Source organism: Penicillium subrubescens (genome assembly GCF_028828155.1).
Source record: "Penicillium subrubescens strain IBT 31985 chromosome Unknown utg000003l_segment0_segment0, whole genome shotgun sequence".
Lineage (NCBI taxonomy): Eukaryota > Fungi > Ascomycota > Eurotiomycetes > Eurotiales > Aspergillaceae > Penicillium > Penicillium subrubescens.
This window is the reverse complement of record NW_026643153.1, coordinates 216339-287616: the sequence shown is the minus strand read 5'-3', so window position 1 is coordinate 287616 and position 71278 is coordinate 216339. Positions and strand designations below refer to the sequence as shown.

Genomic DNA, 71278 nt, shown 5'->3' with positions numbered 1-71278 from the left:
GAAATTGAGACTAAATGATTTATAGTTTGAGTAAACTCGGACGCCGTGCCGAGGAAAGGCACCGGCGAGATCCGAATCAATTGCTCTTGACTGCTGGACATCTCCATTCTCTTAGGCGTTTATGACTATTATTGGCTATTTTAATGATAGCGACTGGGTATACTGGGAGTTAAAACTTGGCTTTAAGCCTCTTTGTGGTACGCATGCTGGCTCAAACCTAAGTTATGTGTTTTGAAAATGCTTAAGGGGTATAGTATTCAAAATCGCGTCTTTAGATTAACATCCGATAATGCGTCTGTCGGGATTTATCCTTCCATGAGGGATATCATCCCTTGCTTGGTGAACGCATTCTTGCGCCAAGCTGCGGCTCCAGTATTGTGACCGCCGAGGGACGGCGTGTGGGATCCAGGGGCGTTCTTCAACACCAACATCTATCATACACGAATCAATCAACTTTTGCTTAGGAGCATAAACTGTACACAGTACCTAGCTGGTGATACCAACAGCGTCAAACAACAAAACGCTAATTAGTCAATTTTCTTCAACAGGCGTACCGAGTGATACTAATATTCGGTTACCCTGTCTTGCTCATGTTATTCAACTTAGCCCGAGCGAGCTTCTAGATCGCCTAAAAGCTACACAATCATGTCGCAGAACAAAATGGGATCGGCAATCATCAGCAGCAAAGGTGAATATTCAACACAATTAACAAGGTCCACTTTCTGGCCATCTATATCCGGGCAAGCCCTTAGCACCGTGAGACATTTACCTCGTGTCCCCACAGGGATCTGAGCGGATGAAGAAGCAAATCAAGGAACAGATTACTATAATAAGTACAAAAGACCCTCTCCCTGTGCAAATTAACAGTGGAATCGGACTGACTCCAAATAGTTGGTTTAGAAGGACTCTCATCAAATTAGTTTAATCTGGTACAATACGGCTCGCAGAAAAATAGGTGACCAGGAAATACTGTCTGTCGACTGGGATAAAGTAATAGTCAATCTCCAAGTTAAGGGAACACGTGTAAATGCACGCATCTGTCCATACCTAGCCTAGGTAATTTGAGTTAAGCAAAAGAGAAAGCACCCCTGTTAATCAATTAGCTGATGCGAACGGAATTAAGGATGATTATCTCATTTGCGCTATCTGTCAATTTGAACGGCTGTCTTTGACCAATGTGGACTATGAACCCAGGCAATTGATCTGAAAAAAATGAATCCAAACCTTTTACAATGGACCGTCTTGACTATCCACACAAAGTGTTCCATTTTAAGCATGATTGGTCCACATAAATGTTCCGGACTGTACGAATTTACCCAGGTTGGTCACGAAAGGACCAGGCTGCTCGAATTAGTCAGCCAACGAACTGTCGAACTTGGTTTCCAGGTCGCAAGTTGAGTGGTCATTTGGGATGTTGAATCAGGCAAATGTGACTTGTCCATGTTCAAGTACCAAGTTGCATTTATAGAACTACGAATCAAATTAGGATGATGAGATCCCTATCGCTTGTAATATATTAAGATAGCTACCGGTATAAAGCGCTTCGTACTATAGAGCCAACAAAATTTTGTATTTGAATGTTTCTGGCCAGCTACTACTGAAGTAAGTAACACTCTTGTAATTTTTGGGGTAATGATAAGTACTATATAAAGCTGACGAACTGATTAGTCAATCAGTCCTCCTCCAACCTAAAGTTAGGTCCTGCCATGCTTACAAGAGCCGGGATTGAAACGGCGAAAAAGCATTACATAGAAGAATCGACGAAACACATTGCTCGAGCGATTTTACCACCCTAACACAGACTTAATGGCCGAAGCCAGAACCTGGCCTTGAGCTGCCTGTGTAGCAGCGTTGGGATGATAATCGCAACCCATTGCGGAGCCTTGAGTAGGCCAGTCCACAAAATGAGCATTTGACCCAATCTGCGAGACTGCATTCTTCAGAGCATTAACTTGCGTGGTATGCGAATTGTCCCCTGAAGGATAGCTATCCTCGAGCATCGGAGAGGAGAGCAAGAAGAATTGTGTATTCGGATAGTGTCCCTGGATGGATTTGACAAAGCTGACCATGGTGTTGGTGTATGTGGGAATGTCAAGTTTGGGGCGGGCGTCGTAAGGATTTCCGGACGAGTCATAGAGAAGGTAGCCCCAGTCATTAGTGCCGAGGTTGATGACAACAGCGTCAGGAGTCCAATCCGACGGGAAAGTGTAGCTGTTATCGGCATCATTGGCACCATAGCGGGTGTAGAGCGTCGGCATGACGGGAATGCTGTCGGGATTGGCCGTAACGTAGTTTCGAACCAAGCCCCTGCCGCTGTATGCGACGGCGCTGTAATCTGCGTTGAGAGAAGTAGCTGCCAAGGCACCATATGTCTTAGGATTGTCCTCAACCGCAGCAGAGTTGCTACAAGGAGCAGTGCCGTCTAGACCGTAGCCGACTGAAATTGAGTCGCCGATAACCTCGATCTTACGTACAGTGGCCGCACTCGGGATTAGAGTGCCGTCGGTGGTGATGTCGCCAATCCAGATACTTCCAGTGGCGACTTCGGAACGCTTTCGCAGCTGGACGGTGTGATTGCCCCAAGAGAGGCCAGAAGGGGTTGAAATGGATGAGCCGGCGACATTGGAGATAACTACCGGGTCGTTGTTGTCGATGAAGAGGTCAACACTGTTGCTCCCAGTGATCTGGGTCACAGCGATAGAGGCAGAAGATCCCTCAAAAGTAAACGCTACTCCGGTGCTCGGCCAGCTCAACTCCTTAGTTGCAGGATTGACTCGACCGAGATAGTGAATATTACTAGCCGGCCGGCACTGCCAGTACCATTGATTGACAGACACGCAGGCGTATCCAGAAGTACAAGTGGTGTCTCCTGTGTAGCCGTCACCACCACACTGCGTCCATGCCGGAACCTCCGCGGTTGCAACAGCCGCGATAGTGAGGATGGTGAGATAAGATTTCATGGTAGAAAGAGTGCAGCCAAGCCTCGTAACACGCCACAGCAGAAAATAGATTGCGTTCAGAAGTTAAAACAGTTGCACTTGAAGACAACCAAAGTTATTCACGACAAACCTGTCCCTCTGGACAAGACTCACTCTTAAAGTCTGCGTTCCAGTGGTAAACTGGCCGGACGAACGGAAATTTCGTCACTCCCAAGAGGGGCGCCGAAAATCTATTAATCTTGGGGATGGAAACTTTCTACCGTATGAATGAAACAAGCCATAACTCAAATGACTGCTTCGGTCTCATGCTTAGGAATGGCATGAGGACGACCAATGAACACAAGTAGTTGCATGAGCAAGTACCGCTCCGCACGAATTTTCGAACTGTTCGAAATTCGCGAATTTCGACGAATCGAATCGAATTCGAACCTTGGTTTTCGAACTTCGAATCTGTACGCGATTCGATTCGTCAAAATTCGCGAATTTCGAACAGGTTCGCGAACTAATTTCTAGCTTTCTTAGCAGAAGCACGCCTTGGAGAGGAGTTTTTGAGGTGTCCGGCCCCGACAAAAAGACTTTAGCAAATGCATAATATCAACCGCATGTATTCCAAAAGAAACCATAACTGCGTAACTATTCAGACTTCCAACGTGCAGCATCTTTTAGCCTTATTAAGGTCCCAAGAGTCTTGCCTTTCATAGAGAAACGTCGAATTCCCAGTACATCTCTCCCGCCATTGAATAATCTCTCTATATCTACCTCCGCTGCTAGTATAGCAAGGTGATCTTGTGCTGCCTTAGCCATACAAGTAAATTCAAGCCTGTTAGCCTTCCACTAGTCCCGTATAAATTCAGTCTGGCTCTGGCTTGTTTCGAAACTAGTGCTGATTGTAGGAGTATCGAAATACTAGTCGATATCTGACTCAGCGACGTTACACTGCGTTGGCTGAAAGGCCTCCAAAAATCGATATTCGAAGCTCTTGTAATTAGTGCTTGGAGCAGTCGATGCAGGCTGTTCCGGGGTGTGATATGCTTTCTTCAGGAACGCCCTGATTCGGTCGATAATCTTGTCTCTATCTAGTAGCGTTTTGAGCCACTTGGTCTTGATTCGAGGATCCAGAATGCTTGCGATATAGTATATGTCGTTGTCTTTAACACAGTCGTGGTACCTCTCTAGGAGTAAGATTCCGTCGGAAACAGAAATAGTTATTGCTGCCGAGGTTTTCTGCTACTCGCCTCGTCGTTCCTTAATAGCGAGGAGTATAGAACGGAGCTCTTCAAACATACGCGCCGCTATATAAATTGAAGGACTGTCTCGAGAGACGTACTCAGTATATTCGTTGAAGGGAGTCAGGATTTTTTTGATATCTAAGAGTTGTCTCTAGTCGTTATATATAAGACGCAAGGCTTCAATATCTAGCTCGTCGTTGACTGTATCTTCAAGCTGCCGGCGACACTCTTCGGCTCTCTCAATCATAACAAAGGTAGAGTTCCATCGAGTGTCAACATCGTAATTAATAGCTTTTGTACAGCCAGGCCGATTATCCCACTTCTGTATTCGCTAGGGAGATCGCGCAATCCAAAGGACAAGTAGTCGAAGCTTTGCAATAGGCGAAGTAGGAGCATTGATAGTCTTCTAGCTTCCCTTAGCAACATTATCAAGAAGACCACAGGCTTCCTTATACGAACTCGCGCGTAGAGACCTCAGTATAGATTTCATGACCAAATTCAAGATATAAGCAAAGCAGCGGATTTAGGAGTTCTAGGTAAACTTCATCATCCCTTCTCGGATAATAGTCTCAGCCAGGTACTTATCATACCGCTGAGACAGCTTTTGGTAGAGGCACCGGTGTAGGGTGTTATTATTAGATACGTTGTCGGCTGTAATTGTCATCACTTTATCAGATATATAAAACCTGTCGAGAACCGTCGCGACGATATCAGTAAGCTTCTCTCTAGAGTAGTTGCCTTCGATTTCAACGAACTCAATACAGGCTCGATATTGCTAAAAATCAGGGGACATCCAGTAGGCATTAATTGCTAGCATTAGTAACGAGTTCTGACTTATCCAACCATCAAGAGATAGCGCGATTGACGAAGCTAAAGACATCAAAATTCGAAGCTCACTATCAAGAGCATCAAGCCGAAGACCTAATCGGCGGGACACTGTATCCGCACTCGGTAAGGAGTCCTGAAAGCCTACAGACCTTAACATAGCCTTAAATAAAGGGTGTTCGATATATATAAACGGCTAGCAGGTCGATATAATCCAATTTAGGAGTGCCTCTTCGAAGGGGAGCTTCTTTTCCTTAGAAATCCATAAGCTTAGTAGTCCTTAGCCTTCTGAATAACCGTCCTGAAAGAGCTTGTGTGCTTACTGCAGATACTGTTTCAACGCTGTAGTTAAAGATCGTAGTTTAGATGCAAATCGAAAGAATCGACAGGTAGATAGCGATACAATGCACAGGTATTTAAGTTCGAGCCGCTCCTTATTTCCTAATCTCTAAGTGCTAGGTTCAGGTATTGTACTGTAGTATTTCTATACCTAGCTCCGCTCCTTCGACTTAGTCTTATCATTCTGCTTAATTTTAACCCTCTCAACCTCGCATTCGACCTAAGATATTGATTGCGAAGGGTATATCTCTGTATCAAGGTTCGATAAACTCCTGGAAACATTGCTAGGAGCCGTAGGAGAAGTTGAAATCGGAGGAGTCGGTGACTTAGGGGCGCGTTAGGCCGCTCTCTTCCTTCGAGGGGGTAGGAGTGATATATCCTCTGCGAGGAGGCTATATTTATTAAGCGCCGCATAATCGCGTTTATTCTTCCTAGTATTAGGACAGCCGAATGTTATAGGAAGTAGAGAAGTTATCTTTATATAATATTAGTATATCAAGATTATATCTTGATTGATCGCTTACTTTAGAGCACCTAGAAGTGATAGTTTTCAGTAGCGTTTGACCACGATTCGGATGTTGTTCTGGATAAAAGCATATACGCGTCTCCACGCGTCCTAGTAGAATCTCCGCTAGCCCGATTAGACTGTCCATTTGCTCTACATTGAATAAAATATACAACTATAGATATCTTCCCTCTATATTAATAGGTTACGTGTATCTCAATGCGATCTATGGGATAATTTAATTTGAAGCAAAACGGACAAGAAATAAGGTTATAGTCTTATTGACTAAATTAGAACTAAAAATTATATATTATTTGTATAGAGGTTATTGCTAAACACTTGCGTCTATTGATACTGCCCTATAACTCTCTTCATTCGAGGTCAAATTGTTTAATTTTTATGTAATAGACAAACCCTAGCTTATCTATTTCTGTATCTGTTGATTATTTAACTAGTTAACTCAATAACAGCTATTTATTACACTTTATGTAGCGTCGATTGATAGTATAGCGTAGAACTGCAGACACTGCTAGTCCTCATTTACCGCCTTCCCAATGAGGCTTTGGTCCCAAAAGTTCGCGAACTTCGAATCGAATTCGAATCGGCCGTGAATTCGAATTCGTACGAATCGATCTTGTTGAGATAAGTGTGTTGTCTGATTCTTGTTAATTGACGTATTTACAGAAGAGGGGTAGCCTATCCTTATATATCCGATCGTAATCCCCGCTATAAGCTTTAGCCGCTGTGATATTCAACACTCCTACTCGATAGCAACCGTCACTAAGGGAGCCAATGACTATTCATCACGGTTGCGGCGGGCCCCATTAAAACCTTAAAAACCCCCTTTGAAGGGAAAAGAAGGAAAGGGTACCCTTATATCTTAGTCTCTGCTTAAGGCTAGTAAGGTGTGGTCATCACTCAATACCAAGTCCTCTCCGAAACTATTCAAATCGTTATCGTGCAAGAGGCTTAGTGAACCTATCGGCAATTTGCTCGGTAGTTAGAATATACTGCAGTTCTACTGTTCTAGTGTCTTACACCTCTCCTTGCTACTTGCGTTGGATTTCTATATGTTTTGTGCGAGAGTAGTACTGCGGGTTCGAGGACAGGGCGATAGCTCCTTGATTGTTGCCACAAATAATCGTTGCGGCTTTCCCTTAGCTCATATTCAATTCATTAAGAAGTCTTCTCAACCAGACTACTTCTTTGGTCGCTTATGTCTGCCCTAGAAATTCAGCTTTATAGGTTAAGAGGGCAACAACGCTCTGGCGCTTCGATTACCAACTGATTGCTCCACTCCCGATATTAAAAAGATATCCAGCCGTTGATCGTCTTGTGTTATAACATCCACCCCAGTCTGTATCCGTAAAGCCCTTTAGCATCTGAAGATAGCCCCTATATATAAGTCTGAGGCTTTTTGTGCTTTTGAGGTACCGCAGGATACGTCGAGCGAGCTTTATATGTTGGGGTCCAGGATTAGCTAGGTATCTGCTCGCCATAGAGACCGTATACGCGATGTCCCCCCTAGTCCTAAGCATAATATACATCAGAGATCCGACAATACGCTGGTATTTGGTCCGCTGATCTGGAGGGCATTTATATCCTAGACTATTCTCTAGAAGTGGCGAGGTTTCTATCGGTGTGCTAACGGGAGCGCAGTTGCTGATTCCGAACTAACGAGAGACCTTGTCGATATACGCTTCTTGGCTTAGGTACAGGACCCTGTTTTGACGGTCTCGCTAGATAGATATCCCGAGATAGTAGCTGCAAGGTCCTAAGTCTGTCATTTAAAAGCGGTTTCTAAGGCTCTGCTTGATCTTCTTTATCTCCGTAATACTCGGCCCCACAAGCAGGAGGTCATCAACGTATACCGCGATGTATATATTACTCCGGACGAAGATACCCAGATCTGCGTTGATTGGCTCAAAGCCAAGATTGCGTAGGAAGTTTGTAAGAGTCTAGTACCAAATACGAGGAGCTTGCTTTAAGCTATAGAGTGCCTTTCGAAGTTTGCAGACCCTTGATATGCCGTCGGTCATATAGTGAGGCTGTTCGACGTAGATCTCGTGATCTATGTCCCTGTACAGGAATGCCGTTTTGATATCTATTTGCTCGATCTCTAGACCCAAGGCCGCTCCGATTGCGAATAGGGCTTTATAGCTTATTGGCTTAACAACCGAGGCAAAGGTTTCGTTATAGTCGATACCCTCTTCTTGTGTAAAGCCTCTCACTACCCATCAGCTTTTGTGACGGATAACTTCTCTATACGGTCCTTGTTTGAGTTTAAAGACCCATTTTCCGCTGAGAATCCGACGATCTTTTAGAGGATCAACAAGCTCCTACGTTTTGTTCTAGTTGAGCGAGTTCACTTCGTTAAGCATTGCCTTTTCCCATTCGAGCCAGCTTACATCGTTCTTTACTTAGTGCAGAGTCTTTAGCTCAAAGGGTTCGGTTTCCTCTGCAGCCAACGTTAAGAATATTAGGATAACCTTCTCTCCAGGTATACTTATTAACGCAAGGTCTTCTTCGCTATCACTAAAAGTGTCTAGTGTGACCTATAGAGCGCGAATTTGGAGTTCAGGGTAGTGTGCTAGTGCTTCTTGTCGCACTTCATAAACTAGGCGGTCAAGCTGGAGTTCTGGATATCGTTGCCATTCTCCTGAAACTAGACCTTATTAAGCGTCGTCTTGTTGCTGGCCGCCTCCGGGTAGTAAGTCATTCCTCTGGATGATATCTTATAAATCATCTGCAAATGATCCAAAGGTATCATCACTCCGTGTAGGCGACAAGGTCCTGTCTCCCTGTACAGCAACAGATAGCTGCGAGTCATCGTCACTCGATTAAAACGACGCTAATATCTGCGAGTCCTCGTTACTCGACTAGGTTAGCACTCGTGAGTTATCGTTACTCGATCGAGGCAGTATATGCGAGATATCGTTCCTCGACTTAGGTAGGGCTCGCTCTGGTGGTGCCGTCGATAATTGGCGCCCAGAGGCAGGCACGGATGCTTGCTGTATACCTACCGACGGTTGATTTATTAGTCCCACTATCTTACTTCCCCCTGCGGCAGCAGCCGTTACCTCAGGTGAGCCGTCTCGTCTGGCTCCTACATCTTCTATAGTCTGTGTGGAAGGAGCTATAAGGACTTCGTGAAATTCAGCGTTCGGGGTCCTAACGATTCTTCCGTCTTCTAGCAGAATACAGTAGTTGGTATTTCCCTTATAGCCTAGTAGAATGCATGGCCTAGTCCTTGGCTCTGTGAGCTTCTTCCTCTGCTTGGGTAGGATCAAGTATTCCCCTTTAGATCCGATCACTCTGAGTCGTGATAAGTCAGGTTTATCGCTGTACCAAGCTTGATACGGAGTCATGTTAAGCTTTGATGACGGCGACCGGTTAGAGAGGAAGGCTACGGTTCGAGCAATTTCTGGCCAGAATTTAGGTAGTAGTCTCGTATATACTAGCGTAGGCCTAACCCGATCATAAATTGTCTTATGGGCTCTCTCGGTAACCCTATTCTGCTAGTGCTGGTCAACGCCTATAACCTCGGCATAGATTGCCCGTAAGAACAGCATAAACTTCATCTCCTCTCCCACTTGCTCAGGAATCCGGTCGAGGCGTATTCGTCTATATTTTCGTTCAGGGCGTTCGTTATGGTTAAGAAAGAACCGTAACGATTCCACAACAAATTCTTGTCGTCGTAGTATAGGGATAATCTCGATCCACCCCGTGAAATCGTCGACGATAGTGAGCTAATAGCGACTTCCATTAAGACCCTCGTTAAATAGTCCTACAGCATCAATATAGAGGAGTTCTATTGAATATTCCCCTCTTCTGCTCCGTCCTAACCGGTTGTAGGGCTTTTCAATCATTCGTCCCTAGAGGCATAGGTTGTATAGCTGACATGGTTCTATATCTCGGATGCCGTTAGCCTGCTTCTTAAGCCGTTATAGGTTCGCATCGCTCAGGTAAGCCAGCCGGTTATACCACAGAGCTATTTGTGGACTGACATAGTAGGAAGGAAAGGTGAGATTCGTCTATAAATCGAGTACATAGACCCCATAATACTAGCTGGCAGTGTATAGGTTCTTTCTGTTTGACTTATTGCGAATACTAGCGTTTTGACTTAAGAATTCGACTTTTGCTCCTCGGTTGAGAAGCTGGAGCACCGATATAAGGTTTGCGTGTGCAGATAGGACATAGAGGACATTATCAAGTATAAGCCATTTCCTTCTGCCTCGTACATTACACAGAACATTGACTGTTCCTACTCCCGAGGGAGTCGTAGAGGTATCGACGCTTCTTAGTGGTAGTCTATAGTACTTGTCCATCTTTACAAATCTCGAGGCGTTATTGCAGACGTACTAAGCACATCCACTATCGACGATCCACGCGTTACGGATCGACAAGGTTTTGGTAGCTATCATTATAGGGATGTGGTCGAACAAGGCGAAGTTGCCTTTAATATCCTTTCCGAATACTTAATTAACATCTTCTCCGGGGACTTTTGTCGCTATAAAGGTGGGCTTCTTTAGATCCCTTAGGCCACCGACATTATCATCTTCGTTATCCGTGGAGGGCCGCCGCTTCGACGGTTTGCGTGCGCCTGTATATAAATTACCTAGCTTTGACTTGTGGCTCTTTCCGTCTTTCTTCTAATCCTTCGGTCTTGGATTCTTGCTAAAGCACTCAGAGTCCACGTAATAGGGTCTGCGGCATAAGGAGCAATATAGGACGTTATCGATCTCGATTCGGTATATCGTTCCGTCGGATAACGGTATAACTTTCTTGTCACCTAGCCCTCGGATTATAGCGAGAGCAGGAAGTGCTTGCGCCTCGGTTGGTTATTTGCTCAATTACCCCTTCCTATGTTCTTCCTTAATTACCTTGTTCTCGATATAGTCGAACGTAGGCGCCGCTTTCGTGATATTACTATTAGCATCTCTTTTATTAATAAGATCTATTTGCCGAAATATATAATCACGGAAGCTTTCATACTCGGGACCTAATACGTGTACGAAAAAGAATGTTCGCTTAATCTCGGAGGTCACGCAGTTAGGGTCAAGGAGAAGTTTCTCGGCATAGATCTTCCTGATCTCGGCTCCGAGGGCTTAGGCGCTTCCACATTTCTCTCTTGTGAGGGCCATATACCGTTGCTAGAGGTTAACGTACATACTAGTGCCTTCTAGTTTGAAGTTGTCTTTAACTACCTTTAAGAGTGTCTAGACTCGAGAGATCTCAAATACGTTGATCCTTTGTGCTACATTGTGTGTTATCTTTGCCGTGATCATCGCAGAGTAGAACTTTTGGCGATAGGTCTATTACCGTGCTTTATCGTCTTCTATCGGTAGAGTCGTTCCATCGTCGGCAACGGCGGATATCCGAATGAACTCATTAACCTTCTAATTCCACTTAAACCAGTCACTAGTATTATCCAGTATTAGGATACCATTGTAGAATACATTTAATCCAAACTGCTCAAATTTTGCGATGTCAGTCATAGCGTAGATAGAGGATCCTCTAAGCTAAGGAATTCTGGACTTAGTCCGTCGTTAACCGGGCTAGAAGTAACTATAGGTCGCGGTCTAAGGGGCTTAGGGAACGCGCTTCTAAACTAAAGAGTTCTAGGCTTAATACGGCACTAAGCAGGCTCGAGACGATAGAAGGACTTCGGTCAGATAGATCTAGCGTAGGCGAGTAGGATAGAGGAACGTAGTCTTTGTCTGGTACGCTGTCCAACTTCAAGTGGTTTTTATATAACTTAAAGAATTAAGGAAAACGAGAACGGTCGATCGAGAGTCGTGACTGGCTGTCCAAAAAACTTTGACACCTGTTTAGCTAAAGGTTGTACCGTTTTATCCTGTCGATAAGTGCAGGAAGTCGGTCGTCCTCTTCACGCCTTAACGTAGAGTCCTTGTTTCGAGAAGTAACACGAGAAGCGGCGATTGAATTAGCAACAATCGACGCACGGTATCCCCGTTCCTCAAGCGTTAGACAGGGGCGCGGCAGTACGTAATTAAATTGATTTCTTCATCCGTCCACCGATAGTATTGTGGCTTTGGCCTTGTCATCCTTCTTCTTGCTTTAATAGTGTTGAAAGGAGGGTGATATATATAGCCAGGATCCAACCTGTCCCGCTTGTGATGTTGTCTCAGTTGGATTTCGGTCATCAAATCATATAGGACAGCGGCGTGATATCCTGTGACAGTCTCTGTGATAGTGTAACAAGTCTCTATGATAGTGTAACAGGTCTCTGTGACAGTGTAACAAGCCTCTGTGACAGTGTAACAAGTCTCTGTGATGGTGTAACAAGCCTCTGTGACAGTGTAACAAGTCTCTGTGATGGTGTAACAGTGATAGTGATAGTGATCTTGTGATAGTGATACGTATCGGGACTCGGGAGGAGGTCAGTTCTCTTCATTCCCCTAGAGGTTTTGAACTCTGGACTTCGACCGTTTTTCACCATGTTACTGAATCAATATAGTCAGATCCTTGAGTTAATGAAGATTTCACTTCATAGGGAAGCTTAGCTGTAGAATGGCAGTCAAAGGGTTGTCTGTTTTGAATCTCTGCTGCCTAACCGCGCGTCCGAGGGTTACGCCCTCGGGCTCATAACCTGTTGAGATAAGTGTGTTGTCTGATTCTTGTTAATTGACGTATTTACAGAAGAGGGGTAGCCCATCCTTATATATCCGATCGTAATCCCCGCCATAAGCTTCAGCCGCTGTGATATTCAACAGATCTGTTCAATAATAATTCGAATCGAATCGAATCAGGCAAAAGTTCGATTCGATTCGATTCGTGCGGAGCGGTACCAACAGTACCGACCGCGATGAACTCGAGCTTTTCAAGTTCTACGGTAGATTGTTAAATTTAAAAGCATTCACCAATGATGGCCCCCTTGCTGCATGAGTTGCTGTCTTTCAAAAACCGAGTTCACCCGGTGACGTGGCTACATTGTGATCTGTGTAATTCTTGCTATGGCTTACATCACTCGTCCCCAATTCGCAAGCTTCTGAAGTGGAATAACTTATTATACCACCTGCGAAACTGATTTTCTAATCTAAATACCAAATTATGGTGATTTCACGTGTATTAAAACCGGCCAGAGCAATCCATTTGCGATGGTAAATTCCGTCGCCACGTGAAGAGAGAATGCTACTGTATTTCGCATGTAGCTTTCCATAATTTGAACGATTATTTCATCATTTAGTCTCTACTGCCGTTGCAATATCCGTATTATTATCTTAATCTGCGAGTAATAGGCTTCTTGACGGTGGTACAGTACCTCCCTGTCAGATCATCAAAGGTTGCAGAGCACAGAGTGAAGCTATATTCCGAAAAGTCTACGCAGGATTCTACATCTTCTCACACACATACGACCTCGATCAAACGATATCCCGTAAAATCGAACTTCGTTCAACGAACTCATGGCATTTTTCCTTGATAGGCTACAACTTGCCTTTCCTGAAGACTGTTAGTTGCCGACAATACTATTTGGTACACAATCTTGGGTGAATCAGCGATTGGGGTACGGAAGATCGGATCATCATGCGGGAATTTCTGGGCGATGGTATTATACGCTTTCCGTGCGACTACCTTGTGACAAGATTACGAGTGAACTGTGGAGCGTCGTATTCCGAAAATTTGTCTGTTTATCTAAAATTTACGCTGGTCGGAACCTGTCATCGAAGATCTTTTAAGCCGTGGCTGTAGCAAGCGTGCCGACCGTCGAAGGGATGGAAAGGTGTGAGAATCCACTGCGGGGGTTGATCCTTAGGTAGCGGATCGAGGCGACCGGTGGACACCGTCTTCCACGCCATATCTCATCAACTGCCCCTCAAGAAAATAAAGAATCCGGAGATTTGATGCTACTTCCATGGTACTCCGGAGGTGGCAAACATTTCTTGCTCGGCGGTCGCGGCAAAGATGCCTGACAACGTGCTCCTTCCCGTTCCGGGCTGCCAGCTCCAGGGCTGAGTCTCCATATCGATTAGTACCCGTGACGTCGAGTCGATCGTCTTTGAGCAATAGCTCCACAATATCCAGATACCCGTAAAAGACAGCCCTGTGCAGTGCAGTGTCCCCACGAGAGGTCTTGGCGTTAACATCCAGTCGAGACCCTTGTTCGAGAAACAGCTTATCCACATCACGGTAGCCGTTTTCGATCGCGACGAAAAGAGGAGACCTGTGCCAGAATGTCCGATTGATATCGACCTCTCACAGGAGACAAGTCGGCGGACAACTTCCAGATGCCCCTTCCCGGCAGCAAGATAAATGGGGGTGCGCGCGATACATTCAAATCTATATCGATCCTAGTAAGGAGGAGCTCCAACATCCGCAGATCGCCTTGACCTGCTGCATATCGTTGAATCAACTTGATCGTGGGTGCACTTAAAGTTCAATAAACAGTGAACTCCACCGTTGGACGTTACAACTGTGCGCTGCTAGGCACGACACAGGCTGTATTATGAAGGGTTGTACGGTCTATTTAACACACTCGTGAGTCAGGTTTCCATCCAGCAACCAATCGACCGCCATGAGTTCTCCGAAACGACCTTTGTCTTCTCCCACTTCGCAGTCCCCCAAAAGACAACACGTTGATGCAAGTGCAGATGGGGAGACGCAGAAGGGATCACACAATCGGGCGCCTGGAAAAATCACTTCTGCTGGCGAAAACCAGGTCAAAGAGCCACCCAAACTTTGAAATAGCAATGCTAATCAGAGTGGAAACAGCGTCCTACTACTTCAGCAAGCCTCTCGTCAGAGTTTGAATATATTCTACGTCATCACATCTCCCTCGCAGCTCCCACCGTCAGCCTTCTCGACTGGTACCTCCGCTTATGGAATTGTTATGTCGTCGATTCTGCATTGAAGATACGGCTCGAAGAAGAGCAGGGTCAGCTTCAGCGGTCAATTGTATGGCTGACCGCGGAATGCGATGCATTACTCCAGTGCTGCAATGATCAGGCTCTAGAGCTATTCGGCCGCCGTCAAGCCGCGGCTGCCCTCAATGATGGGATTGTCGAAGTTTTGAAGGCAAGCGAGAAACGCGCTTATAAAATGATCGAGTTGAACTAGTCTTGAAACCACGATGCAATGGGGTACCAGCCGAGTTGGATGCTTAATTCCTGATCCACTATGTATTCATCTGCTTTACTACCTTTGTTTCGTAGGAATGATAATTTTGGGATTATCCACATCACCGTGCCTGGGTATGTGCGCAAGTTCTCACCTACCAAGGCGATGGCTTCAGAATAAATGCGGCTCAACCCTCACCCTCCATCCTTTGACTGCACTCAAAGTCCAGCGGAAAGAGAACTGGAACGGCTGTTAGAATGATATTCATTTGGCTTGCGGGGAAATATACTAGGAATTGGTATCATTGTATAATTGTGATTCTTTCCACCCTGCGGTACAGGATGGCTGACCACACTTGGCTTCATCCTCGCGGCACTATGCCGACGAATCCCCAGTCACTTTTCGTCTTCTTGGCAACAATAAGGATAGCTACTTTGTTCTGTGCTTGCCAACCGAGCACAAACTGCTCCCTTGCGTCGAGGGGAAGCGAGAATGTTAATGAGTCATTGAATCCTGGCCATCTCTTTCAATTTCCCCAAATACATCCGGCCATCCAATGTGTATTGTACCCACCATTGATTCACAAGCTCTTCTTTATTCACTGAGCTTTGACTCGAGACCATCAGAGTAGCGATTCCATTCCTTGAGTATATCAGTCAATCGAAGTCGAGATGACTCCAACGCCTGGTCAAAAAATCGCAACCGCGCAATTTGGTCATCGTGGCATGACTGCATTCTGTTCTTCTCGTCCAACAGCTTTCGGTGAGTCTCCTTGAGGGCGTCATTTGCTTTGGCCAACTTGTTTCCCTCCATATGCTTTGCTATGCATGACTCCCACAGGCGCCGATACAGTCCCACGATCCTTGCGGCTTGGAACGCAAGCTTCGGGTCTTCATGTTCGAGCCGCGCAAGAGCCTCCATGGCAGGTGCGAATGGCTGGTCCCCCAAGGAAGGTCTCTCAGGGTTTCCGGGCTATTGACCACAGGTCAGCTAATCCTTATTCATGCTTGTGCTTGTCCTACTCACGATTGCCGGACCGGAAGGTGGATCGGCTTCAATCTGCGGGTGCTCTGTGATGTGAGGGATAGCTTCGCCGATGGGAGAATGGCCACTTCCGGGCTGAATCTCCGGGTGTTCTTCGACAGGATTGGTATTGGAGGTGTCCATGCTGACTCGTGTGTCTCGTGTGTGATCCAGGATGGTGCTTGCGATGCTGCATGATGTTGCAAAAGTTATATCTTTTCCAATGTGCGTTCCAGAGAACCAAGATGAACAACTCAAAACAGTGATTGCGGTTTTCGAACGTTGAATCAACGGACCAGTTCCCCAGTGAAACCATCTTCCCTCTTAACTAATGCACCTACTATACGGCTGGTTGAATCAACCTTGTTCCCGGTTCAAGGCTCTTAGAAAGCGGATCGGCTTGGAATATCTACACCGTATAGCGTTCTCTAATCTGACGCCTTCCTAGCTACGTTCGGTACCTTATCTGGCTGGCTTGCCTTCATGTATATCTCCCAGTCTGCTCGAGGCCCCCACGTTCGTTTTTGCGGAGGCTTTCAATCTTCCCATCTGCTGCATGCACCTGCAACTTGACCAAACATCCTCGTCGATGGATTATTGTGGACACTACGATAATGGTAAGTAATTACGGTCTCCTCTGCACAGATGGTTGGTTGAAGCAAATCACTAAGCTACGCAGAGTGTCACCTTTCCTGCATTCCGCAAGACTCCTCCTATCAATGGCCTGGCTTTGAGGTCAATTATAAGGAATTCCCAGTAGACTGGGGTGATTTGCAAAATTCCACCTGGCCCGATACCGAATATCCTTCTTATGGGTCTGCCCAGCAAAATCGAGTTAATAGTATGGACTGGTTTCAGGGCGGGTCGGTATTCGAGTCTGAGGTCGAGTTCATCGCAAGGAATCCCACTGTCGAGCCGTACAGTGGAACTGGGTTGATTAAAAGTGAAAAGACGTCTGCCAAAACAGCCAATGGTGGTTGGAGGAGGACGTCCTGGCAAGACTTTGAAGAATTCACGCGCCTCGTCTGCGGCGATGACGAACGCTCCATCTACACCCATAACAGCATGCCCGGGCCGTTTCGCCGGCGGCAATTCAAATGCACCGTTGCAAGGTGCAGCAGTCGCTTTCGATATCCTAACGGCCTACAGCGTCATCTGTCCAGCCACCTGGCTGAAAGGTCATACGTCTGCTGGGTTCCGGAGTGCCAGCGCCACTTCACCCGTCGCGACAACCTCGAAGCCCATTATGCCACCCATGGGAGACCGGGCGGCCGTAATCGCCACGTGGCTACTCTGGATCAGAGTAACTCGGCCTACAATCCTGGTTTCCGTGGACTGCTGACGTCCGATGGGTGGCCAGTCACGGAGGAAAACGCAGGCTCGTCCGGTGTGTAAATTAGAACTGGCTTGAAGGGCACACGGCGATCGCAAAGGTACAAAGGATGTGGGATCATTGGAGACAATGCGCTCCATCCGCGACGCGAGCCTCTCTTGGGCGAACCTTGTTTATGCCGACATGCTAAGTCATTATTACAATGACACGGGCGGAAGCTGTCGACTGAATTTTGACCAACGTTTGGAAAGAACGATACCCGGAGGATTCGAACGCATGACCTCGAAGCTAAGGTTGAGGAAGTACCACTCGGCCAAAAAGCAAGCGATAATAATCGTCATATACCACGTAATCTAGGGTCCAACTTTCATAGTTTCTTTACCAAACTTGGTCAAAATACGAATCCGTACTTTGCCTAGTGGGCTGTGGATTATAATCCAACTTTCATTGCGAAGGGTCAGCGTAAATGGCATCAACCAGTCAAATAGGGATTGTTTAAGCATAGTATATGTCAATGCTATCTGCGAGCTGACAAAAGACAAGATTGGAATGAAATAAGAAAGGTGGTCATCCAGCCGCCGCCAGCTGGAAAGCCGTAACAGCCTGGAATATCAGACTAGCTTGACAAGAAAGGATGAGAATCTCCAAACAATCCCCAGCGCAGTCCGTAAAAGCCATTTATCGTTTCAGACCCAGAGTGCTAACACTTCAATCACGCGATGGTAATGACATACTCGCCAGTTGTCAACTGAGCGTTGGATCCGCTGAACGGCTCGGTTCCAGCGGCAATTCCGCTCACATACTGGGAAGAGGGCAAACCCTGGTTATGAATCAAATATTCGAAGAAGTCGAGAATGTCGGCATTGAATGAAGTCTGCTCGCCGTGAGCGACGAAGCTGAAAACAGTAGTGGGTCCATTCGGGCCCTTGAAGAGATCCCACGAAATGCCAGCGATCGTGACCGTAGCGATTGGTGAACCCGTGCTGCTAATTGGACCCGCTCCACCAATGGCAGCAACCCAGATCATGATCTCGTATGCCGAAGAGCCGCCGGGAGAGTAGCTGGTGAATATATCATAAGAAACATCGGCGATGATATTTGAGCCAGAGTAACTATTAACGCAAAGCGCAAGCACATCAGCCACTACCTCCACTAGTCACGAACTCAAAGGGCATATATAAAAGTCTCTCACCGAGCTGAAGTCTCTTACCTCCAATGCCAAGTGGTTGGGATATGTTGAATGGAACTCAGTTGCCTTGCGTTGAAATTGAAACCAACATTTGCGTAAGACTTCACGCTTCCTGGGCCTCCTTGCCAGTCCCAGCTGGTGTGCCAGGAGACTATATCTCCACCCTGGTAATCCAGGCCAGTGCACTGCCATCCAGATGTAGCACTGGACTTACCCCAGAGGTTCTGGTAAATGGTATAAGGTCCCGCTGAGATCGTGTCCCACTGCCCACATGAGTCCCGCTTAGTGAGTTCAGATGAACTGACTAGACAGGCTAAGCCCCCAAGTAGCAAGGTCGGAATAGACAGAAAGGATCGCATTGTTCTTGTGTGAGACAAGAAATAAGAAGGTGGGAAAAAGAATTCACAGCCTAGGATGCAAGAGCTGATTGATATGTTGAGGACCAGCCCTTAATAGGAGAGAAGTCATCCAGGGAGGGCCTCACGACTTTATGTCTCCACATGTATCCTCCTAGCAAGTTGACTTGTATGACCTTCCACTGGATTCCAGACTGTTGCAACTCCGAGATGAATCGCCGATCCCTTCCCCACATCAGTGTTTTTTGCCTAAACCGGACAGCCCTCCGTGCTTCATAGGATGAGAAAAAGACTGATACTGTAGTATACTCGAAACAGAAATGTCTCACTTTGCCAAATTCGCCCCATCTACGAAGAAAATGAGCGGGTAAATGACTTAGCCACTCGTTTCGCAATGACTTAACGAACTAACTAATGCCTCAACGCCTCGGAGACATTCGAGTGTCTACCAAAACCCATCATCTGCCTAATGAAGCATAAACGCCGTTCATCTCTTGGTGCTGCAGCCTCTGGAAGCAATTGCCTCTCGGCCGCGTTATTCAGTTTGGCCTCCTGGAGATCGCATGTCTGGCTAACTCCAATTTAAAACATCGTCTTCTCTTGAACCAGCACAGCAGTCTTCTCGCTTTTGGTGGGGTTCCCCACTCTAGCATGAGCACTTGGATGTTTTGAACTACCCAGGAATATTACAACCTTCCCACACCGGGTGTTGGAAAACGAGATCTCTGAAGTTAGCAGGGTATTTAGTCAACGATGGAAATAATCTTATTCGGTGATCCCCAGCGAGATACGTTTCAGGCTTTCAGGCTTCAGTAACTCTCAGTAACTCAACTTCCCATCCATCAGTCTCATGACCACTCCACCAATGGGACTTTACCCATAATTTTGGGTATGATCTACGTGCCTTGGAAGCCTGCACCACGAATACTGTGGGGTATTTCTTTGAAGAATAACTCCATGGGCCTTCTTGAGCTATTTCCCTGTTTAAGAAGTATATCGGCAAGGAGGGTTTGTTCAGCTCCCACGAAATTGTCGAATAGAAAACCAAGATTCATTGTTCTATCATTCTGTGGCAAAACTGTACAATGTGCTTGATCGGGGCTCGCTGTCAATAGCTACGGCATTTCCCATATCTTGCTGTCTTTGGTCCCCAACGTTACGAAACTTAACTCCAAAATCTTTTAAGGAAGCTATGACAAGGGCCTGGCCTTTGGGAAAGAGTGCATCCCGCAGCGAATACTGAGATAAAAGAATGGAGAAGGGAGAGAAGAGAGAAGAAAGTACTGGACTTGCGATTCTTGCCTTCATGACCCTCAGTCTCTGACAATCAGGTCGCTTAAAGCCAGCTGGCCTATACAGAACAGGGCGGAGGGACATCAAATTATTGACTTAGTATCTCAGCATGTGTCGAAACTCAGTTGTGAAATTCATGCAGAGACATAAATGTACTCACGTTGAAGCTGTTTTGCATCTACACTGCCTGGCCACGAGATTCCCGAAAGTTCCACAGTGCATTAGCGCCACACTATCGTAAAATTTGAGATTTAACCATTTTAACAGGATATCTTATTAGCACTCGAGTGAGCTAAGATTCAGATGGTAATTGGATTAAATATGCATAAAAAGACGCTCGTGAAAACGTTCAGGGATCTCGTGGCCAGGCAGTGTACGTCTATCATGATGGAATTTAGGAGCAAATAGACCCGCACCATCAGCCAATAGGCGTTCGAAGAGCTCCGACTTGGGGAGGGTGGAAGGTCTACACTGGGATTAATGCTACAGTTGAGTTCGGCCTCATCCGCACTAACTGGTTAAATGATATTTGCTGACTGAGCCACGGCCCCAACACATTGGTGACAGTACAGCCTGAGGCGTAAGAGTTCCCGTCGGTGTAGGCACTATGGAGATTATCCGCTTTGATGGCAATTGAGCGGGCGATCCTCCCAACCCTATTCCGTATTTACCCCAGGATCCTCCCATCCCTATTCGTATTTGCCCCGCGAATCTTATGCATGCTCGAAAGCTAGTTGATGACTTATGACACAATCGTTATAGATCCGGCGAAGAACAATCAAAACAACCTTTTACCAACCGGAAAATTCTGCTAAATGAGAAAAGCGCTAGCGTGAATTAAACTCCGGGGAAATGGAGAAAAAGTGGGATTGTTTCAATTCTGTCCAACTCCTACCGGTATTGATCCAAGGAAAGTTGTAGCCCCAGGATATCAGTATGTGAGCATTCAGAGCAACGGGGGTTACTGATGCTTGCTCATACCGCTCCGCACGAATCGAATCGAATCGAACTTTTGCCTGATTCGATTCGATTCGAATTATTATTGAACAGATCTGTTGAATATCACAGCGGCTGAAGCTTATGGCGGGGATTACGATCGGATATATAAGGATGGGCTACCCCTCTTCTGTAAATACGTCAATTAACAAGAATCAGACAACACACTTATCTCAACAGGTTATGAGCCCGAGGGCGTAACCCTCGGACGCGCGGTTAGGCAGCAGAGATTCAAAACAGACAACCCTTTGACTGCCATTCTACAGCTAAGCTTCCCTATGAAGTGAAATCTTCATTAACTCAAGGATCTGACTATATTGATTCAGTAACATGGTGAAAAACGGTCGAAGTCCAGAGTTCAAAACCTCTAGGGGAATGAAGAGAACTGACCTCCTCCCGAGTCCCGATACGTATCACTATCACAAGATCACTATCACTATCACTGTTACACCATCACAGAGACTTGTTACACTGTCACAGAGGCTTGTTACACCATCACAGAGACTTGTTACACTGTCACAGAGGCTTGTTACACTGTCACAGAGACCTGTTACACTATCATAGAGACTTGTTACACTATCACAGAGACTGTCACAGGATATCACGCCGCTGTCCTATATGATTTGATGACCGAAATCCAACTAAGACAACATCACAAGCGGGACAGGTTGGATCCTGGCTATATATATCACCCTCCTTTCAACACTATTAAAGCAAGAAGAAGGATGACAAGGCCAAAGCCACAATACTATCGGTGGACGGATGAAGAAATCAATTTAATTACGTACTACCGCGCCCCCGTCTAACGCTTGAGGAACAGGGATACCGTGCGTCGATTGTTGCTAATTCAATCGCCGCTTCTCGTGTTACTTCTCGAAACAAGGACTCTACGTTAAGGCGTGAAGAGGACGACCGACTTCCTGCACTTATCGACAGGATAAAACGGTACAACCTTTAGCTAAACAGGTGTCAAAGTTTTTTGGACAGCCAGTCACGACTCTCGATCGACCGTTCTCGTTTTCCTTAATTCTTCAAGTTATATAAAAACCACTTGAAGTTAGATAGCGTACCAGACAAAGACTACGTTCCTCTATCCTACTCGCCTACGCTAGATCTATCTAACCGAAGTCCTTCTATCGTCTCGAGCCTGCTTAGTACCGTATTAAGCCTAGAACTCTTTAGTTTAGAAGCGCGTTCCCTAAGCCCCTTAGACCGCGACCTATAGTTACTTCCAGCCCGGTCAACGACGGACCAAGTCCAGAATTCCTTAGCTTAGAGGATCCTCTATCTACGCTATGACTGACATCGCAAAATTTGAGCAGTTTGGATTAAATGCATTCTACAATAGTATCCTAATACTAGATAATACTAGTGACTGGTTTAAGTGGAATTAGAAGGTCAATAAGTTCATTCGGATATCCGCCGTTGCCGACGATAGAACGACTCTACCGATAGAAGACGATAAAGCACGGTAATAGACCTATCGCTAAAAGTTCTACTCTGCGATAATCACGGCAAAGATAACACACAATACAGCACAAAGGATCAACGTATTTGAGATCTCTTGAGTCTAGACACTCTTAAAGGTAGTTAAAGACAACTTCAAACTAGAAGGCACTAGCATATACGTTAACCTCTAGCAACGGTATATGGCCCTCACAAGAGAGAAATATAGAAGCGCCTAAGCCCTCGGAGCCGAGATCAGGAAGATCTATACCGAGAAACTTCTCCTTAACCCTAACTGCGTAACCTCCGAGATTAAGCGAACATTCTTTTTCGTACACGCATTAGGTCCCGAGTATAAAAGCTTCCGTGATTATATATTTCGGCAAATAGATCTTATTAATAAAAGAGATGCTAATAGTAATATCACGAAAGCGGCGCCCACGTTCGACTATATCGAGAACAAGGCAATTAAGGAAGAACATAGGAAGGGGTAATTGAGCAAATAACCAACCGAGGCGCAAGCACTTCCTGCTCTCGCTATAATCCGAGGGCTAGGTGACAAGAAAGTCATACCGTTATCCGACGGAACGATATACCGAATCGAGATCGATAACGTCCCATATTGCTCCTTATACCGCAGACCCTATCACATAGACTCTAAGTACTTCAGCAAGAATCTAAGACCGAAGGATCAGAAGAAAGACGGAAAGAGCCACAAGTCAAAGCTAGGCAATTCACATACAGGCGCACGCAAACCGTCGAAGCGGCGGCCCTCCACGGATAACGAAGATAATAATATCGGTAGCCTAAGGGATCCAAAGAAGCCCACCTTCATAGCGACAAAAGTCCCCGGAGAAGATGTTAATCAAGCATTCGGAAAGGATATTAAAGGCAACTTCGCCTTGTTCGACCACATCCCCACAATAATAGCTACCAAAACCTTGTCGATCCGTGACGCGTGGATCGTCGATAGTGGATATACTCAGCACGTCTGCAATAACGCCTCGAGATTTGTAAAGATAGACAAGTACCATAGACCACCACTAAGAAGCGTCGATACCTCCACGACTCCCTCGGGAGTAGGAACAGTTAATGTTCTGTGTAATATACGAGGCAGAAGGAAATGGCTTATGCTTGATAATGTCCTCTACGTCCTATCTGCATACGCAAACCTTATATCGGTGCTCTAGCTTCTCAACCGAGGAGCAAAAGTCGAATTCTCAAGTCAAAACGCTAGTATTCGCAACAAGTCAAACGGAAAGAACCTATACACTACCAGCCAGTATTATAGGGTCTATACACTCGATTTATAGACGAATCTCACCTTTCCTTCCTACTATGTCAGTCCACAAATAGCTCTGTAGCATAACCGGCTAGCTTACCTAAGCGATACGAACCTACAACGGCTTAAGAAGCAGGCTAACGGCATCCGAGATATAGAACCACGTCAGCCATGCAACCCATACCTCCAGGGACGAATGATTGAAAAGCCCCACAACCGGTCAGGACGGAGCGGAAGAGGGGAATATTCAATAGAACTCCTCCATATTGATGCTGCAGGACTATTTAACGAGGGTCTTAATGGAAGTCGCTATTGGCTCACCATCGTCAACGATTTCACGGGGTGGATCGAGATTATCCCTATACCACAACGACAAGAATTTGTTGTGGAATCGTTACGGTTCTTTCTTAACCACAACGAACGCCCTAAACGAAAATATAGACGAATACGCCTCGACCGGATTCCTAAGCAAGTGGGAGAGGAGATAAAGTTTATGCTGTTCTCACAGGCAATCCATACCGAGGTCACAGGCGTTAACCAGCACCAGCAGAATAGGGTTGCCGAGAGAGCCCATAAGACAATTTATAATCGGGTTAGGCCCACGCTAGCACATGCGAGACTACTACCTAAATTCTAGCCAGAAATTGCTCGAACCGCAGCCTTCCTCTCTAACCGGTCGCTGTCATCAAAGCTCAACATAACTCCGTATCAAGCTTAGTACAGCGACAAACCTGACTTATCACGACTCAGAGTAATCGGATCCAAAGGGGAATACTTAATCCCACCCAAGCAGAGGAAGAAGCTCACAGAGCCAAGGACCAGGCCATACATTCTACTAGGCTATAAGGGAAATACCAACTACCGTATTCTGCTGGAAGACGGAAGAATCGTTAGGACCCCGAACGCTGAATTTCACGAAGTCCTTACAGCTCCTTCCACACAGACTATAGAAGATGTAGGAGCCAGACGAGACGGCTTACCTAAGGCAACGGCTGCTGCCGCAGGGGGGAGTAAGATAGTGGGACTAATAAATCAACCGTCGGTAGGCATACGGCAAGCATCCGTGCCCGCCTCTGGGCGCCAATTGTCGACGGCACCACCAGAGCGAGCCCTACCTAAGTCGAGGAACGATATCTCGCACATACTGCCTCGATCGAGTAACGATAACTCACGAGTGCTAACCTAGTCGAGTAACGAGGACTCGCAGACATCAGCGTTGTTTCAATCGAGTAACGATAACTCGCAGCCATCTGTTACTATACAGGGAGACAGGACCTTATCGCCTACACGGAGTGATAATACCTTTGGATTATTTGCAGATAATTTACAAGACATCATCCAGAGGAATAACTCACCACCCGGAGGCGGCCAGCAACAAGACGACGCTCAACAAGGTCTAGTTTCAGGAGAATAGCAACGATATCCAGAACTCCAGCTTAACCGCCCAGTTTATGAAGTGCGACAAGAAGCACTAGCACACCACCCTAAACTCCAAATTCGCGCTCCACAGGTCACACTAGACACTTTTAGTGATAGCGAAGAAGACCTTGCGTTAATAAGTATACCTAGAGAGAAGGTTATCCCAACATTCTTGACGTTGGCTGCAGAGGAAACCGAACCCTTTAAGCCAAAGACTCTGCACCAAGTAAAGAACGATACAAGCTGGCTCGAATAGGAAAAGGCAATACTTAACGAAGTGAACTCGCTCAACTAGAACAAAACGTGGGAGCTTGTTAATCCTCCAAAAGATCGTCGGATTCTCAGCGGAAAATGGGTCTTCAAACTCAAACGAGGACCGCATAGAGAAGTCATCCGTCACAAAAGCCGATAGGTAGTGAGAGGCTTTACACAAGAAGAGGGTATCGACTATAACGAAACCTTTGCCTCGGTTGTCAAGCTAATAAGCTACAAAGCCCTATTCGCAATCGGAGCGGCCTTAGGTCTAGAGATCGAGCAAATAGATGTCAAAACGGCATTCCTGTACGGGGACATAGATCACGAGATCTACGTCGAACAGCCTCACCACATAACCGACGGCACATCAAGGGTCTGCAAACTTCGAAAGGCACTCTATAGCTTAAAGCAAGCTCCTTGTATTTGGTACCAGACTCTTACAAACTTCCTACGCAATCTTAACTTCGAGCCAATCAACGCAGATCTAAGTATCTTCGTCCGGAGCAATATGTACATCGCGGTGTACGTTGATAACCTCCTGCTTGTAGGGCCGAGCATTACAGAGATAAAGAAGATCAAGCGGAGCCTTAGAAACCGCTTTCAAATAACAGACTTGGGACCTTGCAGCTACTATCTCGGGATGTCTATCCAGCGAGACCGTCAAAACAGGGTCCTGTACCTAAGCCAAGAAGCGTATATCGACAAGGTCTCTCGTTAGTTCGGAATCAGTAACTGCGCTCCCGTCAGCACACCGATAGAAACCTCGCCACTTCTAGAGAATAGTCTAGGATACAAATACCCTCCAGATCAGCGGACTAAATACCAGCGTATTGTCGGATCTCTAATGTACATTATACTTAGGACTAGGGGGGACATCGCGTATGCGGTCTCTATAGCGAGCAGATACCTAGCCAATCCTGGACCCTAACACATAAAGCTCGCTCGACGTATCCTGCGGTACCTCAAAAGCACAAAAAGCCTTAGACTTACATACAGGGGCCATCTTCAGATACTAAAGGGCTTCACGGATGCAGACTAGGGTGGATGTCATAACACAAGACGATCAACGGCTAGATATCTTTTCAATATCGGGAGTGGAGCAATTAGTTGGCAATCGAAGCGCCAGAGCGTTGTTGCCCTCTCAACCTGTGAAGCTGAATTTCTAGGGCAGACACAAGCGACCAAAGAAGCAGTCTGGTTAAGAAGACTTCTTAATGAATTGAATATAAGCTAAGGGAAAGCCGCAACGATTATTTGTGGCGACAATCAAGGAGCTATCGCCCTGTCCTCGAACCCGCAGTACCACTCTCGCACAAAACATATAGAAATCCAACGCAAGTAGCAAGGAGAGGTGCAAGACACTAGAACGGTAGAACTACAGTATATTCCAACTACCGAGCAAATTGCCGATAGGTTCACTAAGCCTCTTGCACGATAACGATTTGAATGGTTTCGGAGAGGACTTAGTATTAAGTGATGACCACACCTTACTAGCCTTGAGCAGAGACTAAGATGCAAGGGTACCCTTTCCTTCTTTTCCCTTCAAAGGGGGTTTTCAAGGTTTTAATAGGGCCCGCCGCAACCGTGATGAATAGTCATTGGCTCCCTTGGTGACGGTTGCCATCGAGTGGGAGTGTTGAATATCACAGCGGCTGAAGCTTATAGCGGGGATTACGATCGGATATATAAGGATAGGCTACCCCTCTTCTGTAAATACGTCAATTAACAAGAATCAGACAACACACTTATCTCAACAAGATCGATTTGTACGAATTCGAATTCACGGCCGATTCGAATTCGATTCGAAGTTCGCGAACTTTTAGGACCAAAGCCTCATTGGGAAGGCGGTAAATGAGGACTGGCAGTGTCTGCAGTTCCACGCCATGCCATCAATCGACGCTATATAAAGTGTAATAAATGGCTGTTATTGAGTTAACTAGTTAAATAATCAACAGATACAGAAATAGATAAGCTAGGGTTTGTCTATTACATAAAAATTAAACAATTTGACCTCGAATGAAGAGAGTTATAGGGCAGTATCAATAGACGCGAGTGTTTGGCAATAACCTCCATGCAAATAATATATAATTTTTAGTTCTAATTTAGTCAATAAGACCATAACCTTATTTCTTGTCCGTTTTACTTCAAATTAAATTATCCCATAGATCGCATTAAGATACACGTAACCTATTAATATAGAGGGAAGATATCCATAGTTGCACATTTTATTCAATGTAGAGCAAATAGACAGTCTAATCGGGCTAGCGGAGATTCTACTAGGACGCGTAGAGACGCGTACATGCTTTTATCCAGAACAACATCCGAATCGTGGTCAAACGCTACTGAAAACCATCACTTCTGGGTGCTCTAAAGTAAGCGATCAATCAAGACACAATCTTGATATACTAATATTATGTAAAGATAACTTCTCTACTTCCTATAATATTCGGCTGTCCTAATACTAGGAAGAATAAACGCGATTATACGGCGCTTAATAAATATAGCCTCCTCGCAGAGGATATATCACTCCCACCCCCTCGAAGGAAGAGAGCGGCCCAACGCGCCCCTAAGTCACCGACTCCTCCGATTTCAACTTCTCCTACGGCTCCTAGCAATGTTTCCAGGAGTTTATCGAACCTTGATACGGAGATATGCCCTTCGCAATCAATATCTCAGGTCGAATGCGAGGTTAAGAGGGTTGAAATCAAGCAGAATGATAAGACTAAGTCGAAGGAGCGGAGCTAGGTATAGAAATACTACAGTATAACACCTAAACCTGGCACTTGGAGATTAGGAAATAAGGAGCGGCTCGAACTTAAACACCTATGCATTATATCGCTATCTACCTGTCGATTCTTTCGATTTGCATCTAAACTACGATCTTCAACTACAGCGTTAAAACAGCATCTGCAGCAAGCACACAAGCTCTTTCAGGACGGTTATTCAGAAGGCCAAGGACCACTAAGCTTATAGATTTCTAAGGAAAAGAAGCTCCCCTTCGAAGAGGCACTCCTAAATTAGATTATATCGACCTGCCAGCCGTTTACATATATCGAACACCCTTTATTTAAGGCTATGTTAAGGTCCGTAGGCTTTCAGGACTCCTTACCGAGTGCGGATATAGTGTCCCGCCGATTAGGTCTTCGGCTTGATACTCTTGACAGTGAGCTTCGAATTTTGATGTCTTTAGCTTCGTCAATCGCGCTATCTCTTGATAGTTAGACAAGTCAGAACTCGTTACCAATGCTAGCAATTAATGCCTACTAGATGTCCCCTGATTTTCAGCAATATCGAGCCTATATTGAGTTCGTTGAAATCGAAGGCAACCACTCTAGAGAGAAGCTTGCTGATATCGTCGCGACGGTTCTCGACAGGTTTTATATATCTAATAAAGTGATAACAATTACAGCCGACAACGCATCTAATAATGACACCCTACACCGGTGCCTCTACCAAAAGCTGTCTCAGCGGTATAATAAGTACCTAGCTAAGACTATCATCCGAGAAGGGATAATAAAGTTTACCCAGAACTCCCAAATCCGCTGCTTTGCTCATATCTTGAATTTGGTCATAAAATCTATACTAAGGTCTCTACGCGCGAGTTCGCATAAGGAAGCCTGTGGTCTTCTTGATGATGTTGCTAAGGGAAGCTGGAAGACTATCAATACTCCTACTTCGCCTATTGCAAAGCTTCGACTACTTGTCCTTTGGATTGCGCGATCTCCCTAGCGAATACAGAAGTAGGATAATCGGCCTAGCTATACAAAAGCTATTAATTACGATGTTAACACTCAATAGAACTCTACCTTTGTTATAATTAAGAGAGCCGAAGAGTGTCGCCGGCAGCTCGAAGATACAGTCAACGACGAGCCAGATATTAAAGCCTTACGTCTCACACATAACGACTAGAGACAACTCTCAGATATCAAAAAAATCCTGACTCCCTTCAACGAATATACTGAGTACGTCTCTCGAGACAGTCCTTCAATTCATATAGCGGCGCGTATGTTTGAAGAGCTCCGTTCTATACTCCTCGCTATTAAGGAACGACGAGGCGAGTGGCAGAAAACCTCGGCAGCAATAACCATTTCTGTTTCCGACGGAATCTCACTCCTAGAGAGGTACCACGACTGTGTTAAAGACAACGACATATACTATATCGCAAGCATTCTGGATCCTCGAATCAAGACTAAGTGGCTCAAAACGCTACCAGATAGAGACAAGATTATCGACCGAATCAGGGCGTTCCTAAAGAAAGCATATCACACCCCGGAACAGCCTGCATCGACTGCTCCAAGCACCAATTACAAGAGCTTCGAATATCGATTTTTGGAGGCCTTTCAGCCAACGCAGTGTAACGTCGCTGAGTCAGATATCGACCAGTATTTCGATACTCCTACAATCAGCACTGGTTTCGAAACAAGCCAGAGCCAGACTGAATTTATACGGGACTGGTGGAAGGCCAACAGGCTTAAATTTACTTGTATGGCCAAGGCAGCACAAGATCACCTTGCTATACCAGCAGCGGAGGTAGATATAGAGAGATTATTCAATGGCGGGAGAGATGTACTAGGAATTCGACGTTTCTCTATGAAAGGCAAGACTCTTGGGACCTTAATAAGGCTGAAAGATGCTGCACGTTGGAAGTCTGAATAGTTACGCAGTTATAGTTTCTTTTGGAATACATACGGTTGATATTATGCATTTGCTAAAGTCTTTTTGTCGGGGCCGGACACCTCAAAAACTCCTCTCCAAGGCGTGCTTCTGCTAAGAAAGCTAGAAATTAGTTCGCGAACCTGTTCGAAATTCGCGAATTTTGACGAATCGAATCGCGTACAGATTCGAAGTTCGAAAACCAAGGTTCGAATTCGATTCGATTCGTCGAAATTCGCGAATTTCGAACAGTTCGAAAATTCGTGCGGAGCGGTACATGGTTGATGGGAGTTTTTTGTATATTGTGTGTTGCTTGTCCTGTATACAAAGAGGCTGGTAGCCAGCCGGATATATATACATGCACGTGCTCTCTATCTCAGGGACCGGGATATTCAACACTCCCACTCGCTGATTTCCTTCGTCATGAAGGATGTCAGCGATACCGCTCCGCACGAATTTTCAAACTGTTCGAAATTCGCGAATTTCGACGAATCGAATCGAATTCGAACTGTTGAGTATCACGGTGGCTGAACCTTGGCAAGGATTGGGGAGCGATATATATGAGGCATCCCGCCCCTGTAGAGAAAAACTCCCTAAGTCAATCAACAAGAATCAATCAGACAATCACTTATCTCAATAATTCGAATCGAATCGAATCAGGCAAAAGTTCTGTTGAATATCACGGCGGCTACGCTTATGGAGGGGATTAGGGTCGGAGATATAAAGACGGGCTACCCCTCTTCTGTAAATAAGTTAACTAGAATCAATCATACAATCACTTATCTCAACAGGTTATGAGCCCGAGTGGCGCAACCCTTAGGCGCGCAGCTCGGCAACAGAAATTCAAACAGTCACCTTTCTGCTACCACCTACAGCTAAGTTTCCCCATCAAGTGATAACTTCATCAAGTCAAAGATCTAACCACATTGACTCAGTGACTTGGTGAAAGAGGATCGAAATCAAGAGTTCAAACCCTCTGGATGAGATGAAGTGGATGGACTTTCCTCCGCTAGAGAATCACAGACATCACACTATCACTGTGACTATCACACTATCACACTATCACTATCGCAGATATCACATCGTCGCGAGATATCACAGTGATGCCCCCTGTGATTCGTCAAAGTGAAACGTCACCAAGACGGAAGGGAATTGAACCCCCTAATTCAGTGGCCCTCGGCGCAACATTATTGCAGCAATATCAACCATAAGAGCAGATGAAACAATGTCGCCTTCTGCAGCGAGCTCAAGAACTGCTTCCTCACGGTTACCGTCTCGATCTCAAAAACGGTCATCTCCGCCTGCAAGAAACACTAAACGGCAAAGCAGACACTCTTGGACAGACGAGGAGCTAAATCTTCTTTCGTACCTTCGGCACCTTCATCACTGGCGCTTCACACGAATCCAGAAGGCATACTTCCCATCACTTTCAAAAAGTGCAATCTTAGGAGCCTACTGGCGCCTGTCCACTGAAGACCGCGTACGCCGAGCATCAGCGGTCACTGCTCCAATTACCACCCCTCACAACTCTACAAGAGACTCTCGCAGTACCCCCAACACTCAATCTACGCGTCCTGGCCTTGAACAGGGACCAAGTTATCTTCATCATCCTATTTCTTGTCCACTCCCCCAGGCGGAAAGTGGCACTGAGACCTCGATCTTACCCTCGCCGAGTTCTGCAACTGGAGAAGAAACAGTAGGCCAAAGCAGCAATACAAATCGCTACAACCTTCGGCCAAACAGATCTACAACCTTCCCGCAAAGGAAACCGCGATATCTAGTTGACCGGCGCCGTTTCCCTCACTTCTCCAAGTCGTACAGGTACCACCTGAACCTGCACGGGCGGTCAGACAGAGACTACGTCCCGTTGTCTCACACACCTACGCCAAACTCATCGGACCATAGCCCTTCCGTCGTCTCGAGCCCGCCTAGTGTCGCATCAAGTCTAGAGCTCTTTGGCTTAGAAGCGCGTTCTCTGAACTCATCAGATCGTGGTTCCTCGGTTACCTCCAGTTTATTCGACGACATCTCCAGCGCAGAATTCCTGAGTTCCGAGGAGCGTCCACCTACACCATGACTGACATCGCGAAGTTTGAGCAGTTTGGATTAAATACATTCTACAATGGCATTCCAATACTTGACAATGCCAGTGACTGGTTTAAGTGGAATCAGAAGGTCAATGAGTTCATTCGGATATCCGCCGTTGCCGACGATGGAACGACTCCGCCAATAGAGGAAGAAGAAGCACGGCTATGGACTTATCGCCAAAAGTTCTACTCTGCGATGATCACGGCAAAGCTGACCCACAATGCAGCACAAAGGATCAACGCTTTTGAGATCTCTCGAGTCCACGCACTCCTAAAGGCAGTTAAAGACAACTTCAAACCAGAAGGCACTGGCACGTACGTGAACCTCCAGCGACGGTACATGTCCCTCACAAGAGAGAAATGTGGAAGCGCTCAAGCCCTAGGAGCTGAGATCAGGAAGATCCATGCTGAGAAACTTCTCCTTGACCCTGACTGCGTGAGCTCCGAGATTGAGCGAACATTCTTTTTCGTGCACGCATTGGGTCCTGAATATGAAAGTTTCCGTGATCATATATTTCGGCAAATGGACCTTGTTAACGAAAGAGATGCCAATGGTAACATCACAAAAGCGGCGCCCACGTTCGACTATATCGAGAACAAGGCAATTGAGGAAGAACATAGGAAGGGGCAATTGAGCAAACAACCAACAGAGGCGCAAGCGCTTCCTGCTCTCGCTGTAATCCGAGGGCCAGGTGACAAGAAAGTCATACCGTCATCCGACGGAACGACATATCGAATCGAGATCGATAACGTCCCATATTGCTCCCTCTGCCGGAAACCTTATCATGTGGACGCTGAGTGCTTCAGCAAGAATCCCAGACCGAGGGATCAGAAGAAAGACGGAAAGAGCCACAAGTCAAAGCCAGGCAATTCACATACAGGCGCACGCAAGCCATCGAAGCGGCGGCCCTCCTCAGATGACGAAGATGATGATGTCGGTAGTCCAAGGGATCCAAAGAAGCCCACCTTCATGGCGACAAAGGTCTCTGGAGAAGATGTTAATAAATGTCAGGAATATGACACCGCTAGTCTTTCCAGCTAGCCACTAGCCAGATTCGGTTAGATTCACTCGTTACACACACATTTTCATGTGCCCTTTTTCTCATGTTAGACAATCACCAATACACATATCTCTGATCCCATTCGCTCTGCCACATACTAGTCTATACTGTCTTAGCTTGCTCTGACAGTTATGAGCCCGAGTGCACACTGATTGACTGCTAGACAACACACATCTCTGTTGATCTATCCAGTGAGAGTCTTCCGCAATGGCAGAGATCTCTGGTCCGCCCACTACTGGCGTTAAACTAGACAACGAGGGCGATTGGCACCTATGGCTATCAGCTATCAAGAATATTGCCCTCGAAGCACAGATCTGGCAGTATATCAATCCCCGACTGCCGACTGAACCACTAGAGCCTACTGAGCCAATAAAACCGACGGCCGAGCAGATCACTGGCGACCCTACAGCAACGGTTCATTCGCTTAGTCAAGCTAATCTATCGCGTTATTCAACGCTACTCACAATATATCAGACCGAGCGTGCCGAATATCAAACGTTCTTACGAGCCCGCCAGCGAATCATCAACGTGATCTACGCAAGTGTGACCCGATCGAATCAACACTATCTCGCCGGCCTACACACGCCCTATCAGCAGCTTCGAAAGCTTCGGACGATCTTCGCCCCGTCACCCCGGCTCTATACACAGCGACTTCGTATGATCTGGCGAAGTCATCTTGATTCAGCCAAGAATAAGTCGAGTAATAAGCAAGCGTGGCTTACACGAATCGAGGCCCTCTATAACGAATGCGTTAATGCGAACGTTCCGGAGGTTCTTAATACGGATGCGTTGCTATACGATTTCTTGACGGCAATTCGTATCGCTGGATATGAAAACTTCTTCCAGACCTGGTTTCAACAGATCTTTGTGAATAACCAGGATATCGATTTCTACCGCCTCGTTCATCACTTTCGTGAGGCTCAACGGGTAGAGGCTACTCAGTCAAATGCCTCTGGTATTGCCTTTGCTGCTACGTTAAACGGTCAATCAACCCAATATCCTCGCAATCCTTGTGTGTGTGGTGGCAACCACTCATATAAGCGGTGCTACTATCTTAACCCTACGACTCGCCCTGCTGGCTGGCAACCACGGCCAGAAACAATAGCTAGTATCAACAATATCCTTGCTAAAGATTCTACTCTGGTTGAGCGAATCAGAAAGGTTTTGCCAAACCTCAAGGGCCCTGCCTTTGTAGCGTTTACTGATATTGATATCGCCACTGAGACCATCACTTTTTAAGCAGCCCTGTTGCTCGCTATTCACCTGTTTTCTCAGCAGCTATCTCGCTCGCTATTCATCTGTTCAGCAGCCACGTTGCTCGCTACGCACTGTTTTATCAGCAGCTATCTCGCTCGCTATTCATCTATCTAGCAGCCACGTTGCTCGCTATTCATCCAATTCATCAGCAGCTATCTTGCTCGCTATTCACTGTTGTTTCATCCGATGTCTCCTTCGCTGGCTGCGTAGCTAGCTGAGGGGGTATGTCAGGAATATGACACCGCTAGTCTTTCCAGCTAGCCACTAGCCAGATTCGGTTAGATTCACTCGTTACACACACATTTTCATGTGCCCTTTTTCTCATGTTAGACAATCACCAATACACATATCTCTGATCCCATTCGCTCTGCCACATACTAGTCTATACTGTCTTAGCTTGCTCTGACAATAAAGCATTTGGAAAGGACGTTGAAGGCAACTTCGCCCTGTTCGACCATATCCCCGCATTGATGGCTACAAAAACCCTACCGATCCGTGACGCATGGATCGTCGATAGTGGATGTGCTCAACACGTCTGCAATAACGCCTCGAGATTTTTAAAGATGGACAAGTACCATGGACCACCACTGAGAAGCGTCGATACCTCCACGACTCCCTCGGGAGTGGGGACAGTCAATGTTCTGTGCAATGTACGAGGCAGAAGGAAATAGCTTGTGCTTGACAATGTCCTCTACGTCCCATCTGCACATGCAAACCTCATATCGGTGCTCCAGCTTCTCAAACGAGGAGCAAAAGTCGAATTCTCAAGCCAAAGTGCTAGTATTCGCAACAAGTCAAACGGAAAGAACCTATACACTGCCAGCCAATATCATAGAGTCTACGCACTTGACATATAGACGAATCTCACCTTTCCCTCCTACCATGTCGGTCCACAAATGGCTCTTTGGCATAATCGGCTAGCTCACCTGAGCGATGGGAACCTACATCGGCTTAAGAAGCAGGCCTTCGGCATCCGGGACATGGAACCACGTCAACCATGCAACCCATGCCTCCAGGGACGAATAATTGAAAAGCCCCACAACCGCTCGGGACGAAGCAGACGAGGGGAATATGCAATAGAACTTCTCCATATCGATATCGCAGGCCCATTTAACGAGGGCCTCGACGGTAGTCGCTATTAGCTCACCGTCGTCGACGACTTCACGGGGTGGATCGAGATTGTCCCTATACCACGACGACAAGAATTTGTCATAGAGTCACTACGTTTCTTCCTTAATCATAACGAACACCCTGAACGGAAGTGTAGACGAATACGCCTCGACCGGATCCCTGAGCAAGTGGGAGAAGAGATGAAGTTCATACTATTCTCACGGGCAATCCATACCGAGGTCACAGGCGTTGATCAACACCAGCAGAATAGGGCTGCCGAGAGAGCCCATAAGACAATTTATGATCGGGTTGGACCTACGCTAGCACATACGAGACTACCACCTAAATTCTGGCCAGAAATTGCTCGAACTGCAGCCTTCCTCTCCAACCGGTCGCCGTCATCAAAGCTCAACATAACTCCGTATCAAGCCTGGTACGGCGACAAGCCGGACCTATTACGACTCAGGGTGATCGGATCCAAAGGGGAATACTTAATTCCACCCAAGCAGAGGAAGAAGCTCACAGAGCCAAGAACCAGGCCATACATTCTACTAGGCTATGAGGGGAATATCAACTACCGTATCCTGCTAGAAGACGGAAGAATCGTTGGGACCCCAAACGCTGAATTTCATGAAGTCCTTACAGCTCCTTCCACACAGACTATAGAAGATATAGGAGCCAGACGAGACGGCTCACCTAAGGCAACGGCTGCTGCCGCAGGGGGAGTAAGACGGTGGGACTAATAAATCAACCGTCGGTAGGCACACAGCAAGCATCCGTACCCGCCTCTAGGCGCCAGTTGTCGATGGCACCACCAGAGCGAGCCCTACCTAAGTCGAGGAACGATATCTCGCACACACTGCCTCGAACGAGTAACGATAACTCACGAGTGCTAACCCAGTCGAGTGACGAGGACTCGCAGACATCAGCGTCGTTTCAATCGAGTGACGATAACTCGCAGCCATCTGTTGCTGTACAGGGAGACAGGACCTTGTCGCCTACACGGAGTGATAATACCTTTGGATCATTTGCAGATGATTTACAAGACATCATCCAGAGGAATGACTCACCACCCGGAGGCGGCCAGCAACAAGACGACGCTCAACAAGGTCTAGTTTCAGGAGAATGGCAACGATCTCCAGAACTCCAAATTGACCGCCCAGTTCATGAAGTGCGACAAGAAGCACTAGAACACCACCCTGAACTCAAAATTCGGGCTCCGCACGTCACACTAGACACATTTAGTGACAGCGAAGAAGAGCTTGCGTTAATGAACATACCTAAAGAGAACGTCATCCCAACATTCTTAACAGTAGCTGCAAAGGAAACAGAACCTTTTGAGCCAAAGACTCTGCACCAAGCGAAGAACGATGCAAGCTGGCTCGAATGGGAACGAGCAATGCTTGAAGAAGTGAACTCGCTCAACCAAAACAAGACGTAGGAGCTTGTTGATCCTCCCAAAGATCGGCGGATTCTCAGTGGAAAATAGGTCTACAAACTCAAACGAGGACCGCATAGCGAAGTCATCCGTTACAAAAGCCGGTGGGTAGTGAGAGGCTTTACACAAGAAGAGGGTATCGACTACGACGAAACTTTTGCCTCGGTTGTCAAGCCAATGAGCTACAAAGCTCTATTCGCAATCGCGGCGGCCCAAGATCTAGAGATCGAGCAAATGGATGTCAAAACGGCATTCCTGTACGGGTACATAGACCACGAGATCTACGTCGAACAGCCTCACCACATAACCGACGGCACATCCAGGGTCTGTAAACTTCGAAAGGCACTCTATGGCCTAAAACAAGCTCCTCGGATCTGGTACCAGACCCTTACAAATTTCCTACGAAATCTCGGCTTCGAGCCAATCAGCGCTGATCTTGGGATCTTCGTCCGGAGCAATATGTACATCGCGGTGTACGTCGATGACCTCTTAATCGTGGGGCCAAGCATTGCGGAAATAAAGAAGATCAAGCGGAGCCTCAGAAACCGCTTTCAAATGACAGATCTAGGACCATACAGCTACTATCTCGGGATGTCTGTCCAGCGAGACCGTCAAAACCGGATATTGTACCTAAGTCAAGAAGCGTATATTGACAAGGTCGCTCACCAGTTCGGAATCAGCAACGGCGCCCCCATCAGCACACCGATAGAAACTTCACCACTTCCAGAGAATAATCCAGGATACAGTTGTCCTCCAGATCAAAGAATCATATACCAACGCATTGTCGGATCTCTGATGTACATTATGCTTGGGATAAGGGGGGACGTCGCGTATACCGTCTCTATGGCAAGCAGGCATCTAGCAAATCCTGGACCACAACACCTGAAACTCGCTCGACGCATCCTGCGGTATCTCAACGGCACAAAAGACCTCAGGCTCACGTACAAGGGTCAGCCCCAGATGCTGAAAGGCTTTACAGACGCAGATTAGGGTGGATGTCGCGACACTAGACGTTCAACAGCTGGATACCTTTTCAATATCGGGAGTGGAGCAATCAGTTGGCAATCGAAGCGCCAAAGCGTCGTTGCCCTCTCGACCTGTGAAGCTGAATTCCTAGGGCAGACACAAGCAACCAAAGAAGCAATCTGGTTGAGAAGACTTCTCAATGAGTTAAACATGAGCCAAGGGAAAACCGCAACGATCATTTGTGGTGACAACCAAGGAGCCATCGCCCTGTCCTCGAACCCACAATACCATTCCCGCACGAAGCATATGGAAATCCAACGCAAGTGGCAAGGAGAGGTGCAAGACACTGGAACGGTAGAACTGCAGTATGTTCCAACTACCGAGCAAATTGCCGATGGGTTCACCAAACCTCTTGCACGACAACGATTTGAATGGTTTCGGAGAGGACTTGGCATTGAGTGATGACCACAACTTACTGGCCCTGAGCAGAGACTGAGCTGCAAGGGTACCCTTTCCTTCTTTTCCCTCAAAGGGGTTTTTAAAGGTTTTAATGGGGCCCGCCGCAACCATGATGAATGGTCATTGGCTCCCTTGGTGACGGTTGCCATCGAGTGGGAGTGTTGAATATCACGGCGGCTACGCTTATGGAGGGGATTAGGGTCGGAGATATAAAGACGGGCTACCCCTCTTCTGTAAATAAGTTAACTAGAATCAATCATACAATCACTTATCTCAACAAGTTCGATTCGATTCGATTCGTGTGGAGCGGTAATCGCCCGTGAGGAGACCCAGCCGGGCTAAACTGCACCGGGAAGTTGTCGTCCTCTAGATAAGCATTAGTTGCACTCGGTGCTTGTTCTGGTCGTAGGGTTCACACGAAGCCCGTTGCAGGTATTTGTCACTGTATGCCTGTGCAGGTGGTGCTTATATGATTATTATTGCCTTGCTTGACTTTGCTGGTCTTTGCTGTGGCGGTGCGCGACTATTGATTCTGACAGGCGCTGGCGATCCTTGTGTTGAGGATAGTGGAGCAGTTGCTTACAGCTGTTTCCTATTGGTTTCTTTTGTCACCCGCCTTTCTTTGTATTTTGTATGTAACTACGGGGTTTCGAGACAACACTTACAAGTCACTCTCGAGTATCCCATGGGTCCTCTAAGACACAGAGGAATTGGTCCCATCCACATATCAACAATGAACCAACTCTTCAGATGTGTATTTAACATACCCTCTGCCTGACACTCATTTTATCTACAATCCATCAATTCTATCTGTCAATTCTACTGATTGGTTCCCCTTTAAATAGAATCCCCACTCATTGCATACCATGCCGTACTGTATTAGCTTGTTCTGACACCTTGTCAACTATGCATTGGTACACAGGTTGAAGGGCGATCATAGAGGCCGAACAGCCAGCCGTGTAGATCGAAATGAAAATAATTAAAAATTAACGAAAGAGCGGAACGATCGACAAATGATGGAATTGCGAACGGTGGAATCGCCGAAGGAGAAACTGTCAGCAACGCCGGAAATACTCCTCGTCGACACAAGTCCAAAATCCGTTTGGCCGTTACGGGCGACCACCAATTGACATAGGAATTTCAACAAAAGAAATAAACCGAAAGCGGAAAAGTAAAAAATATAGGTCATGTCTCATCACTGGGGCTGTTCACGTCCCAGGTTAGCACTTACACTCCCACCACCCTGCCCTTTACCAGGGACTCCGCGACCCCACCATCCAGTCCTCCATGGCAAGCCATTCGCTCCAGCGCGCTTCGGCCACCCAGATCTCGTCCTCAGAGGCGTCACGCAGTGGCCGCAGGAATGGAGTTGGCTCGTCGGGCAGCATGTCGTAGGCCGCCTTGGTCGAGGCCCATCCACTGCTCTTGGCCGTGAAGAGGTAGTTCGTCCGCTCTTGCCTGTAGATACAGCCCACGCCGGCGTGCCAGTTGTCACCGAAAAAGGCTTGCATCATCACCGGCGAGTCCTGCGCGGTCACAATCAGGCGTCGCACATAAGGCCGGAGGGAAACGAAGGAAGGGGCCGGTTCCAAGGGGCGCTGGCAGGGCAGGCGGATGTTGATGAAGGCGGCTACCGATGTTACGGCGGGGGAGTGCTGGCCGCACTCGACGAAGTACTGCACACAGTGCTTATAGTACGGGTACCAGCCGGTCGTGTCCAGGCGCCCGAACTCGAAGTCGGAATGCGGCTCAGGATAGATCGTACCCTCATCGACGGGACGGTTGTCGTGCCTGTCGAAGGAGCGTTCAGTCTCTCGCTCGACGGATCCTAAAGGAAAGGTGGGAGGGTCTCAGAATAACGGCCATGGCGTGCAATCCTCCCCCTCCAGATCAAGGGAGGGGTGGAGGAGTCCAGGACCTACTTGTAGCGGGATGCTGCTCGCGCAGGCAGTGATCGCGCAGGGCCATATGCGGAGAGTTTTCCCAGCACTCTCTTCCGGAACCCTGCATGCTCAGCGATATGGTTGGCTTTCGACATATGTTGGAGGGCAAGGGTATCTCTGACGACGCAGAATCCGAGACGCAGAGTGATCCCAAATCCGATCAGGACAGGATATGCGGTAGCGGCAGTGTATGGAGACACATGAATAAGGGGAGCGCTGCTTGCCAGGAGGTGGAGGCGAATGGCGAGACCCTTATAGCTCCCCGCCGGAGACATGGCACCGGGCAGACCGAGGCCCTCCCAGGGTCGGTGTGATGCCAGAAACCAAAAACGATCACATCTGAAGGCCAAGGGTGGACTAGCCCAGGCTTGACGGGTAGGAGTGGATCAGGAATGAGAGCTATCGAGCAAGGCGACCAATGGTCAAGGCACAGGGCCACTTGAGCCACAGTTTGCGTGCACTAGCCCCGGGCATGACCTAGCGTGTGGCTCGTGCGCTTGCCCCCAAATAGCAAGGGGCATGTGGCTGAGGTCTCGGTCTTGGCCGAGGCTCAGACTAGGCCGATTAGCAGCCCAATAGTCTGGGTGCGCCCGCCCACTATCGGTTGGGATTGGGGAATGATTTGGAAGACCGCGGGATCTCCACTAGCCCTGGTCTGGTGTTGTGTAGAGTGGTGGTCGCATTGCATTGGCCTGCCTGGTTGTTTCTGTGGAGGAAGGTGGAGCAGTTACAGCTGCCTCCTATTGGTTTCCTTCGGCCCCCGCCTTTCTTTGTGTTTTGTATGTAAATTACGGGGTTCCGAAGTCAGTCTCGAGTATCGCATAGGTCCTCTAAGACACGGAGGAATTGGTCCCATCACATATCACCTATGGGCCAACTCTGCAGATGTGTATTTAATATACCCTCTGCCTGCCACTCATTTTATCTAAAATCAATCAATTCAGCCCGTTTTAGTTGGTTCCGCCTGATCCTCATTCGCCAGAGTGCATACTAGCAGATACGAGATTACCTCCCTCTGTTAGTTTCCGTCTATTGTACCTAATCTGTTAGCCCTCTGTTCTCTGTGGGTCAGCAACCCGGTTCTCGTGTTCTTTTAATGCAAGTCCGCCTAGGCGTGCTTATCAGTCACGGCGTCGGATATTGCCACCTACTCAGTCAGATTGAGTATTGCTGACTGGTCGCCTTACCATCAGTGATTGAACCGTCACCACATCAGTCACCACAACCGTCAACACATCACCGTCAACACATCACCGTCAACACACACTGTTGGGATAAGTGACTGTATTGGTTAAGTTGACTCCCTTGCAGGAGATGGGACACCTCATCTATTTACATATCCATGGCCAGTCCCCGCCATAAGGTTTGACCACCGTGATATTCAACAGTGAGACCCGACCAGAGAACAGAAAGCAGACAGGAGGTAGGTTATGGGAGACTATTCTTCTCATGGTAAACCTCCTCTAACGGTCATCCTAAGCCTAACTCGGCTTTAAACAGGTATGAGGGCCTACCAATAGTGTTGCGCTGCGGACGTAGATTCAGTGGTTTAGTCGCTTCCAGTGAGAAGGTTCTTTACCTGCTGGAGTGGGTCACGGTCGAAATACCACTACCGCAGTGACCTCCTATTCAGGAGTGCTTGGTGTGGCAAGACGCCCTGCGGACACTTACCGTGGCTGAATGTCGAGCAAGGTGGCCTTGATATTCTGGGGGTGCAAGCGTTGCAATCAGTTCGCCATTTATAGTATTGCTTCTCACTAATCTCCAAAACTGAGGAGGCGACGGTCTGGGTACCTGCGGCCTCCGTAGATTTAGGAAAAACGTCTTCGGGCTTCTGTCGCTCGCTATCTATACTAGATCGAGAGCCACAAGGCCAGCCATGTAATATATCTACCCGTGGCACTGACCACCCTACCCTTGCCGGGTTAGGGTAGTCCAACTCTCAATACAAAAAAATCACCTATTCCTCTCCGACATACTCCTACCACCCACCACCATAACGGGTAATTAATTCCTACGCAGAGGAATAAGATCGAATTAATGATACCCTGGAAGCCTATAATAGCAGTAAAATCGAAAACTTTTGCTTTAGCGCGCGAGTATCGCGTATACTACCCGTGCTACCGGCAGCTAATCTGCCCATAACCTAGCTAGTTACACGCTCAATGAGCTATCCTCCTCAGCATCGCGTTGCTGGCAAGGCGGTACTGAATACATGCACATCGGTCAGGCCTCGGTAAAACCACTCAAAACCTCAAGGAGGAGAAATAGTGGCAAGAGCGCCATCGCGGTTACACATTCTCCTTTATGAGTTCTTCCGTGTCGATACCTAAAAGGTTGCAAAACTTGGTGAATGGAGAGGGTTCCAGAGGCATGGTGAGTCCATCAGCGGCCTGTTCCGCGGTAGGAACGTATTCGAGACTAATTTCTCCTGTGTTCAGAACTGCTCGCTGGTAATGGAACTTCACATTGAAGTGTTTCGTCCGTTTGTGAAACTCAGGGTTGCGGGAGAGTGCAATGGCAGATTGATTGTTAGCCATGATATTGGTTACCGGCAATTGGAACAGGTTCGTTTCCGCCAGAAACGTGCGGAGCCATTGTAAGTGAAGGATGGCGTTGTATTGGCCAATGTACTCGGCGTGGGTCGTGGACGTGGCCTTTACTTCCCCCTGTCTTCTGTATATGAAGCGACTCAACGCCTAAGCGCGAACGCGATATCAGGGCGTGTTCTGACCGTGAGATACATCAACGATCCGATTGCGGACCTGAACCGTGCTTTGCGCCATCTTTGTCTAGCTCGCTTTCTTTCGGAATGTTACGCCAAAAATAAGGGAGCCTCCCATAAGTATCGAAGATATATTTACTCATATTCAGGATTCTATTTTAATAGGGGGAAACACGGTATTATAGGATCCCATTTCTCGATTGTAATGAGGGTATAGCACCTGCGGTCAGCCAGCTGGCGGCATATTACAAATCGACACAGATCGGCTGATGCTAGTAACTACACAATGCGACCAATCCTGGGAGATGAAAAGGAAAAGTAGAAAGGGCACCCGAGAGGTTCGCTCTCAGGCTGGTAACTTTTTGTAGCTCAGAAAGTTGATTGAGTTATTCTTTCTGATGAGATACAAGAGACTATATATACACAACGTGAAGCCCAAATTGATTTCCAATCATTTGGTTCTTCATATAAAAATGCAGGAATTATTTCCGATGTTGCGGCTTTGTTCCTGATGTACACTTGCCTTTATCACAACATAGTCAAATGAACCCACCACAGGGGTACGGATGTCGATCGTGGCCGCTGAGACTGAAGTTCAGACTGGGCTTGGGGCAGATTTGAATGCACTTGCTGCTCCTGGCGTATGGTAGCGGTCTCTTGACGAAGTGCGTTAATCTAACCACAGAGGGCTTCGAGGTTATCGTTGGATTAAGCACCCAGGGCTGCACGAAGCTGATCGAAATGCTCCATCGTGAGGAGCAAGAGCGTAGTTAGAGAAGAGAGATAACAAAAAAAAAAAAAAGCACTGGCTGCCAGTGAGTAGTGGTGAGGAGGGGAGAGAGAAAGAGAAAACAAAGATATCCTTGCGGAGACTTCCCCCCGAGGTCGACGTTGAATGAAGCAACACCAAGCACCTGCCGGTGTACGGGAAACGGGAAACTGCCAGATGGATCAACCGGTCTCTCGCCGCAGCTTACCAAGTTGTTCGTAAACAGTGGAGAGAAATCGTGCCAATACTGCTCTCAGGGTTTTGAGAGAGATCTACCCTTACTTACCCTCAGGCCCTTAAGAGAAGGATACTTGGTTGAATGTTACAGCCCGGTTACGCAGAGACAGACGTCAACCAACGTAGTACCTCAACTCATCTTTTTTGGATTGGTTCCCCTTTGTATATTCGCCCCATCTCACGTACAAATTCCATACTGTATCAGCTTTCTCTGGCACTTGATATTTCTCGTATATGTCTGCTCAGGAGCAGTATCAGGTACCATGAACTTTGAGGATCTTTGTATTAAGTATCATTACCAAACACGGAGGTCACGATAAGTTGACTGACGGGTAGCCCCTGGAACGATTTTGCAATGGACAATAGTCTGATTGACATATTCTGTCCGAAAAATGCCGATCAGTATCGATGTGACTGACGGATACAACCGTGTGATGTTACATTTACACTTCACGCATAGGGATCTGCATGTAGTATGTGCTTTCAAGCCTCCTCGGGCTGTAGCATCCGAGTCACTGGCATTCTCTGGGGTATTCCAACTCCCCGTTTCCATTCTTTGGATCTCTTTTGTTTGTTTGATTAGAATCAATCACCTCATCTAGGGATGGCAAATTGAAATTTCAAAATTTCGAAATTACTGAAATCTGGCTGCTTGAAATGAAATTTAAAATGCACCTTGAAATCTTGAAATTACGCCAGTCCTAAATAAGTAACAAGTGGATCGGCTGACCAATCAGGGCAACTGGCTGGTTCCAGTTGGGGTGGTGGGGAATCAGACCTGATCTTCGGTCATTGGCTTGGTCGGGTTCAAGGGAATGATGACTCATTAATGCCAAGATATTTTGAAATGAAATTGAAACCAGAAAAAAAGCAAAATTTCAATATTTCGAAATGGGTTGACAAATTTCGAGATTACAACATCCCTAACCTCATGTGAAGCTAGGCTATTACAGTATAGGCTTGTACGCATTTGATGGGTCTAGAGAAGCAAGGGGAACCAACGTGTTGAAGCGTCGCTGCTTACGTGATTGTAGAAGAGGGGTTGAAGCCCTCGTGACTCGGCGAGTGTCGGGAATCCTTGGAGTAGATAAAGAAATCACGGCATACGCTAAGTCGAGTCGACTCTAGCGGTTTTCTACCGCTCCGCATTCCTCGACACCTCATCTATCTGTTCCCCTTTCTGATTCCGTTGCTCTGATTGGTCCATTCACGTACTCGGGTTTTTGTCGCTGATACAGTTTACGTCTGGCATATTCTGATTCTGTACATTGATTCAACTTCATCCACCAAGTGGACTGAAATATACATGTAGATTATATTGGACATTATCAAGTTATACATATCTCCAATGGATATCAACGGAGGCATTTGCTATCCAGCAGATGTAAGGGGGGCCATTACCGTCTCAGAAATCGGTATTCCTTGAAAACATGCTGGGTACATGTCTCGGTTTGCTGGAATATATTAGGTCATCACCCATGAACGCCAGAATATCCGCATTATTGCGGTATTTGCTGTTAGATATACGGATAGATGTGACATTTACATTCCAGACATGTCGTACAATACACTCTGGAATCCGGATCTTCAATGCTGCAATCTCAATCTTCTCTAAACGAACCCCATGGACGAGTCTCATAGTGCAAAAATTACCTCTGTGTATGTGTTATTCCTCAGTCTATAGTTAGTAACGGGTTTCAGGCATCTTCTTCAACATCGTCACCTAACTCTGTATAATATACTTCGACAGACTATAGATTTGCATCGACCTAGTAACAATGTTATGGCCAAATCCAATGATTGGCTATATCACAGTACATATTGCCTGGTAAGGACAAGAAATGGCCACTATCTAGTATGCTAAAAATAGTAGAATGTTAAAATGTGCCTTCTTTGCGTTCTTGAATGTTAATATAAACAGTCTCTGATCCCCTCACGTGTACAGGTACTATCAGGTAAAAAAACCACTCCACACTCTTTTTCTATCATGACGTGGACTCCAGTTATTGAGGATCGCCCAATCTCTATTCTCGGCGCAGGCTTTTTGGGCCGCCGCATTGCCTGTGTGTTCGTTGCGGCCGGATATGTGGTTCACATTTACGATCCTTCTGCCGACGCCCTGGAAGCAGCAGCTAAATACATTGACCTGAACAAGGCGGCCTACGCGAAATTTGTTCAACGCCCCACTAAATACGGTCTGTACTCGCTATTTCTACGTACGGCTGACGCAGTCTGTGACGCCTGGCTGGCTGTCGAAGCAATCCCGGAAGACCTTCAGCTTAAGATCGAAACCCTTGGGACGTTAGACGAGCATGCACCTGAAGATTGTATCTTCGCATCCAACAGCTCGTCCTTTCGATCAAGTCTCATGCTGGATAAAGTGACCAGCACGCGACGGAAACAGATCCTGAACATGCACTTTTATATTCCTCCTACTATGAGAGCAGTGGAACTGATGACGGATGGGGAGACACACACTGAGATTTTCCCTTTCCTAGTCGGTTTTCTAGAATCGTGTGGGATGTTGCCAGTTGTCGTGAAAAAGGAGTCAACGGGGTATGTTTCTCTCTCCTATGGAGCATTCTAAACTAACGCTCGAGATCAGGTTCATCTTTAATCGCCTGTGGGCCGCGATCAAACGAGAGATCCTCCTCATCCTTGCGGAAGGAATCAGTGAGCCCAGAGAAATTGACCTACTCTGGGACCAAGTGCTGCGTTCTGGACCTCCTCCATGCAAGCTTATGGACGAGGTTGGCTTGGACACAGTGGCTTTTGTCGAAGATACGTATATCCGGGAGCGCCGGCTGGACGGGAAGATGACGGTCAAATGGCTGTGGGAGCATTATCTCCGGCATGGCCGGCTGGGCAACAAAGCTCGCGAAGGGGGATTGTATTCACCTACTAAAAAAGTTCCTTGTCCCAGTGACGACTCTCCTGTGGCGTATCTCATAGACGTCGGCATCGGTGCAAACCTCACGGATTTAAAGCATGCCGCGGCTAATGGCAAGCTCCTCTCTCTCACGGCACACGGAGAGATTTCAACCCTTGTTACGGGCCTGAGATTGCCAGACAGCGTCGGCATCTCTAAGTCAACCAGTCGCATCTTTTGGACGTGTATGGGCAGTCTATCGGCGACGGCGGACGGGTGCATAATGTCCGCCCGGTTGGACGGTTCAGACGTCCGCATCATCCTCCAGGGCAAGCAGCTGTATACTCCAAAGCAACTTGTGGTTGAGGAGATCTCGCAAAAGCTGTACTTTTGCGACCGTGAGGGCATGTCCGTCCATCGGTGCAACTTTGACGGCCAAGCCCATGAAGTCCTTGTCAGCCGTGGGGCCTGCCCAAATGATCAATTGGATATGAAACGGTGGTGTGTGGGTATTGCTGTCGACATCCAAGCGGGAGTGCTGTACTGGACCCAGAAGGGCCCCTCAAAAGCAGGCCAAGGGCGTATTTTCAGGGCAAACATCGAAATCCCTGCCGCTGAATCTCCGGAGTCACGGACAGATATTGAGACACTGCTGGAAGACTTGCCCGAGCCGATTGATCTGGAGATCGACTCGAGAAAGAAAATTCTATACTGGACAGACCGCGGGGAGCATCCCAAGGGCTGCTCCTTGAATTCAGCAAGTGTGGATGGTGAAACAAGCCAAATACAAAAGAGTATTCTGGCCCGAAATTTCCATGAGCCCGTGGGATTGAAGCTCGACGCAGAACAGGAAAAGATATACCTGACGGATCTGGGAGGAAGCGTGTACCGCGTTAATCTTGACGGAAGTGGACAGGAGATTCTTGTTAGAGATGGGGGTTGCTATACTGGAATCTCGTTGGTGGGTAGCTTGTAGGTCGTCTTTCAGGAGGCAATAGGTAGTTAGTGTAGTGGGAGATCCAGTGACAATATTTGACTTTGGCCGTGTACGCCGTGTTTGCTTTGTGGATTGTTTGGCTAGATTGTTTGGCTAGATTGTTTGGCTAGTTTGTCTTGGCGGATTTCTGCGGAAATCGGGAGCCTTGCAGCTGGTCATAGTATGGGGAGACACGCAACTCATGAAGCTTTTTCCTCGAATATTTTGATTCCCTCTTTTCCCTTATCGTTTTCGGATCTATGCTGTCGAGCATGACGTTCCTTCCATTTTACTGCGGCGAGAGTCGAATCTACTGTCAGTAGCGTTCTTGGGCTCTAGTGATGCCAAAACCAGTTACCACGGACGCCCATAAGGCTGCGGCATTCTTGGTCCGCTGCGGTGGCATGACCTTCCGTATTTCCACACTGAGGGATTTGAGGATTCGGGCGTGTAAGACATCGTTGGTCACGTTCCAGAATTCCCGCTGCAATCTGGAGTAGGAGTTCGAAATTTGTTGTTGTCCCTCAATCAAAATGTTGTAAGAAGAGACATCCTGAACGTCAATTAAAGACGCATCGCTGAGAGTATTCGTCTTCCACGCAATGGAGTTGTGCATAGTGAGGGTTCGTTGGTTTGTGCTCCCAAAGGTCTTTGATGCTACGCCGTAGCTTCTGTAGCTCTCTCTCGATGAGAGTTTCTTCCCGGTCGACTGCGATTGGGGTCAGTATGTGGTCGATTCGAGGGTTGGGATCGTCTGTTCGGTCCTGCGCACTCATTGAAAGGTAAGTTGGTTCAGGGGCATCTCGAGGTGCCAATTGGGACTATGCATCGAGTCTGCGGCCCTGCTCTGCCTGGTTCTACATAAGAGCCGAAACACACTCGCAGTTAATTGTGTCAACATCGCCTTGATGTGTGAATTAGCCGTATTACGCCTCGGAGAAGCGGATGGGTCTCTCTCGTACCCAAGGTCTGTATCGTCACCCTCCGGGGGTGTGTCTGTGTATTGGGCCTTGCCCCCCTGAGACTGTCTTCCTCTCATCATCATGACTGCTATAGAAGCCTTCAACTGAAGTGCAAGACAGGGTGATCCAGATCTATTGAACAGACTGGTAATACCTCAAAAAATTGCAATATAGCACATAGGAATTGTCAATATAGGGCCATAACCTGTAAGAGTCGGGAAGCACACTGCGTTCCTATTGGGCGACTAACTCCTGTTGTGATACCAGGCACTTGCTGCTCAGGAATGAAGCCGCATTATCGGAAATAATCCCTGCTCTATGTATGGGAAGAACCAAGTTGATTTCCAATCAACCTGGACTTTATGTATATATACCCTCATGTATTCCCCCGAGAAGAACAATCAAATTTGTAACCATGGATCTGATCATTCTGCCAACTTCTCCTAAGCCCTAAACTCAATTCAGTGTCCGGTCTTCCAACCAACAATATTCCACCGTGCTTTGCTCATTGTCGTCGATAATTCAGTTTAGAGTTGTCGCAACATTACTTTGCCCATGTTATGTGCCTAGCATCCTCGCCAAGGGAACGCTTAAAATAGGCGCAACATTGTTCCGCCGCCAGATGTGTTCAATCGACCAGAAATTTATACTCTGTAGGGCTCGAGGTTTCTTAGCAGTTCCATTTAACCAAAGAGGCAATCGGTCTGAACCATTAGCATTAGTTGGTACATCGATAGAAATCGTAACATTATCCAATTTCTGATCAGCATGATCACCCGTCGATAGACCACCGTTTAGCATACGATGCCAGAAAGACCCTGTTTCGTTCAGATTATAGATATAATCAGGTGATATCGGTCGCATATTGCCTTGATCGGACTTATCTTGTCATATGTTGAGGTTAGGACGGATGCAGCTTTGCTGTCAAAGAAGTAATATCGTATCGAATCGCGTTGTTTAACCGCGATAACCAACCATCGGAGAAAATGTGGAGGATGATGCCGGGCGGCTGTTGTCAGATACCAAAATTAAGAAATATATGCTGGAGATAACTCTTGCATGACGGGACTCGTCTTCGGGTCCTTCCAGGGTTGGCCACGGTGCAGGGCACTGAATATCCGGAGACGGCAATGCATTGTACGACACATGTGGAATGTAAATATGATATTTATCCCCATGTCTAATGGTAAATATCGCAAATTAGCGGATACTCCGTCCTTTGCGTACTGGGCATCCAATTCTCCTCAATCCATCTTAGCAGGAATCCTCAATGCAACAGGAGGTAGAGCGCTGCTGCTAGTGATCAAGCTGTCTTCAGGCAATAGCAATGCTACATTTTTGTGTAATGGTCATCATCCCCCTTACATCCACTTGGGATTATAAGCCTTGGTTAATATCAAGTTTAATATTTGCACACCTTTGCAAATTTTGATGTCATCTGGAATTTTAAACTTGCCATTTGAATTGGAACACTGTGCAATATTCTAGAGTACTAATTGGACCAACGTACACTTTAAAAATAGACTTTGGTCAACCATCAGACTGTCGATGTGTCTTCGTATCCGTTGACTATAATGGCTGACGCCAAGATCCTCATGATTCATGGTACTTAATACTACCCTTGAGTAGACAAATGCGATGAATACTAAAATCTGCTGCCAGGAAATGGCCAATCTGGCCTCTTCTTCAAGTCTAAAACACGCTTCCTACACGGACCACTCGAGGAAGTCTTCTCGTCGTCCTTCACGAGGCTCACCTTCGTGTATCCTGATGGTCCTACCTCAGGACAAGACTTTCTTGAGAATACCGGCATGAATGATCCCTCCGAAGCACAGCAAAATGACTGCGAGGAGGAACAAGGACAAGATTGGCGACTCTGGGCCTATGGAGATCCCGATGGACGCTCTGTAGGCTTCGAACGCTCCCTGCGGCATATCGTCGATGTCCTCCACCGCGAGGGCCCTTTTATAGGCGTCATCGGATTCTCGGTTGGCGCTGCATTGGCCTCCATGATTGCCGCACTCTTGGAAGATAAACGTGTTGACGGCTTAGATTTGATGGTAATACCCTCTACTTAATTGCATTACTTTATGTTAATGTGCATTAGATTAATCATCCTCCTCTTTCCTTCGTCATTTGCTACGGCGGGTTCCGAATGAGAGGCAAATTCAAAGGTCTATACGAACCCAAGATTATAACCCCTTCACTGCATTTTACGGGTTTTTTCGACTCACACATCCCATCTGAGCTAACATGGAAGCTCGCCATGAGCTTCCTGCAGAGCGAGGTACAGTGTTTCACGGGCGCTCATTTTGTCCCAAGAGGGAAGAAGGAGGTCAAGGGGGTGATTCGGTTTCTAAAGGGTGTCCTCATGGAGGAACTGGGAGGATGTGAATTAAAATATCACAAAAGGATAGGATTATGAGTATGACATTGCCTTCTTATAATTGGGAGGTCCCCTAGTTTCAGTTCGTCCCCTATTCACAAAATTGGCTTTCTAGCCCATCGATTTCCAATGCTGTCTGTGTCAATGTCGACCAACGAGGATGCAGTCCCGGCAGTTTTATAAGGGTGTTTATCGTGTACCTCTGCAAAGAGGACATACTACCAGCCAGTATTGGCCTTTGTTTGGTTTCGTGAGGGAGTTGTCGCCCAACAAAACAATGATTCTAAGGTTTCAAGCAGAGGAAGTGAAAGTGGAGGCGGCAGTAAGCGTAAATATGGAACAAGGCATGGAATATCACGTACTACTTATGGAAACTTGCGAAGGATAGGTAGACCTCGTCTCCCTGGGTTGTGTCTGTATTTTTCTCATTCTCTACATAGGAGGGCCATTGGTCCTATTCTCAAGAATTCCTTACGCACGACGTATTATATTTGCATATAGGGCCCGATAGTTGAATCTGGGGTGGGCTAGTGGAGTGGGCTATGTATGCCCTGATGGGGCGGCGGATATCCAAGGAGCATCGCCTTATATCGTAAGGGTCCCACATCAACATAGGGGCGGAGAGCGTCTTCAGAATGAATAGTCAATACTACAAACAGCTATGATCAACTATAGACACAAGACGTAGCACGAGGCAGTAAAAGAAACGGTCCTCTCATTGTGAATGCTTCATCTATACCCATGACATACAGGGGGAAGGGCCTAGGGGTTGCTGGGAAATATCACCTGGATCTTAGAAGGCGCAGTCAGGGAAAGGTCCTACGTAAAAATTCGAGATCAGCTCACGCCTCAACGATTCCGAACCACGATCCGGGTCGAACTGTCAGCCTCCCATGCTGGCAACATTGTGAATTCGGGGACGTAAAAAGGTATGGTGTAAGCAGGAGGGATTACCCACTTGCAGGTAGGCTAGGCCAGTGCCGTTCAGGAAAAGAGGTTAGCAAATTGAATAGGAAAATGAACCAGTCCGGTGCCTCAGGACAAATATTATATACTAAAGCGGGAAAGCTCAGGGCAGCCCGGTCGGCACCGGCAAGTCGAGGCACGAGGGTAATTGAGTGACAAGGATGTAGGCAGGAGCAAATAAACAAACACCCAATAGTGAAGCTGCCGTGAGGGAGACGAGTCAGAATCAAGCCGGTAAACGCCCTACAATCTTCTTCGCGGATCCCGATCGAAGCGATCTCTAAAATCCCTGCTGATTTGAGTTACCTGCTTCCTTTCGGTTCGAGCATTTTTTACCACCTCCATGCCACGAGCGAACCGACCGGAAAGCTAGAACCTCGAGGGAAAATGGGACGCATAATCGGATACAATGGTGTCTCGATATACACTGTGTGGGATCCAGAGACTGGCCGCATTTTCAGCACTGGAGATATCCGGCCGGCAGGCGCAGCTATACAAACCCCACTTCAAGTGGGGAGCAAGTGACTAAACAAACGCCTGATTTGACGAGCTCTGAGGAGCTTACGGGCCCAATCACCGATGATGATTGGGTACGACCTGCGAAAGACCTCAAAGTCTTCGCAGCCATGACCAAAACATTTCTGTCGGCAGCTGATGCGCCTAGGCCTCAGCACGACCCGCGGGTGACCCTCACGACCCTGACCCTGACCCTTACTTTTGAGGGTCAAGGTCCAAAGAGTGCGACCCTCCGGGCGGGTCTCCCCTAGGTACGACTGTTGAGTTATAAGTGACGCTTCAATGTTTGTATAGTTGATAGGGATTAATTGTATTGTTCTAAGTACAAAGAGGCTGGTAGCAAGGTAGACCTATATACATGCACGTGCTCCCGTTCCCGTGACTACATCAGTGACCGTGATATTCAACACTCCCACTCGCTGATTTCCTTCGTCATAAAGGATGTCAGCGACACTTCATCACGGTTGCTAAGCCCCATTAAAACCCCCCCCAAAAAACCTGTGGTAAAAAGGAGGGAAAGGGTGCCTGCATGTTGCGTTTTTGGTTTGGTTTGAAAGCTGGTGCGCTATGAGAGTATCATTCAATGCCGAGACCCTTTCGAAACCATTCAAATCTGTTTCGGGCAAGGGGCTTCGTCAAACCATCAGCAATCTGTTCCATTGTTGGGACATATCTCAGTTCTACTGTCCCAGAGTCTTGAACTTCTCCTTGCTACTTTCGTTGGATTTCCATATGTTTGTACGCGAATAGTATTGAGGGTTCGAGGCCAGCGCAATGGCTCCCTGATTGTCGCCGCAAATAATTATTGCGCATTTTCCTTGGCTTATGTTCAGTTCGTGAAGGAGTCTCCTCAACCATATAGCTTCCTTAGCTGCTTATATCTGGCCAATGAATTCTGCTTCGCAGGTTAATAGGGCGACAGTGCTCTGCCGTTTCGACTGCTAGCTAATCGCTCCACTTCCGATGTTGAACAGGTATCCGGCCGTCGACCGTCTCGTTTGGCGACAGCCAGCCCAATCTAAATCTGTGAAACCACGAAGTATCTAAAGCGGGCCTTTGTATGTGAGGCTGAGAAATCTGGTGCCTTTAAGATACCGAAGAATACGTTGGCCGAGCTTTACGTGTTGTGGACCAGGGTTTGCCAAATATCTGCTTACCGCTAAGACAGCAAATACAATATCACCCCTAGTTCTAAGCATAATATACATCAGCGATCCGATCATACGCTGATACTTATTCTTCAGGCTTAAGGGGCAGACGTATTCGGGCCCGTTTTCTAGCAGAGGTGAAGTGTCTACAGGCGTGCTAACGGGTGCATAGTCTGATATACCAAATTACTAGAGGACCTTATGTACGTAAGCCTCTTAGCTAAGAAAGAGGATTCTATTCTGCCGGTCCCTCCGGATAGCCATACCGAGATAGTAGCTGCATAGTCCTAGGTCTGTTATGTGAAAGCGATTTTTGAGGCTTCGTTTGATCTTTTTTATCTCTGCAATGCTTAGCCCGACGATTAAGAGGTCATCAACATATACAGCAATATACATACTACTCCGAACAAAGATGCTGAGATCAGCGTTAATAGGCTCAAAGCTAAGGCCCCGAAGGAAGTTAGTAAGAGTCTGATACCAGATACGAGATACTTATGTTAGGCCGTAGAGTGCTTTACGGAGCTTACAGACCCTAGATATGCTATCCGTAGAGTAGTAGGGCTGTTTGATATAGATCTCGTGGTCGACCTCGCTGTATAAGAACGCTGTTTTGACATCCATCTGCTCGATCTCGAGATTAAGGGCTGCTATAATTACGAATAGAGCCTTGTAGCTTATCGGTTTGACCACCGAGGCGAAAGTTTCGTCATAATCGATACCCTCCTCTTAAGTGAAACCTCTAACCACCTATCTGTACTTATAGCGGACGATCTCTCCGCGAGCTCCTCTTTTCAGTTTAAAGATCCACTTCCCGCTTAGGACTTAGCGATCGTTAGGTAAGTTAACGAGTTCCTAAGTTTTGTTTTGCTTAAGCGATTGTATTTCTTCGGTTATTCCCTTTTCCTATTCGAGCCATCGTGGATTATTCTTAGCCTAACAAAGGGACTTTAGTTTAAAGGGTTCGGTCTCTTCCGTAGCTACAGCTAAGAAAGTTAGAATTATATTCTCGTTAGGGATATTCATTAATACAAGTTCTTCTTTATTATAATCAGATATATCCTAGGAGATTTGTGTTTCTCGGAGTTTGAGTTTAGGGTGACGTTCAAGTATACCTTGTAGCACAATATATTCTACACTACCCTCTCGAAGCTCAGAATAATTCAGCCAATCTTGTGGAATTCACCCCTGTTAAGTATCGCCTTGTTGCTAGTCACCGCCGAGTAGTAAGTTAATCTTCGGGACAGAATCCTCCAAAGAAGATAATAAGGACCCGAAGATATCGTCACTCGGTGTTAGTAAAAAGGTCCTTTCTCCTTGTCTAGTAGCAGTAGGCTGCGAGTTATTATTACTCGGCTGAGGTATATACTCTTGTACTTTGTCGTCCGATGATCTAGGCTGTATTTGCCCTTACGGCGCTAGGGAGGCTTGGCGTCCTAAGGCTAGCACGGATACATATCGCACATTTGCCGACGGTTAGTTTACTAGTCCTACTGTCTCACTCCCCCTTAAGGCAGCAGCCGTTGCCCTAGGTAAGCGCTGCTAATCGGCTCCTATATCTTCTATAGTCTGTGTGGAGGGTATGTTGAGGACTTTATAAAATTCTGCGTTTGGTGTACTAATGATCCTGCTGTCTTCTAGTAGGATGCGGTAGTTCGTATTTCCTTCGTATCCTAGTAGCAGACATCGCCTTGTTCTTAGTCCTGCCAACTTCTTTCTTTGTCTAGGTGGAATAAGGTACTCGCCCTTGGATCTAATAACTCTTAGCCGCGATAGGTCAGGCTTATCACCATACCAAGCTTAGTACGGAGTTATGTTACGTTTGGATGATGGTGATCGATTCGAGAGGAAGGCCGCCGTCCGCGCAATCTCCGGCTAGAACTTCGGCGGTAGTTTTGCATACGCGAGCGTTAGTCCGACTCGATCGTAGATTGTCCTATAGGCTCTTTCTGCTACTCCATTCTCTTAGTGCTAATCGACACCTATAACTTCGGCATGGATTGCCCTTAAGAAGAGGATAAACTCTATTTCTTCTCCCACCTGCTCAGGGATTCGGTCAAGACGAATTTGTCTGCATTTGCGCTCGGGGCGCTTATTATGATCGAGAAAATACCGTAAAGACTCAACAACGAATTCTTGGCGCTGTGGTATAGGGATAATCTCAACCTATCTAGTAAAGTCGTCGACAATGGTTATCCAGTAGCGGCTACTATCAAGGCCCTCCTCAAATGGCCCTGCAACATCGATATAGAGGAGTTCTATGGCATATTTGGATCTTGTGCTCACTTCTGAACGACGATAGGGGGCTTCGGTCATTCGTCCCTGGAGGCATAGGTTGCATAGTTAGCGTGGTGCAACGTCCTGAATACTATAGGCTTGTCTTTTGAGTCGTTGAATGTTTGCATCGCTTATATAGGCAAGCCTGTTGTGCTAAAGCGCCGATTGCGGTCTGAAGTGGTAAACCGGGAAAGCGGGTTTCGACCACAGGTCGAGTGCGTAAACTCTATAATATTGGCTTGCAGTGAACAGGTTCCCCCTATCTGACTTATTCCGAATCTTTGCGCCATTGCTTGATAAGTCAATATTTGCCCCTCGATTGAGAAGTTGCAACACAGATATAAGGTTTGCATAGGCGGTCGGGACGAACAAGACGTTATCTAGAACCAGCCACTTCTTTTTGCCTCGTACATTACACAGGATGTTTGCTACTCCTATGCCGGAAGGGGCCGTAGAGGTGTCGACGCTTAGTAGTGGGCTATCGTATTTATCTATCTTGACGAATCTCGAAGCGTTGTTGCAGACGTACTGGGCACATCCACTATCCACGATCCAGGCGTCACGGATTGAGAGAGCTTTCGTGACCATCAGACTAGGAATATAATTTAAGGTCGTAAAGTTCCCTTCGTCTTCCGTTCCGAACGCTTCATTGATGTCTTGTCTCGAGACTTGTGTCGCCATAAAGGTAGGTCTTTTAGGGTTCCTCGGCCCCTCAGAGTCGTCGTCTTCATTGTCTGTACTAGCACGCTCCTTAGGTGGCTTACTAGAGTTGGCGTTTACACCGCTGGACCTTGTCCTGCGAGCCTTTTTCTGTTTTTCTGGGTTCCTCAGATCGGGATTCTTCTCGAAGCATTCAGGCTCTATATAATAGGGCCTTCGACAGAAAACACAGAACGGGACATTATTTATCTCTATTCGGCATGTTTGTCCGTCTGAGGACGGTATGATCTTTTTGTTATCCCCAAAGCTTCGGCTCAGCGTGAAGGCAGGAAGCGCATTTGTGTCTACAGGGTTGTTACCCAGCTGTCCTTTTCGATGCTCCTCCTCGATAGCCTTGTTCTCAATATAGTCGAATGTGGGAGCGGCTTTGGTGATATTTCCTTCTTCATCTCTATCATTAACAATATCCATTTGTCTGAAAACATAGTCGCGGAAGCTCTCATATTCCGGACCTAGAGTATGCAAGAAAAAGAAGGTTCGTTCGATTTCAGACGTGACACAGGCGGGGTCAAGCAGGAGTTTTTCCGCATAGATCTTTCTGATCTCGGCGCCGAGGGCTTGTGCACTCCCACACTTTGCTCGGGTAAGAGACATATACCTTCGCTGAAGATTGACATATATCCCTAAGCCCTCTGGTTTAAAGTTTTCTTTAACCGCCTTGATCAGGGGTTGGACTCGAGTGATTTCGAAGGCGTTTATCCGCTAAGCCGCATTGTGGGTCAGCTTTGCCGTAATCATTAACGAATAGAATGTCTAGCGGTGGGACCAATACTGTGCCTCCTCCTCTTCCATAGGTAGGATCGGTCCATCTTTAGCCACTGGAGATATACGAAGAAACTCCTTAACCTTTTGGTTCCACTAAGCCCAGTCGTTAGTATTATCAAGAATTGGTATAGCATTGTAGAACAAGCTCAGGCCTATTTGTTCGAATTTATTCGAATCCACCCTGATAAGGGGACTCTTCGGTGCTAAAGAATTCAGCGCTTAAAGTGTCACTCGAGTAGATCGAAAGGACAGAAGGCGTGCATCTGAACAATTCGGGAGATCTTGGCTCGAGACCAAAGAGTTCCAGGCTCGAAGCCTTGCTTGGTTGACTGGAATAAACGGATTGGGAACGCTCTAACGACCTTGGGCTAGGTGTATACGACGGAGGAACGTATTCGCTATCTAGTAGCTCGTAGGGCTTCAGATATTGGCTGTACGATTCGAAGAAGTGAGGAAAACGGATGCGATCGACCACATATCGTGATTGTTGATCTGTGAAGGTTGAGGGTCTGTTTGGTCGGAGATTGTACCGGGCTTAGTTGTTGCCGGTCGAGGTCAAAACTGCATCGGTGTTTGTTGAGCTAGGATAACTTGGCCCTTGTTCCGGACTGGAGAGTGCGGCTTGAGCTTAACGTAGAGAGTTGTGCTCTGTAGTGTGGTGGCAATCGGCAATCACAGAGGCAACAGCGAGCGCCCGACGTGTTCGCTCTTCTGGAGGTAAATTTCTATAGGCTCCTCCGACCGAGTGTCGGGAGAGTGATGGGAAATTCGTCTTCTGGATTTGCGTAAAGCGCCAATGGCGGATGTTTCGAAGATAGCACACCAGACTGAGCTCTTCGTCAATCCAGTTGTGTCCCTTCTGTGATCCGTGTTTTCGTCTCATGAGATAGAACAAAAACTGCGTCCCGTGTCAAGGATATCGGGGGTTTGAGAAGGAAAAACTAGGGTAACGGTGTGCTACAGAAATCAGGTTATTGCCTGTGTATCTGGCGATGTGATGTGTCTGCGGCGGTGGGCCGGACGTTGTTTGTTGTGCAACATGACCGTAGGATATCATTGGTCTGACAATCATCTGGAGCGGTGTGATGGCTGTCGCGTATTTGTAACAGAGAGGTGAACCCCAGGATTGATTTGACGAATGCCCGTAGCGGTGTGGTGGTTGTTTCTGAGATTATTGCGATGATCCGCACAATTTATTTTCCTCTTGGACGTGAGAACCGTGTTTTCTCTGAAGTTCGAAGCAAGCTGTTCCAGTTCGGTCAATAGATGAAGCTATCACTTGTAGGGGAAACTTAGTAGGAGGTATTTTCCAGTTTGATGTGCGCAGTCTCGGGCTCATAACCTGTTGAGTTATAAGTGACGCTTCAATGTTTGTATAGTTGATAGGAATTGATTGTGTGTTCTGAGTACAAACAAGCTGGTAGCCAGGTAGACATATATACATGCACGTGCTCACGTTCCCGTGACTACATCAGTGACCGTGATATTCAACACCGCCCGTGGGTTCTTGGCGGGTACCCGTGGGTTACCCAAAATACCCAAAAACGTGGATAAATCGTGTATAAAACCAATTAGTCACCAGTCGTAATTTTGGTATTTTATTATTGTCACGCTTTTAGGTGTGTGTTACGTTTAAATACTGCTCCTTCGTTCTCCAAAAATATATATCTTAGGCATTGCTCTTGTTGCTTCCTAAAGTCTTTCTTCACCTTAAGGGATCAAGAACCTTATCGATTAACTTACGAGGATTGAATGAATTCTAAGCTCATTGCGTTGTATCTAGTCAATAATTGCAACCTCTCTACACTGAAAATTATGCATTGTGATGTTCTCAGCTTCCTAAAGTCGCACAGGTTTTGGGTTGGGTTGGGTTTTGGGTACCCGCGGGTTTACGCGACTCAAGAATAGATAGATCCAAACGCACGACGCGGCTCAAACAAAACCCACATTCGAGCACACAAGATGAAAAAATCTATCTTCAACTCTGATAGCGTAAACCATGAATATGGCCTCTTCTTCTTCCTCGTCATCGCGATCAATCCATCAGGCTTTCAGCCCCCTGCTCTCCATTGAGCCGTCGTCTGACGTTTTCTTAGACTCAGACATTCAATCTTCTGTATGAGAATAAACCCCTCCTTCGTGTGCCTGACTGGTACGAGAGTCTCCACAGGTATACTAAGATAGCCTTTAGCCTTTCACTGAATCCCGTCAGAGCTACGACATATCCTCTCGCAGACCTCCGGCGACGCTAAGACGCGTGGGACCTCAACGCAGAAAGAACTGGATTTTATACGAGTTGAATCTGGAGAGAGAATTCTTAGGATGGTGGGAAAAAAGTGAATACGGCCTCAAGTTAAACAGGGACGGTCAGTCCCAAATCAAATGGTCTACCGAGTCGCGTCACGCCGACGTTTGGAAACACTTTGACCAAGTAGCCGACGTCGATTCTGGGCGCCCACGAGTCCTCTGCAAAGCCTGTCTTACTCTGCTTGATCATCCACAGTACAAAGGAAATGGGACAAGTGCCATGAGTAGACACCAAAAGTCTAATTCTTGTCGCAAGGGAAAGAAGAGAGGGTCTCATCAAACTCTGATATCCGATTCGTTGCAAAACCATTCCATGAGAGAGTCACCCAATGTGCACAAGGTAACAACATTTCAACTTGAGGAGCAGCTGTTAAAGACCATCACTTGTCTTCGGTTGCCATTTCAAACAGTAGAGAACCCTGTGTTCCAGAGACTGCTCAACCTCGTATACTCAGGACCTGAGGTACTAAAACTTCCGTCAGCGAAAACCCTGCGAAGACGGCTCCGCGACGCAGTTACAGTTCAACAGGAATCGCAGTTGCGAGATCTGCCTAACGACGCTAAGGTATCACTCGCCTTGGATTGTTGGACCAGCCCATTCCAGCAAGCGTTTATGGCAATCACGGTTTATTTCATTGACAAAGATTGGAATTACCGGGAGATGCTTCTTGGCTTTGAACCGTTACACGGTCCTCACACCGGGAGCAACCTTAGTGATATTCTCCATCAGTTATTGACGGAACGCGGACTCTTGGATCGCATCTTTAGCGTCACTACAGATAATGCGACCAACAACGAGACATTGATCCGCGCTTTGCAAGAGAAGTTGATATCCGCTGGTGCAATCGGCTCCAGGGAATCCATAATCCGGGTTCCTTGTATGGCCCATGTGATCCAACTTTGTCTAAAACAGCTTTTAGGGCATATCAAAGCAGCGCCCAAGAATAAAGAGGTAAAGACTTTTTGGTCCGATACTCAAGCCATCGGTTTGAGAGACTCGGTGAATCACGGAGATGTGGCTCATACCCTGACAAAGGTGAGCTTGAAGTTTTCATGGACAATTGAGATCCGGATGGAGTACTCATAGAGACAGATTCGATCCTTTGCGGTATTCGTCAATGCAAGCCCACAACGGCGAGACGCATTTCTATGTCTTCAATCAGGCGGTGCCCGGCTGTTTCCTTTGCATGATGTTCAAACACGCTGGAATTCCACGTTTTTGATGCTTCGCCGCGCGCGTCGACTAAGGAACATCATCGATAAATACTGCTGTGACCATGAATACTCGCAGTTCAAGATCACCGACGTTGAATGGCGGCAGGTTGACTACCTAGTCCACTTGACTAAGCCGTTCTTTCAATTCACTATGGCTCTGATGAAGACTAAAGACGTTACGATTCACAGCGTATTTCTTGTGTATAGGAAACTTCTGGAGCACATTGAACGGTCAAATCGAAAATTGAAGAGAAAGTCAACTCCTTGGAAGAAAGACATGTATAGCGCTCTGCTTAGTGCGAAGCAAAAGCTGAGAGAGTACTATGAGAAGACCTATCGTGACCACGGCTTTCTCTATGGTACAGGAGCTCTTCTTGCTCCCCAATACAAATTATCTGCCTTTGACGATAGGGACTATTCTACTTGCCACGAAGATACATCAAAAAGGTACTGTGAGTACCTAAGGACGTGTTTCACGCAATATCAGCAACAACACCCCGAGCTATTGTTTCGTACAGTGCATCGCTCGTCCGCACTGCATAGCTCTGAACTTGATCGGCTACTTGTGCCAATTGATGATTCTATACTCCACGAAGGAGCAGAGCATGATGAGGTCGATCAGTACCTCCGGGAAGGTACGAGGCAACGGGCATGCTGCACTGGGACAACTAACTGATTTCCGCAGCAAATGTTCCGATTCCACCACGGCTCTACTGGAGAGAACACGAGCGTGAATTCCCTGTACTTTCTCGGCTTGCACGCGACTTGCTCTCGGTCCCGGCCACGGGCGCGGGCGTTGAAAGGCTTTTCAACAGCGCCCGAGATATCTGTCATTATCGTCGAGGATCTCTTCATGAAGCAACTATTCAGGACTTGATGATGTATATGTGCTCAGAACGATTCACACTGGAGGGAGAGCAGTTAACTCGCCTGGAAAAGCCGATGGAGGGCGAGAGTCAAGAGGAACTTGAAGAGGGAGAAGCGTTGAAAGCAAATGAAGAGGACGCTGAGCCGATCAGCGATGATGAAGAGGTCGAAGAAAGTGAGGACTTCGAGCGCAATATTGAGCCAGAGGGGTCACACCAGGTAGAAACTATACTGGTAGAGGGTGATCAGTTCTTAATGCACAGCCAGACATACGATGTGGAGGAAGACGAAGAGCAACAGGAGGAGGAGGGCGAGGAGGCAACTGAAGATGAAACAGATTTGCTTCCACCTCCAATAACGCAACTGGGTGATAGAAGTCAGAAGAGATCCTCTGGTAGAGCCACGATGCCCTCGAGTCGGCTGCGTGGGTACGAACTATACTAATCTTCGTCGTGAGACAATATCATTTCTGTTACTTGAAGTATTTGTTCCCAACCCCTTCATTGAAGATCATACAATGGCTATACCGTTATGTAATTAAAATTTACTGCACAATTTAATGTAAAATGAGGTGTCAACTTGTTTTGCTTTTTTGGGTTATACGGGGTACCCATTTGGGTCTTGGGTTGGGTTTCCTTGTTAACAACCCGCCCATGGGTCTGCTGACTAAGACCCAACCCAGCCCATGGGTTGGGTTCTCGTGGGCGGGTTTGGGCGGTGGGCGGGTTTTGGCGAGGTCTACTCGGAATAACTGCTAGAGGATCATCGGATGCAGCAAGAGGATATCAACGAGCCTGAATTGCTATAAAGCCCCTAAATGGTAATTTATGTGGGCATAATAATGAATAACCCAAATAAGTAACTATTTAAGGTAACTAGTATCTCTGTTCTCCGGTCTCCACTGCTGCTGCTGTTCCGACAGCTTTTGTTGTGATACCTGGCACTTGCTGCTCAGGAATGAAGCCGCAACATCGGAAATAATTCCTGCTCTATGTATAGGAAGAACCAAGTTGATTTCCAATCAACTTGGACTTCATGCTGTATATATAGCCTCATGTATTCCCTCAAGAAGAACAAATTAAGCTTCCTTTTGAACTACAACAGCTTTGAGTCGGAAATACTGGTCAGTGGAGCATTGGTTGCACCAATAGGATATCAAGAAGTCTGAATCGCAATTACCCTCTGCTCGACGAAGATACGTACCTCGGCCGGATCAAGGTGAGCCAACAAGACGGAACAACAAGAAGCCCTTATGACTAAGAAGATGCCCATGGAGCATTTTTGGTCTAGCGGTATTATGCCTTAGATTGTGCGACACACCATCTTAAGGGTTCTGATCGGGACATGTATTGCATCACGTGATGAAGGGTGGTTATACCTTTTACCCAGATTAAATCGGTGCGCAATAGACAAGATGAGAAGCTGGCTGGGATATTGGGCGAGATGGTGGGCTTCTCACCCCTAAGCAAGAACAACCACCACAAGGGACCCCTCTTAGCTGAGCTCAAACACAGCATCATTGGTTCAACACAATTTGCCTGAGACCACGGATCCGTTGGCACTTACATTGCAACCAAATTTTAGTCTAGTATCGGCTACATCAGCGGGCTGCCTGAGTTTGATATTGCACCGTGTAGGTCAATCATATCTCTCTCTACTCCGTAGTTGTAGTCTGATTGAATATTTCGCTGTCGGTGGTTGGTTGACAGTATGATCTACGCTGTACTTGGATCCTGGTGTGACGGTATTGCTCGTATTGACCCGATCGACGGTGGCTTTGGTGGATTCCCCTACTAGGACGGATTGTCAATTTATGCGTCACGCCATTGGGTAGATCATTTCGATTTTATTACGGTTAAACATCTTCCAAACTAAGAATTATGGGAACTACGTGCCAAGCTATTTCCACTTAACCTCGCTGTTAGATCCAACAAACTATCGACCAGGTCTATGATGTTCCCTAGGTTTGGATTTGACAGCAGTTTGTATGATCCTCTAAGCATCATTTCTCCACGGATCAGAAGTTTGACAACGTAATATGCTTAAAATGTCCAACTCCAATAACGATGATTTCTACTAAGACTCAGGTTACTATTCTTTCTTGGATAGCAAGGCCGGTCCGCACCAGAAACATCTTGCCCTTTTCCGGCCTGTCACCAATCCCCTCAAATAACGGCAGAATTGGGATCTTGCTTTTAGACATTGTGAAAGCGGAAGCAATCTAGGCCAAATGCCATCAAGTTATATGATTTCCTTGGACTTCAGGTGCTCTCATGACTAGCTTGATTGAAGGCAGTTTCTGAAGCCGTCAAATGAAACTCGATCAGCTCAATCGGTATGAGACCTAAAATTTAGGAGGAACTCAAAAACTGCCGAATTTTTTGGACCGGCGCAGAATCTTTGGAGGGACAGCTGAGGATCGGCACTATGGAACATCTGTAACCATTCCCGGTACGAACGAGAGAATGTATTCAAGCTTGCAACCATGTGAAGATCTAGTAGATTCAAGAATGGCGATGCGTATTCGCCCTTTGCAGGATTCACGAAATCATGGACAAGGATTTTCGAGATCCCCGGTTTCATAGCTTTCGTTATATGCCTTATTACAGTGGCGCAGTCACTGTAATGCAGATCATGGATTATGTGTTAGCCTGAGTTTCTTATCTGCTGGCTCTAACGGAATGTTTCATACTCGTTTGTGTTGTCCATCAAGACATGGCTGAGAAGGTAGATATCTGCCCCTTTCACTTGCTGAGGAGAGTACATATCTTGTAGCTGCCATTGTATTCTTCCCGCTATGGCTGCAGGGACGGTACCTTGGGCGCTCTGAATCACACTTGTGTGGTCTTGCACAACAAAACGCATGCCAGGGAACTTGGCGGCCAGTCGCAACGAGTGTTGTCCATTTCCGCCCCCAACATCAACAACTAACGAATTGCGGTTCAAAGTGCTGAATGGGAAGATAGTTTCAATTGGTTCATCAAGGGGTGTGTTGTAATGTCCTGCCATCGCATCGGCGAAACGACGTCCCCGTTTCTGATCAACGGTGTGGTAGTAATCGTACAGTGTTTTATCAGCTGGATGAATAGTCAGTAAAGACGTAAGAACTATTCACCATTTCTGATTTGATAAAATACTTTGGAATGCAAGTTGAAACGCCGAAAGGCGCCGATCACTTGGGATCTGTAGGTTGTTCTCCAAAGTGCTCTGCGCTAAGTGAGCCCCACACAGAAGCCCATCGTCGACCCTGTATAGTCAGAAACCAGATGTTATGTAGAGAAGAATATTTTTCAAACCGTACGTACAGATAATGCATCAGGGAAGCAAACTCATGATGGAGAAGACACATCGAGCGGTTGTTGTGGCGGTATAGTTCTGGCTCGACTTCTTCGAAGATCGATCGTTTCACACATTGCCGCATTATCCTTTCTGCAAAGGCCAGTCAGTGTTATGTTGATATCTACCCTTAAATTATCCTTACTGATCAGATCAATTGAACCACCTGTAATATCTGCCAATTGAGCGAGCGAGGTTTGGCTGTCTCCCGCTTGAATGTGGCGGTGGATATTCATCTCCAAGACTATAGAGAGAGCCACAGAATCCATGTAACCCCATGCAACCTGCGCTAGCCACTCATGAGGCTCAGTCAGAAGAGCTTCCAGCTCTCGACACGCATCAGAAACAGCTTGTGTCATTTTTTCCAGTTCGCCGCTCGTTAGATCAGGCTTTGAACCCAACTGAAGCTCGGAAACTTGGGTAGCATTCTGTGCGATGAATAATGATAGAGCTTTAATTCTGTCACTAGTTCCGTTCTTGTGCGACATATTGCTGATGACCAAAACTCTTGATAATACGCCAGGATAACTGTACAAGCGCGGCTTTAAGTAGTTATCCCTCTACTATGTGCCCTTTGAGCCAGAGTTCTAGGTTACTCCAAGAGGTATGAGCTTCTTGCGTTTTGATGAAATGTCTTCTGCATGTCAACTGCACCTATATATGCGGCCGAGTCCATATATTTGCCGCTAAAATAATTAACGTATATTGACCCATTTGTATCTCATTTACCGGAATAATAGCACGTATTCATTGCGGAAAATGAACATCTTGTGAACGATTTCATTGACGAGGCGCTATTGAATTGTAAACACATGGGCATCTGTAATCAGAAAATGGATGGCCCTCGCTTCGAAACTTTGCCATTAAGATAAGCAGTGTTATCTGGCACCGTGCATTGAAATTACAATCCTAGCATCATAAATATATTTTGAACGGATTTTCATGCATATTTTGACTAGTTCCCTTAGCGCGACAAGAAATAATAAGCAAAAAAGGCAATAGATCGCTTTGTAAACTTCGAGGCGCAGCCGTGTAACATGTAGATCTTTCTCAGTGTAAAATTTTCATGACCCAAAAGCCCAATCCTTCGGCCGATCAGGCTTGTCAACGCCCAATATATTCGTCGACATGTATGCACGCCGCTTGGACCATGAAGATTTTGGGGCGGTGGGTGGTGTGAATATGCGTGTCTCAGTGGGTGGTCATGTGTCACTATGACTTTGTCATTTTGAGCACGCCGCTTAGTTTGCACACATTTTGCCTTCGAAAATACCAGCTAGAAAGTTCACTTACGGAAGACGTAGAGTAGCTCGTTCGTTCATTACCAAACACAAACAACCCTGCCCACGTGCCTATTATTATCTAATATCCAGCCGGTCAAAGGAAACCTCTCACATTTATTCAACTCTACCAGGTCTAAGTGCATTATAGCAGTTAGGCAGTGAACAAGATGCAGAAGGGCGTTAATTAGGGATGTCTGAACTTATGAGTAGTCACATGTGTATACTCTGCATATCAAATACGTCCTTCGTTCAATGTTTGGCAACTCGCATACAGATGTTAAAGTGGCGCGGCTGATGTTCTATCCATTGCATGCAATATGTGCTAGCTTTTCAATAATAGCGTCGTCCGCGCAGCGATCCGCAACTTACCTACCTAATGTGCCCTATATGTATCGTGACCTCCTTGCATATGAACAGGGGAGTGAAGAGCCCTTACCTTTTAGCCATCAATGGTGCCAGTTATTCCCAAGTCCCGATGAGAATATGGACATGAAGCGTTGTACAGGACCATAGGATTTGACATCGATTATTACCAGACTCAGACAAGACTGGATTTTGCTTGCCCCCTTACCCGGACCGTGCCACTCCACTTTATCCAATATTGTTGCTACTTTAGCAATATAAATTAGAAGGCCAGACAAGGTTTTTATGCAACACCACAGCTTCACAAGACGGCTCTGCCTCAGGTATTATTAAAAAGAATCCCCGAAGGCAATTTTAATATTGTGACAAAAAATGGATTTATCGTTGTTTAACGCCATTTTCCTCGTTCTGCAGTTCATTCTTTGTTTGCTGGTCTACGTTATTATCTCCAGGCTCTTTTTCCACCCGCTTGCATCAATACCGGGACCTTGTCTTGCCGCAATCACCAGTCTATATCGCTTTTATTATTGTGTGGTTCGAGGAGGGGAGATGATCGATCATTTAAAGTATCTGCACAAGGTCTATGGTCAGTGACTCAATGGAAATTATATGGCTCTCTGAGGTATAGGTACTCACTGATTAAGCAGGCCCCAGAGTCCGAACAGGCCCAAATGAGGTAGATTAAAAACCGAATGGATGTTTAAATTTTCGGAATTTGATATCTATAGATTCATTTTGCCGATCCGCACGCGTATTTCGACATATATCATTCTCGAAGCACTTCCAAAGATACAGATTTCTACAGCGCTTTTTTTGTTCCACATGGGACACTTGCAACGTCAAATCATACGGAGGCAAAAGAACATAGAAAACCACTCCTGCGACTGTTCTCCCGCAAGCAAACCCTTCTCAAGGAGGTGAAAATTATGTCTAAGGTGAGCTAATGATTGATTCGCGTGATTGTGCCTCATTGACATCACGTTTTAAAACCATCTTCACAGGCTGGAAGGCTTTGCGATTTATTAAACATCTCTAGTTCTCAGAAGGAATCAGTTGACATTTACATGGCATTCAGATGTTTTGCCTGTGATGTTACTACGGAATATGTATTCGGGTTTACTTTTGGCTCTTTGGAAAGTCCAAGATTCCAGTGTCCGACATTAAAGGGCCTAGACAACATCCTCGCAGGGTTTTGGATGCAGAAGCACCTGACCTGGCTACGATTCTTAACTAATCTATTGAGTCCATGGAGTTTACGTATCCTATACCCGCAGAGCCAAGTTTTGTTTAATAAAGTGTTTGTGCGTGAGATGAGTTATCCTGGCTGTGGAGAAGGTGTTGACCTCTGTCCTCTTTTCAGTATCTGCAAACTCTGCTCGATGAATTTTTACGCGGGGCCGAAGGGAGCGAGTCCCAAGAAAACCTTCATGTCCCGTTATTCGAGGCTCTGACTGCCCCCGAGGGGCCTCATCGTGTCCCCTTACAAGGCTATACGTCTATAGTCTCCGAATCTTTCACCATGATGTTCTCGGCGGCATTCACAATCGGAACAACGCTCACTGTTGCCACCTACTACGCTATGCGTGACAAGAGAGTTTTAGCCCATTTACAAGCAGAAATAGCAGAGGTATGGCCAAGTACTAGGCAGGAATGCCCTTCTTGGTCTGTCTTAGAAAAGCTACCGTACCTTGTGAGTGCTGATTTGCGGGGACATGGTTCGATGCAGGTGTTTCCAAAGCTAACCCTAAATACAGAGTGCTGTGATAAAAGAAACATTTCGCATGACTGGAGGTGTTTTATCAGAGTGACATCGACCTATAATTCTGTGTATAAACTATATGCCGAGTACTGACAATGTTCAGTATTCCTCGTATCACGCCTCTCGATGGAATGACAATAGGCGGGTGTTACCTTCCGCAAGGGGTAAGTCACCACAGTTTTCACTGTGTGAAATTGGTATTGTTATACTGAAGTTACATAGACAACGGTATCGAGCAGTAACTATTTTCCTAACCATGACCGAGAAACCTTCGATAATCCGGACTCGTTCTACCCGGAGAGATGGACCAGAGGTGACAAAAAAATGCAAAAGTGGGAGCTAGCTTTTTCAGTCGGACCACGGCAATGCCCTGCAATCAGGTGAGAGCGGCTATTGTGCTTTAATACTTAGCTTTGCAAAGGGGCCCTAAACTCAATTTATTTTTCCGACTTGCTGACTTGTTTTACGTGGAGTCACACAATGGCTCCTTTATACATATGCCTTGCTCACATTATTCGACTGTTCGAGTTGGACTATCCTGATAAAGGGCAAGCAATACATTCTCCTAGCCCCAGACTCGGTGCTGACTGAAATATTTGTGACAGTCATCTTCAATACAAGGATTACTTTGTCCCACTAATTAGCGGGCCTCACCTACAAGCCCGGATTAGAACGAGGTTATGAAATGAGGGAATTTGGGGCTAAATTTTGAGATGACGGAGTAGTAGGCAACATGCATCAAGCTGCAAATCCATCAGACATGATACGTACTCTCTAATGGATTCATGGCATTAATTAATCAAACGAAAGTCATCGCATCCGGCGCGATATGAAGACTGGCTTGGGAAGCGATACGAGATCAATCCAGGCAAAATCGGGCCTTGCGCAACCAGGTCAGGAATCTATTGGTTCGTTAAATTAGCCACAAAATGACTACCATTCATTGGCTAAATCTCACAATCATTAGAGGATTTGCGTATAGCCTGCCGTGTAAAGGTCGCTTTGTGAATCGGATGGATGGTGTGTAAGAGGTCAGATTAGCCCACTCGCTCGCCCGCAGAGATTGATCTGGTATAGCATAGAGTATATAAATTATAAATTTGGAAAACTTCACTCACTAACAACTTCTTCAGAGGACTGCACAGAAAGAGGCCTTTTGATCGTGTAGCAAACAGAAATATTTAACTAATCCTAATCTAGTAAACAGTAAGCCGTTTTTGGTTTAAAGTAGCCATCCACCTTCCTTAGTTTCTTTCCATCAAAGTCGAGAAAAAGCTGACCTATCCTCTCTATATCATGGAGATCTCTCGGTAATACCCTGTTGTTGCTGAGCAAAATGAAGAGCTTTATACCATACACCGAGACCTTTTGGAGGTCAAATCCTTATCAAGGTCTTGTACTAAAGTTTTCTTGTTTTTTTTGCGTTTGCGTGATGGTGTCGGATCATTTGCATCATCGCCAAATATCATACTCTCGAAATCTGGGTAACTGTAATTACGGTGGGGGGCAGCTCGAGGGCGTGAGCTACCTGACCCAAGGTTCGGTGGTTCCTCCTCGTCGGCTTTGATAATTGAATTTGAATAACTTGATATTGTTTGTGTGGGAGAGGGAAGAGGCGAAGTAATTGGGAGGAAGAAAGGAAATATGAGACAACAATGACATCGGGGTGAAAGGAGACCCTTTATATACCTGAGAGCTAACTGGGACAGTGTTATCCCAGAAAAGGACTAGACATCAGTACCGTCACAGTGTATACGTATCTATGCAGGAAAGCCTTCTCACTTAAGCGAGTGAAAACACGTCCAGGAAGACTGAGAAAAGAGGGTTACTATCACCTTCATCCTTCCTTTACTTTATGACTTATTGGTGACTCTCGTCTAACAACAAAATTTAATTCAACTCTATCAGAAGAGGGGATATTGATGACTCTATTCCCTATTGAAAAGTATGGACGTACCTACCAGACAACCGTCTCTTGTGCAATATTGCACTCTTCCATTAGGCTCGGACCAATGACCCAGGTCTACGGTTGGATTCCCCTTGGATCTTTTTCTTGTGAATCAGTACGGTCAAGGCAGGAGTGCTCTTCAATTGAAGTCATCAATTGCATCCAACTACAGTATTTACATATAAGCACTGCTCCCTCCAGCCACTCGGTGTTTGTGGCTCCCAAACCAGAGAGATCTAATCCGGTTGCTCTATTCACTTCTGAGTTACCACCTCAGCAGGGCTATGGTACGTTTGTGGGCCCATTTAGGCGAATGACCGATCGAACTAGCCAGTCTCTTTGCCAAGTAGCTGTGTGGCTTCCACATGAAGGAATCAGCGTTGATTAATTGGCGCCCCGACTGGAA

The 71278-nt window shown here is 46.6% G+C and overlaps 11 protein-coding genes across 11 annotated transcripts; 6 read left to right on the top strand and 5 right to left on the bottom strand.

The window, feature by feature from the left end:
• Window positions 1-1784: 1784 nt before the first annotated feature.
• N7473_004270 (uncharacterized protein) lies at window positions 1785-2960 on the bottom strand (the record flags this gene model as incomplete). Its single annotated transcript, XM_057150210.1, has 1 exon — window positions 1785-2960. The coding sequence occupies one exon, from the start codon at window positions 2958-2960 to the stop codon at window positions 1785-1787; it is 1176 nt and encodes a 391-aa protein (XP_057010320.1).
• A 15023-nt stretch (window positions 2961-17983) lies between these two features.
• N7473_004269 (uncharacterized protein) lies at window positions 17984-18819 on the bottom strand (the record flags this gene model as incomplete). The annotated part of the gene is made up of 2 exons (XM_057150209.1): window positions 17984-18383; window positions 18482-18819. The coding sequence occupies 2 exons, from the start codon at window positions 18817-18819 to the stop codon at window positions 17984-17986; spliced, it is 738 nt and encodes a 245-aa protein (XP_057010319.1).
• A 13414-nt stretch (window positions 18820-32233) lies between these two features.
• On the top strand, window positions 32234-33289 carry N7473_004268 (uncharacterized protein; the record flags this gene model as incomplete). The annotated part of the gene is made up of 1 exon (XM_057150208.1): window positions 32234-33289. The coding sequence occupies one exon, from the start codon at window positions 32234-32236 to the stop codon at window positions 33287-33289; it is 1056 nt and encodes a 351-aa protein (XP_057010318.1).
• Window positions 33290-33515: 226 nt separating this feature from the next.
• Window positions 33516-34547, top strand: N7473_004267 (uncharacterized protein; the record flags this gene model as incomplete). Its single annotated transcript, XM_057150207.1, has 1 exon — window positions 33516-34547. The coding sequence occupies one exon, from the start codon at window positions 33516-33518 to the stop codon at window positions 34545-34547; it is 1032 nt and encodes a 343-aa protein (XP_057010317.1).
• A 5176-nt stretch (window positions 34548-39723) lies between these two features.
• On the bottom strand, window positions 39724-40756 carry N7473_004266 (uncharacterized protein; the record flags this gene model as incomplete). The annotated part of the gene is made up of 3 exons (XM_057150206.1): window positions 39724-39742; window positions 39793-40329; window positions 40461-40756. 3 exons carry the CDS (start codon window positions 40754-40756, stop codon window positions 39724-39726), a joined length of 852 nt encoding a protein of 283 aa, XP_057010316.1.
• Window positions 40757-46133: 5377 nt separating this feature from the next.
• N7473_004265 (3-hydroxyacyl-CoA dehydrogenase) lies at window positions 46134-48057 on the top strand (the record flags this gene model as incomplete). The annotated part of the gene is made up of 2 exons (XM_057150205.1): window positions 46134-46768; window positions 46818-48057. Coding segments are annotated over 2 exons (1875 nt in total), but the record flags the coding sequence as incomplete, so codon positions are not given.
• Window positions 48058-48373: 316 nt separating this feature from the next.
• On the bottom strand, window positions 48374-48673 carry N7473_004264 (uncharacterized protein; the record flags this gene model as incomplete). The annotated part of the gene is made up of 1 exon (XM_057150204.1): window positions 48374-48673. The coding sequence occupies one exon, from the start codon at window positions 48671-48673 to the stop codon at window positions 48374-48376; it is 300 nt and encodes a 99-aa protein (XP_057010314.1).
• Window positions 48674-50593: 1920 nt separating this feature from the next.
• N7473_004263 (serine hydrolase FSH) lies at window positions 50594-51097 on the top strand (the record flags this gene model as incomplete). The annotated part of the gene is made up of 2 exons (XM_057150203.1): window positions 50594-50624; window positions 50682-51097. The coding sequence occupies 2 exons, from the start codon at window positions 50594-50596 to the stop codon at window positions 51095-51097; spliced, it is 447 nt and encodes a 148-aa protein (XP_057010313.1).
• Window positions 51098-60414: 9317 nt separating this feature from the next.
• On the top strand, window positions 60415-62627 carry N7473_004262 (uncharacterized protein; the record flags this gene model as incomplete). Its single annotated transcript, XM_057150202.1, has 4 exons — window positions 60415-61137; window positions 61195-61768; window positions 61835-61951; window positions 62002-62627. The coding sequence occupies 4 exons, from the start codon at window positions 60415-60417 to the stop codon at window positions 62625-62627; spliced, it is 2040 nt and encodes a 679-aa protein (XP_057010312.1).
• Window positions 62628-64511: 1884 nt separating this feature from the next.
• N7473_004261 (uncharacterized protein) lies at window positions 64512-66007 on the bottom strand (the record flags this gene model as incomplete). Its single annotated transcript, XM_057150201.1, has 5 exons — window positions 64512-64803; window positions 64876-65260; window positions 65321-65430; window positions 65489-65612; window positions 65665-66007. 5 exons carry the CDS (start codon window positions 66005-66007, stop codon window positions 64512-64514), a joined length of 1254 nt encoding a protein of 417 aa, XP_057010311.1.
• Window positions 66008-68684: 2677 nt separating this feature from the next.
• Window positions 68685-69608, top strand: N7473_004260 (uncharacterized protein; the record flags this gene model as incomplete). The annotated part of the gene is made up of 6 exons (XM_057150200.1): window positions 68685-68855; window positions 68920-68969; window positions 69028-69088; window positions 69147-69304; window positions 69398-69472; window positions 69530-69608. The coding sequence occupies 6 exons, from the start codon at window positions 68685-68687 to the stop codon at window positions 69606-69608; spliced, it is 594 nt and encodes a 197-aa protein (XP_057010310.1).
• Window positions 69609-71278: the final 1670 nt, after the last annotated feature.